Below are 72,089 nucleotides of genomic sequence, written 5' to 3' on the forward strand. Positions count from 1 at the left end.
CTCATGCTCATTCCTCAGAAACATTTCATTTCTAATCATCATTAGACATTATCACGAAACGTATTTGCACGCATGCCCTGCAATTTTACCTTTTCACTAAGACAAATGTTTTGGTTGTCGCTGCTAGATCTCAAATAAGAAAAATCAGCAACAGCTGCATTTGTAGTAGACATTGTGCCCAAGTTGAGGCTGACGTACCACTGTCTAGAATTACAGCTTCAAGAGGTGTCCTTCGAATCGGGATGGATTTTGGCTCCATTTCTTAGAGTATACAGAATAGCTTCCACTTGGACTTAAAATGTAAGAAATAAGAACTAATTAATGACTAACTAAAGAGATTCAGCCGAAGCTAACACAATTTTAAACTAGTTGGCCTGCAATATTAACTCAGTCAACGAAGATATCAAAAGGCACGTAATACGGCCGAGTGTAGTAATAGTATAGCTTAGAGAGACGTAGCCAAAAGGCAAACGCCCGTTATTCAAGAGTCCTAACACTCTCTCTCGAAGTCAGTGGAACTTTGAATTAAATACTTCCTACTTCTCATTTTCATTTAATGCAATTATAAAAACTCATTCTGGTAAGCAATTGTAAGCAGAAGCTAGGAGATAGAAAAGTGGTATAAACTTAAAATAACTGTTATAAAATTAAAATATAGTTTACAATCTTTACAACCTGGCGATCCAAAAGACATTATTATTCTCTCGCGTAATCACTTTCTCATTGGTACACTTCTTACATCTTTGCCTGAATAAAATATAGAACAACAGAAAAAAAAAAAAAAAAAAAAAAAAAAAAAAAAAAAAAAAAAACATTGTTGATAGGGCGAAAGTGAATCAAATAATTTTCCCAAATTTTTAAAACAAACTGGAGTTGAGAATACCTATCTAAATGCTCTTAAAGGCAAGAGAGCTGAAGCAAAAAGGTGCAGTTATTCAATATGGAAGCTTACCACTAGAAAGGTCTCAATTCTCAAAATTTTGAGTTCAAATTCCGAATTACCTATGTCTTTAGCGTTGCGCATGTATTATTCAAGTCATATGAGACAGATTGATCTACAAGTGACGCAGTCCAGAAAAAGGCATTACTATTTTTGGAATAGAGAGGCTATTACTAGTTTAAATTATAATTTTGATTTACATATTTTTTTGTTAATTCTACACAACTTTATTTGATATGATGTCGTAAATACTTCAGAATTAGAAGCCGTTTTCAAAGATGTAAAAAACAAATAACTTTTGTACCACAATGTTTTTTAAATGTTAGCAAATTATTCATGAAAATTATGTATTAACCAATTCATGAAAAGAATTCAGAATGCAGGCACTTTTTAATGCAATAAAATAGTTTTATATTAATTTAAACATAAAAATGTATGCATATTAATTTATTTGATGACACTATTGGAGATAAAATTTTTTTCATTCAATCAGAAATAACATTTAGGGCTCTAAAATATGCAGCATTTATTTGAACATTCTCATATTACTAGTAAGCCTAGTAATTTAGTAATTTGCTAGTAATTAATCACAGTAATTTGCTAGTAATTATTTGTACATTCTCATATTACTACTTTCTAATGAATCGAATAATACTTTAAATTAAAATGAATAACCAGCGTAATTATGTCCTGTTTAACATTTCATTCTTTTTCTAAATTCCTAATAATCTGTCAGGAATAATATTTCGATGCGCTAATACTGATGTTAACTCGTCAAGCACACACAATTTTTTGGCTTCTGAACGATTGTTCTCAGACAGTTTTCGATTACTCTCATCTCTTTAAAAGTTACTTGTAAACCTAAACATTGATCAACTTAGTGCGTCCATGCCACTCCCATTTTTTCGCTTTGCCCTTTTTCTCTTCGATTTTCTGAATCGTATTAACCAAGATGCTGATATCACTGCTAAAGTTGGGACAAATAACTAAGGTAGGTAAATCCTGCTTTAAAGTTCATTCATCTCGTAATGTTTTAAAAATAACATCAAAGGAGTTCGCAGAATGCAAATCATAAAATTAAGTCTTAATAATAAGGCTCTTAACATCCTATTACTAGAATATTAAAATCATGATTTAAATATATAAAAATAATATATTATCTGTTTTCCAAAATAAGTTTCAAAATTCAGGATTCAGTTTTAAATTTCTTTACAAATCGTTGTCATCCACAGCTTCAAAACAAAGAATAATTAAATTAAACTTGCTGATATTTTCTAACATTTTCTACTGAATTAGGATTTCAGTGTGTTAATAGTTCGTATGACGTTTGTAAATAAATATACGAAAACGCAAGTAAATTTTTAAAAAATTAAAATTTTTTTTACATCTTCAAGCGGTTATAATTTTTACAGATGAAGATTTTTTCGGAGTTACAGTTATAATTTTTACGGAGCAAGTTATTCGCATGATTTCATTAGTGTACATCCCAAATATGTTATATATATATATATATATATATATATATACATATTTATTTATTTAACACACATACACATATTTATATATTTTAACCTATATATAGAGATTTTAAAAATTTGAAAGCTTTTAGACTTCATATAAGGGACATTTTTTAACGTCTTGTATGGTACCTTTATTTATTAAATATCATGTTCTTCACACTTAAACCATAAAATTCAATTCAACAGCAGTATCACAAACTAATTTAAAATGGGCATATCTTTAAAATTTCAGACATAAAATTTTCTTTTTTTTTACAGTGTTGCTATGGCTAGCTTTGAAATCGTTGAGTTTGTTAATCAAAAGTTGGTTAAAATTTTACAAAGCATTAAACAGATAGTAAAGCAAATTCCATATGTCATATTTGGGCTTCGAGATAACCATATTCGAGTAAAGGACTACGTTATTCAAAATTTGATGTCGGTAGATAACATTGTTTTTTTATAGTGCGAGAAACATACATACATTTATGCAGATTCTTCATTATTTAGTTTCTTTAAACAGAATGCAGTGATCTAATATTTCGTGGCAACAATTTGAAAAGTGAAATGACGTTTACTGAGAACCAACTCAAAAAGTCAAAACGAAATTAATAGCCCTTCTGAACAAAATCGTCCCTTTGGGCTAATGAAAATATAATGTAATACAGCGAGTAATAAAAAGGTATGGCACAATTAAAACACTCAATTATTTAATATCCATATTACATATAGAACTTTGACTTTCACTAACATGCAGTTCTTTACATATACCTTCTTTATGATTATAGTCTATAACTTAAGAGCTCTCAACTTCATTTGAAATGAAAAATAACTAATAATGCGCACATTATCTGTAAGTGCGAAGGTTTTAAATGATAAGGCATTCATTGGTTGCAGACATTCATGTAATATATTAGTGGAAGGGTTATTTGATTCTAGTCTACTGGTGAAAGATCTATCGGAAGGTGCATTATTATTATTTCCTTTTGTGAAAAAAGAGTTGAGAAAATAAAATTATGAAGTGGTTAATTCTATTTTCAGTTGGTAAGAAAAACTCTCTTTTTTATTGTTTTAGTTTATTACAAAAATAAAAAGTTTATAATATCTCAGAAAATAATCGGAGAAAACTCTGAGTAATTAAATGTGTCTAGAATGATGTGGAGAATGCATGAAAAGTGAGATGAATTTTTTTATACTTAGAAATTAGTAGGTTATGAATAGCATACTACTTCTCCATTACACACACCTCAAACAGCTATTTGTTGTTTTCAATAAGTAAATTTCGTGTTCTGGTAAAAAAAATATTGCTGCTAGAGGGATATATTTATTCTAAGCCTTGTGCACAAGCGGTTGAAAGAAATAAATGCACAGCTAAATATTAAAGAATAATGTTTTTCTTTATCAAATAAGTGCACGAGTCTCTAAGTTTTGGTAATATGGGATGAAATACTACTACATAAATTTTCTTTCATCGTTTTGTTTTACAATTTAAAATACAATTTTTTTTTTGTTTAATGTCATTAATTTCAAATGGACTAATTTTCAAATTAAATGGCTTCATGTCGTACGCTGAAACCTGCATACGAAGATCAAGTTATAACTTTTATCTGCGTATATGTATGTACGTATGTATGCTCCTCGTACTGTGAAAAAACGACGGTACCTAGAGTCACTAAATTTTGAATAACGTAGTCCTTCACCCGAATATGCGCATCCAAAAACCTCGAATTAATTTTGTTATTTACTTCATATTTTACAAACTTTATTGAATTTTGATTAACAAACTCCAAAATGCAATCGAGAAGTGACAAGACTGTCTACTGAAAATTTCAAAGATATGTTGTTTTTAAATATTTTGTGATTTGTCTGTAGAATGAAATTTTATGTGACATAAGCGAAAAACGTGATATTTATTAACACATAAAAAGTTAATAGTAAAAGGACAAAAATGTTTGCAAACCATCTTATTAAAAGAAAACTGAGCATTGATACGACGAACGAGAAAAGACATTAATTAGAAAAAAAGAAAGTCATGCCAACACTTAACACTGTATTGGGAATTCTAAACATATTCTGCAAAACTGCTTATATTTTTTTTTCCATTTTGCTGCTGAACTGTATTTGGCGTAAGTGCCAAGAAAAAATACTCAATAATAAAGCTAAAAAGACAAAATAAATAAATAAAGGTTTACCTAGAAAGAGTGCAGTAGCAAACTGGTAGGCTGCGAGCTCATCGAGGGCTTAAAAAACCTTTGCAAACCTTTCAGGATGACCGTTAAAACCTGAAACCTTTTCAAACGTTCTTAGTTTTTTTTTTTTTTTTTTTTTTTTTTTTTTTAAATTTGGTTTCCTCTTATGATGGTAACCTCTCCGACTATAATCTGTTAGATTATAATTTGAAGTCTTCAGACTGGAATATTTTTCCTTATCTTATATTCACATACTGAAGCAAAATTTAATTTTAAATTTAAAAATAAATGTAATTTAGGCTAATGAAACATCTACTGTGACGATGGCGGCATTTCTCAACTGCACCGTGCATCTAAAAATGAAACTGTGGAAAACGTTATTATTTTCTTAGAAATAATGCGAAACAAATTTAGTGTGTTTTATGAGAGTACCTATGCAAAGAAGTTTAAGAATTTTTCCTTTAAGTATCAAGAAATTTAACCTAAAAAGTTTAGGTCGCTTGGCATTATCTTTACCGTTTCGGGCCAAGAAAACTGCATGAGTCGCGTCAGGTTCAAAAATTTTTAATATACTTAACACATGTGTCTATTTCTCTTATTTTTCTTTAGATGAAGAAACTTTCGGAAAGGAAGACTATTATCACAACTAAATTTGCTTTATTTACGTGAAATGCCGCCAGAATTACAAAAACGACTTTGGTCTGTTGTCTCTATGAACTGAATGCCACTTTTTAATTCCACCAATGATATTTTCCCTTAGAAATGTACTATTATAATGTAATGTAAATGAGCGAAATAACACTATGTATTAATTAAGTATGGGATATGTATTAATTAAGTAGACGCCAATCTACATATGTTAATTTTATATTATGTTTTTATTTCTGGGCATTCCTAGATTATCATACGGTGTTAGGTTAGACCTATTACTCCTAATGCTTTTCTAGGTGTAATGCAGACATAAATAAAAATGAAAGAGATGAGTCAAATTTCCAGGAAACTTTATTAAATAGATGAGAACAATCCATACGACAAATAATATGAATTTGTAAACCTAAAGAATGAGTGTTCTCCGATCTTCCTCCGAGTTTAAAATATAAATCAAATAAAGTAAACGAACGTAGAAGGACCATCTCAATTAGAGCAAAGCACTCAGAAATAAGATTAGAGGTTCGAATACCGCGAACGGACTGGCTCCATGGGCGTTTTCGTGGTTTTCCACATGTGTAACGTGTATACGAGCCAGTTTTCCTTAGAAAGTCCTCCACGAAGGCATCCCTTCTCTTAGGCAGATAGCCCTAGTGTGCTTTGCCATAATTAAAATACACCAGAAGTAAGATTAACGTACTTGCTCGCTATTCCAGATCGCTCTGCTAAGATTTTAATAAACGTAATAAAGAATAAAATTGCAGCTTGAACAATCATATTCTCAGACTGCTAGAAAGGTGACAAATCATCTCAGTTTGAAAGCTGCCGAATATGACATCTTCACAGTGAATTACTTGTTTCTAAGGAAGACTTTCATACCCAATCCATCAAGCGTTACTGGGGTAGCGCTAAATGGGGGAACGAGTGTCAAAGAGGCATTGCCATCAACATTTTGATTTCTACTTAGCAAAATATACGTGGCATCGCATGCATCTGAAAGCCCAAATATTTTGTTCCGTACTAGAAAGATATTTATATCTCATGTGTAGTGTCCTCGTTCATTTCAGTTCATATTTTTTAGTAATTAAGAATTAAATAAAACCTTCGTAATAATAAATACTAATGTAATAATGTCATGAAGTAAATCCTATGTCTGAAATAAATATGTTGCCATCAATAAACCATTTTTATTGGTTTACTGATTTTTATTGGACTGGGAATAGTTTGCAAGTAAAACATACCTGCCAAAATGCGTGGTAAGTGCATATTAGAAAGTACTTATAATTAATTTACAAATGGCTAACGTAAATAACATTTTTAGCCCAAAAGACGTTAACCGAACAGGGTTATTAGTCTCAAAACGGCATTTTGCATCAAATTACTAAAAGCACTGAATCACTTTTAAAATTGTTGCCACCATATGTTATCGCGCTATATAAATTTAAAGAAATTAAATAATAAAGAATCTAACTGAATGTGTGTATGTTTCTCGCGTTGTGAAAAACCAATGGCCCCTAGAGCCATCAAATACTGAATAACGTAATCTTCCACCCGAATCTGGGCACCTGGAAGCGCGAATTTTGAATTTCGAATTTATTTTATAACGTATTTCATATTTTGTAAAATTTTAAAGAATTTTTGATCAACAAACTCAACGATTTCACAGCGAGCAGTAGTAACGGTGAATGGAATTAAACATTTTTATCTTCAGCACGCGAGACTGTCTATCAAAAATTCTGAAGATATGCTGTTTTTAAATATATTTAGCCAAAATGCTTTCGAAACATGTATATGGATATAAATGGAAAAACTCCCCTTTGGGCATAATATGAAATTTGAAAGCTTTTAGAAAAATGTACGTATATATACATACTATATATATATATATATATATATATATATATAATAATACTAATAATTAAAGAGGAACATTCCCCATTAAATTTCTAATATTTAGAATTAAATTACAAGAATTACAATTTGCAGTTTAAATTCCAGTTTACAAATTTGTTATTTTTGAAGTAATGTTAAAATTTTTAAAATGTATAAAAAAGTAAAATCAAATATATATGGAAAAATTGTCTTACTAGCAATGGCCAATAGAAGTGGATATGCATAAAAGTGAGATAAATATTTTTTATGTTAATTAAAAATTATAACTCAACAACCTATAGGATAGTGAAATAATACTGACTCTTCAGGAGGAACTACCTTATTTCACACTCCCCTCAATTGTGCAAGCCGATCAATTAAGCTAGTTCCCCTGAAGAGTCAGCATTATTTCACTGTCCTATCGGTTGTTCATTTTGAATTTTGAATTATCATTAACAAATTTTTATTACAATTTTATCATATCGATTGCTATTGGCCATTGCATGTAAAGCAATTTTTCCGTACCAATTAAACTTTTACTATTTAATATTTTAAAAATATTAATATTACTTTAAAAATAATAAATTCGTAAATTGGAATTTAAACTTCGAATTGTAATTCTGTTAATTTGATTTTAAATTATATAATTTTAATAGGAGTATTATAATTATGTTTAATTAAATCATTGCAGCCTTGGCGCACGATTCTTAATAGCTTTTCTTTACATTTAATTATTTGTTAATATATATATTTTGTTAAATACGATATATATATGTATATACATACATACATATATATCGTACTTAACACTATACCCTTTGTAAACATCCAGGAAATGCCCCCCGCGTTCCAGGATTTTGATAATGGGCTGCTGTTTGCGAACTGTGAGGAAGGTAAGATATCGATAACCTACAGAAATAGTGTGATATCTATAACCTACTGAAATTGTAAGATATCAATAAACTAAAGAAATGGTAAAATAGCGATAACCTACAGAAATGGAACACATGCAAGAGACATAAAAACTATTTTAATAGTTTCTAATCTTATTATTCATTGTACGAAAAACGCAGGGACAAATTTATATACCAAATAAAAATTCTATGATCTACATCTACATACTTTCCAATCTTAAATTTTAATATTTTTAATATTTTAAATTTAGTTAGCTTTTTAAAAGCTCATTTTTTTAAGCTTTAAATTGTTCGAGATTCTAGATTAGAATTTGAAGTTCTTAGATTGAAATATTTTCCTTTGTTTTCAATGAAATATCCGTAGCTTGATTAACATTTTCTCTTTCTATAGCTTGACTAATATTTTCCCTTTGCATAACTTTAAATTCTTCGAGGTTCTAGATTAGAAGCTGAATTTCTTAGATTGAAGTGTTTTCCTTTGTTCTCAATGGAAACATCCATAGCTTGATTAACATTTAGAATTTCACATTCATAAATATTATCTCTGTAATGCTATTAATATTAACAAATTAATTGTTCCTAGTTTTCTTTCACATCAGATAAATAAAAAAAATCAGAATTCCCAAAAGTATCTTTTAATAAATAATACCTCTTGATGCAGCCATTCGCCTGAAAGAAATTGTTTTAAATATTTTTTCAGGTGACGTGGTAATTGAAATAATTGAATTATCATGTAAAAAAAATAATTTATTCAAATAATTTTTATTGGAAGTACTGACATTTAAACAATGAACTTTTAATCTTTTTTTTTTCCTGTAAAAGAGACATATACCTCTCCATTTATGTAATTCTACCGTATGTTAACACAAACGCACATACAATCAGGCAGTAGACGGAACTTTCAAATTAAAATAGAATGAAAGCGTACAAATAAAGTTATTTACATCGCAACAATTTTACGGTTTCAATGTAACTATCAAGCGACTCGCGACTCCATCTACTTCACTTGTTTTATAACCTAGTAGCCTGTTCATAGGACTAGAATTTCTGTGAATACCAGTTTATTTAATTTTCGAAATTCCATAATGTTAAATTGAATCCGGAGAGTAAATGATTTGAATTCCATTGCGGCAAATTTTCTAGTTATCAATCACAACAAAAGAATCTGCGCTGATCTGCTAAATCATCGAATTTTATTTATTCTTCTCAGAATGTAATTGATATTAATTTCTTACATTATCAAAACATCAATAAATCAATAAATTCTTCCTCGATCATTTTAGAAAGCCTAGAAACGCATTTGTAATCTCGAAAAATTTGAGGTATCGTATTTAAACCAAAATATCCATTTTCGCAGCTCTCGGTTCCACTTGGACGATTTTTTTTTTTTTTTTTTTTTGTGTGTGTGTGTGTGTGTGTGTGTGTGACATTTGTACGTACGGATAGAATAAAGGACTCGTTTTTCCAAAACAGATTGTAAAATGGATTTAAAATAGGTTAAGAAGGAAATTTTTCCTGACCTCTGTAGGAATGTACATACGTAAATATGTATCTCCCACAACTTAAAAAGAAGTGTGACTGCTACAACATATAGTCGTGCACCTCCCTTTACTGCTGCAATCTGCAGCACCAACAGTGTTCATACATATATATCGGGAAGATGGACAAAAAAATTGAGACATCGCTATAATAAGATGAATTAATTTAATTATTATTATTATTTTTTTTTTATTGAAAATTTTAAATCCTTGTGCACCACATAGTATTACACAAGGCTTACAGAGGTAAGTAAAAAAAAAAAAAACAAAAAAAAAAAAAAAAAAAAAAAAAACAAATACAACAACACAACACAAAATAAAATAAACTTACAAATTCACAGATGATACGTAAGAGATAAATTTACAGAAAAAAGAGAAAGCCATTTTATGTTCAACAAAAACATGAAGAGGGGGAGGAAATGAAATATTCACAGAGTTTAACTTAGAAATGAGTTCCTTTCGTCCTTTCTTGAGCTTTGAACAATAGAACAACAAATGTTCGACATTTTGCACTCCCCCGAAACTGCATGAACACAAGTCTGTACTAGATAATCTAAATCTCTTCAGATATGAATTGAATTTACCATGTCCAGTTAGAAATTGAGTAACTTCAAAATTGCAGAAAAAGTGTTTATTATTCAGTCTGTGAGGAATGGAAGGAAAATATAGTTTAGTCAAAGAGGCAGTAGTAGAATTCCTGTATAGTTCATTCCACTCGAGTATTGTATCATCCCTACTTTTGTTCTTGTAAAATGACTTAGGAAGTATCATTGGAGTAATTACTTGAAGATGTGTAGCTTGTTTTGCCAACCAATCAGCCCGTTCATTTCCTAGATTGCCAGTGTGGCCACGTACATGAGAAAAGATAACATCAACACCTTTATTATTAAGGTCTTTAAGAAGAGCATGGGAAGTCACAATTAATTTATTATATGAGAAGATATTCCTAAGAGAATATAAGGATGAAAGAGAATCAGTGCGAATAAGAAATTTAGCACTCAGCGAACAGTTGTTAGATATCCACTTAATTGACTCACTAATGCACAGTAATTCGGCTTGGAAAACACTGCATTCATTGGGAATTCTAAAGAGTTTGTATTCCAGTTCAGAACCATTATGGAAAACGACATAAGCTAATCCAACTCGATTATTAATTTTACTGCCATCTGTATAACACACAACAGAAAAATTTTCATCAACAGAATTGTCATAAATGATAGTTTGAATTGGCAAACGATTGGCAGGATGAGGAAGATCTTCAAACAACACCTTGGCATCGAACATAAATTTGCTGATGGTATCTTTAAACTTTTTGTCATTCAAAACATGAAGGTCAATCGGAGGAAATCCTGAAATTGCGAAACAGGCTTCATAGCTAATTGTTCTGTAGCCACGCACAACTCTTAGTAAAATTCTCCTTTGAATTCTGCGAAGTATACGGGAATTAATCTTCTTTTCTAAAGCTGTTCCCCACACTCTAGAAGCATAGCAAATAAAGGGGACAATACCCTGCTTATAAATCATATCAATAACATTAACTTTTAAACCAAAAGTATTGCAAGAGACACGATTAAGTCCTCTAAGTATATTTTCGGTATATATATTCCGGGTAATAGAATGGATATATATATAAATATATTTATATACGTTTGGTGCGGCCGATTGCAACCAAAATACGAGGTGCACATCTACATGTTACAGCAGTCATATATACAAAATTTCAACGTTCTGAGGCTACTCGTTTTTGAGTTATGCCAGCTACGTACGTACGTACGCACGTACGTACATACGTTCGTACAGACGCCACGAAAAATTCTCTTCAGAATTAGTTTTAAAGCAGTTTTATAATTTTTTTGAAGGAAAAGAGTATTTTATTCTGTCTTTACCTACAGATATCACGCAAAAACTTCGTTAAATTGCATTCGATAGCGGTCAAAATGGATATTTTCGTTGAAATATGCTGCCTGAAACTTTTCGCGATTACAATACTTCCTTTTTACTTCCTACAAGGAAGTAAAAATGTAAAAAAAACACACTTAATGTTTTTTAACCGGAAGAAATTCCGAAAACATCAGAAATACATAAAAAAAGGAAAAGAAATGAAGTACAATGAAAATTTGATTCAACGTTTTCAGGAGGAGGTAGATCAGTTCTCAATTAAATTTCATTTCCTAGGAAATCTGTTAATCCAAAAGCAGCTAATGGATTACTTAAAATTACAGTTCATCCAAAAATTCTCAATGCCTCTTCTATACAGTGCCCTTCTTTCCTATGAAATGATACTATAAAGATACAAATTAAAATAAAGTAAATTCACGTTGCTTAAGTAATAGTAATATATGTAATTTATTAATATTAAACTTTAAATTCAAACGTAATAATTTACAAAATCTAGAGAAAGATCTCAAGTTATAATTTATAAAAAAAATCATTAACTGAGAATAAATATTTCATCAGAGTAAGGAAAAAAAGACAACTTAACTGTGTTAGATGAACAAAAGAATTATATTCAAAATGGTTAAAAACAGACGCTTAGGGGTGCTGGTTTGCCGCTATTGGCAAAACTCAGTGGAGATGGAAACTTTTAAATCTCCCAAAAGATAAATTCAAAGTATGATTTAAAAAAAATTCGAAATTGAAAAGCATTAAAATAATGCACGTAAGAAAGGGAAATAAAGGACAATTGTTAGAAAATAATAAAATTTTTGCGCCATGGGATTATCATGACGACTTGCAATATAGTAGGCCTTCAGTTAATGAAATTAAAATCAAGGAAACGTCGGGAGAAATTGTGCAGTAGTTACATAATTACACTATTAACCCTTTCAATTCATCCTTCTTTATACTTCTCTTATTTCAGATTTCAAATAAAAAATTCACTACCTTAAAAAAATTTATAGGGTGTAGACTACTCCAGCTTTTTTAAGTTGACTGTTAATGAAGTTAATTGGAACTTCATTTTCTAGTAAAATGTTAATAATAACAAAAATCTCTTATTAATTAATTTTTCAGTAGCATTTTGCATGAAAATGTTATTGAGATATTTTTCTTGTAAAAAAACATTTGTAAAATGCAGTACATGTGTTTTTCAATTTTTCAATTGTTGTTTCAAATAGGTTTTCAGTTTTTAGCTGTTTAAAGAGTTTAAAGAGTAGTGTTGCGCTGTTTAAAGCTCAGATTTAACCTTTTTATATATAGAAATCAGAAATCTCTAAGTACAGTTTTTCGTTTTCTTAATATTAAAAGTTTAGTTTAACATAATCGGGTACTTCCCAATTTTTACTTCCTTATACGAAGTAAAAAGGAAGTATTGTAATCGGGAAAAGTTTCAGGCAGCATATTTCAACGAAAATATTCATTTTGACCGCTATCGAATGCAATTTAAAGATGTTTTTGCGTGATATCTGTACGTAAGGACAGAATAAAAGACTCTTTTCCTCCAAAAAAATTATAAAACTGCATTAAAATTAATTCTAAAGAGAATTTTTCGTGGCGTCTGTACGAACGTATGCATAACTCAAAAACGAGTAGTTGTATCAAAACGAGTAGTTGTATCACGAGTAGTAGTACTCAAAAACGTTGAAATTTTGTATATAGAACTGCTATAACATGTAAATGTGCGCCTCGTATTTTGGTTGCAATCGGCCGCACCAAACCTATATAAAAATATTTATATATATATATCCACTCTGTTACCCGGCTCAGCGATCTCAGTTTCTTTACTCTTATACGTTTGTAAATTGTACATTTTTTGCTTTGAAAATGATTGAATTATATTGTTCTTATCTCACGGTTAAGGTTTTCATGCCTTTAGTAAATCTGTATGCAATACTTTTAGAATTATCAACGACTTTAAAGTTAAAATCATAAAAACAACCTTGTATTTAGCGTAAGTATAATGAAACACTTAATCGATATCGAGGGCAGCTAAAGGTCCCTCCTCATCAGGAGAAAGAAATACCTAAATTGTCAAGCACTAAATTGTCTTGAAACTAGGCTTCGGGAATTTCACTTCACACATACAGAAATTAATAAGTTGGTTTCGCTTACTCAAGTTTCTCTAAGTTAAACCCACTTTGTTTTCCAAAATGCATATTTTCGTCAAGTTGAAGGATTGACTATGGGTAATCCTCTCAGTCCGGTACTTGCTGACATTTATATGCACTACTTTGAGATGAAATTATTTGATAAACTAATCTTTTCGTCTTTGGATTCGGTATGTTGACGACACTTTCGCACTATTTGACGGTTGTAAAGAGGATTTATCCGAGATTCTACCTATTATGAATTCAATTGATCCAGCCATCCAATTCACTCTTGAAACTGAATCCAACAATTCCCTCCCCTTCCTTGATATTCTTATAATCCGCAATGAAACTCATTTTAGCACCACTGTGTACCGTAAACCCTTTGCAGTTTGTTTACCACCCCATGCCAAGTCATGCCTGTTAAGCAAAAAATGGCTTCTTTTTACTATTATGTTTTCCGCGCGCTAAAAAGTTTGTTCCTCTGAATCTTTGCTTACCAATGAACTTAATTATTTGAGAGCAGTTGCGATTGACCGTGGATTTTCTCCCGTGATTATTGATAAAGCCGTCAAAAAATTTTCAGATTCCCATCAAAGAAGACATTCCACTGTTAGAAATAATATTAATGACCTTGTCGTGCTTCGATTTTATCCTACTGTTAGCTATAAAATTGCACGGATTCTCCAGAAATTCAATTTTCAAGTCGGTTTCTCCCCTATTAATAAAATTCACCCTTCGATTCTAAAAGATTGCGTTTCTGTCTTGAATTTTTGGGGAATTCATAGTATATCGTGTCAGTGTGGTTTAAGATATATTGGCCAAACAAAAAGAGCGTTGAAGTTTCGTATCAAGGAACATGAATCTTATGTCAGAAAAGGCGAAATTAACAAGTCTTCAATAGCGTATCATAGTTGGACATTTAACCATAATTTTGACTTTGGGTCTGCAAAAATTATCCAAAAGGCTTCTTCCATAGGTGAATTGGATTTTCTTGAGGCTTTTCACATTCACAAAGATTTAGCAGGTTTAGTTAATGATTTGAAGTCCAATCCAGTTCTTCCTAATGCCTTTAAAATTCTGCTGTCTTAATTCAGTTATTTTTGCCGATAGATGGCGTTACCTCCTCGAGTTTGGTACTACCAGAGGGTATAAAAATTCGTTCAGTGGTTGCTTTCCATTATTTGAAGTTCCGATTTTGAGCGTGAAGGTGCATTTGCCCCTCGCTCCCTCTTTTAACTTCTCTAATTTTTCTTGTCCTTTATGCTTGATCAGATAGCCTGGCTCAGTAAAAGTAGGCGGACAGTGCAACTCTGATTAAAAATCGGGTTATAACCACGTGCAGTGCTTCTGAGCCTCTTTCTCCTTCTGAGACTCTCCACGTGTTTCTGAGACTCTTTCTCTTTTATTTTCTTCTTTCTAGGTATTTCTTTCTCCTGATGAGGAGGGACCTTTAGCTGCCCTCGAAATCGATTGAGTGTTTCATTATACTTACGCTGAATACAAGGTTGTTTTTACGATTTTGATTGTCACATTAGCGTGTTTCTCTTCTAGTCTAACTTTACAAAGATAACGCCTTCATTTAATATTTCGAATTAAATCATGCTTAATCCTTTCTGGAATTTTTTCGAGGAAATAAGCGTTTAATATTTACTTCGTAATTTTTAGTACAGATATTTTGAGTTATTATGTATTTTTGCCTAGTCGCGAAGTGAGAACTGAATTAATTGAATGAGAAGTACTGTTTCTTTTTTGTTTTGTTTGCTTAATTTCTTTTATACATCGTTCTAGCTTTATTTGAATAGAACATGTGGCAAAGATTAGATAATTCTTTAAATGATATAAATTTTGTGCATTCTGAGTTATAATATGAACGAAATATAATACTGTTAAGTGAACCTAGCACCAGAATGTCGCTATGGTAAACAAATAGAGTGAATTTTAAAGAATGCATCTATTCTACTGTGGTTTATGCGCTATCGGCGAAGTAGATTTAATTCAATCCAATAAGTTTAAATGAAATGCAAGAAAAAGTGCGTATAATTTAATATTCCGTACAAGGAAGTTATGTGGTGATTTTTTAGTTTGTTTAAATGACTATGAGTTTTGAATTTTGGATTTGCATATATTGGTTTTAGACCGATTTGTATTTTTGAATTTCAAAGTACATAATGTAAAATTCTATAATTTTTAATTGCCATTTTGGCATAATGTAATGTTTTATTTCTTTTTCCAAGTGTTTCAAAGAAGGCATAGGGAAAATTCTGGAACATTTGAGATTCGAGTTTTGGTTTTAAATAAATCTTAAAGTCCTTAGTAAAAATTTGATGAAATCTTTTTACGGGTTTTGATCTCAAATTGACTAGGAGAACGAAACGTATTAATCGACTTTTATGAAACTTTAATTCATTTTCTCCTGATGAGTTCTGAATTGGAATTTCAATAAAAGGAAATTAATTTTTATTAGTATAATTTTGTATATTTTACCATTCACATTTTTATTGTTTCGAGATTGTACTGCTATGAATTCTTTCTTTAATTGGATTAGTCTTAATATTGCGTTAAACCTCTTATACACGGTTTCAACTATTATACTATACAGGAATTGCCTTGCTTTTATTTCAATTTACTAATTAATTTAGATGCTTTAAGTTTATTCTACTTCAATCCTGCAGCTATAGTAAAGGACTGGTGTTAAAAAATTTCTTATTCTAATTGTTTAATTCGAATTTTAGCCTATTTTTATATTTATTTATATTTATGTATATATATACCCACCCTCGTAAGCGGTTCGGTGAGTTCTGTTTTTTACTTTTATACGTTCGTGAATTGCGCATTCTTTGTTTTAAAAGTAATTGAATTATGTTGTTTTTATGTTCCAGTTGATGTTTTATGCTTGTGATTAATCTGTATGTAATAGCTGCAGAATTATTAAAAACTTAAAAGTGGCGCTAAGCCTAAAGTACAGGTTACTTGTTTACATTTGAGACAGTTAGTCATGCGGTGAAATAAGTCAGATGATGCACCAGCTTCAGATTTTTTTTGCCCAGTGAGGCTAAATGTTAACTTTAAATGTATGTGCACAAGAAATTTTCTCTTTCTGCCCTTTGGCTGAAATTTGTTTTGGAGTAGAATAATTTTAATTGAATATTGTTTTTTAACTGATTTGACTATATTTCGCGGTTTATGTTTTTTCTGTGTTTTACAATTTTTAATGAAAATGTTTTGAATTTTTATATATTTTTGCCTTGTCGCGAAGTGAGAAGTAAATTAATTCAATAAGAAGTACATCTCTAATGAAATTCGAGGAATTTGAGTTTAAATGAAATGCAACAAAAAATGTGTATGATTTTTTTTTTTTTTTTTTTTGCTTATTACGTGCTCCGCCCTTGGGCACTACATGGAAAGGGAGGGATGCCCTGTCGAGGTCTTTTTAATGGAAACTGGCTCGTATCCACTTTACAAATGGGGAAAACCACGAAAACGCCCATAATGTGTATAATTTGACACGCCGTACAAAGAAATCGTGTGGTTTCCACACCAGATTTCTTATTATACGCGGTTGTAGAAGTACAAAAAATGGCCATGGCAACCGCTCTGCTGGGAAGCTAAAGATTAAAGTAGTACACTGACTACCAATAAGTATTTGGACATCTGTGATAGAAAAGAAAAACTAACTTTATTCAAAATCAATAGTTGGTAGAGCCTCCACGAGAGGTAATTACAGCGTGAACTCTCCGAGGCATACTTTCCACAAGTGTTTGTATGACAGCTAGTGATATTTTCTTCCACTCGGCTTGGAGAAGACATAGAAGTTCCTTCACCGATTTTGCACTTCTAGTGCACCCCTGAATTCGGCGATGCAACTCGTCCCAGAGGTTCTCGATAGGGTTCAGGTCTGGACTCTGGGCAGGCCAGTCTATTCAGTGAACTCCATTGGCACCATACCAAGCCTTGGTTAACGTCGAAACATGACAACTGGCACTGTCGTCCTGAAAGTAACAGGGGTCCAACCCGTAAAACTACCATAACGTAGGAAGCACATTGTCATCCAAAATAGCGCAGTAGGAATCATGAGCTTACCATGAATGGGGACCAAGGGTCCCAGCTCATACCAGGAGAAACACCCCCAGACCATAATTCAACCTCCGCCGAGCTTGACTGTTGGCACAATGCATTCTGGCAGGAGACGTTCTCCAGGTAGACGCCAGACCCAGACCCTGCCATCCGAACGGTAAAGGGTGAACCTTGATTCGTCACTCCAAAGAACCCGTTTCCACTGATCTCTACGGCCCAATTTCGATGTGCTTTGCACTACATTAACCGAGCAGCGCGGTTGGACTTTGTGATCAAAGGCTTATGGGCAGCAGCACAACCATGAAAACCAAGCAGATGTGCTTCCTTACGGATGGTATTCATTGAAACAATACTCCCGGATGCCTTGTGAAACTCCTTGCGGATGAGGGCCATCGGTTGGGTGCGGTTCTTCCGAATTTCTCTGGACAGCACTCGTCGGTCTCTATCTCCCAGTTTCGCTGGTCTGCCGACTCGGAGCACATTCCGACAATCACCGCTCACTTTCCACTTCTTAATCACATAGGCCACTTTCGATTTTGGGTACTTCAGATCGCTAGATATGTCCCTTAAGGATCGGCCACATTTGTGATACCCGATAATTATATTCTCAAAATCAGAGAGCTCCGAACTGCGAGGCATCTTGCATGCGACTAAAGCCTATGCTGTTTCCTACACGATATATACCGGCAGAGTCCGTGGCGTACCTTAGGACCGCAGATATCGTTACTTGCATAGGTGTCCAAATACTTATTGGTAGTCAGTGTATAAAGTCATTGGAAAACATTTACAATACGAAACAGGGCGTGCGGAATATAAATTTGTTGTACTTAAAAATGTAGATTTGAGGCTAAGTGAGAACTGAATTGATTGAATAAGAAGAATATCCTTAATAAAGTTAGAGGGAGTAAGTTTAAATGAAGTGAAGCAAAAAATGTGTATAATTTGATAGGCCCTGCAAGAAAGTTGTGTGGTATCTACATCAAATTGTTTATTATACCCGGTTGTAGAAGTACAAAAAGTGGCCATGGCACTCGCTCGCTGCAAGAAGCACTGAAATAGTATAAATTCATTGGAAAATATTTATTATGTGCACCATCGTGTTAGAATTATAAATTTGTTGTATTTAAAAATATACATTTGGGGCATTCTCTGTGGTTAATCATAGGGCAGAACTGGAAGCGAATCTTTGTGGTTAATGCCAGACTATTGGGGCTAAACTAACTGATTTCGTTATAAGAAAAGTCCATGTTGTGAATTACTTATATTGGGAAAGATCTGATGCAGAATTTATTGAGTTAATATCACATAGGTTGTAGCCGCTTATACAAGATTTTGCACTCCTTTGAAATTAAATTCATGTTGTGTGATGTTAAATACTACAAGTAGCGGAGTTTTCTCTCTCGCACAAGAAGTATCTAGTGTTAATTTAAGAGTTATATAAAAAGTTTATTTTAACCTTCTTAAAACTTGATCATTTGCTTCATTCTAAAGCGATAACTAAGTTTTCAGTTTAGGGAGGTCTGCAGGACTATGAGATAAGCTTCTAGATATAGCAAAACCCTATAGTATTGTGCCTTGAAATGCGAAATCTATGGCTCTGCTTTCGAATAGTCACTACCACTGTTCATTTGAAAAGGGAAACAAAAATGAAGTTTGTGGGATTTATTTCGGGAGAAGCATATCCCATATTTCTTATTCTATAAAACTACTGTTTTCAATATTTGGACAAAATCAAATATTAGCCGTTTCCTATATACAAGAACTTACATATCTTTCTTATGCTAGAAATGGAAATCGAAATATCCTGTCTTGAAATATCTAAATTTTGTATATGGAGTTATTGAAAGCTACAGCGTATACAGAAATCACCGAAAGACGCAATTCCACAAGATCCACTAATTATTTCTATAGAACTATTACTTTATTGCTGTCAATAAATTAAGAAACGCTCAGCTGAACACATATATTGCTGTATTGATTCCGTTAATTTACATTTCAAACTTGACTTAAATAAAAAAATACAAGTAGTTTGCATATTAATAAAAATATTTTGAGTGGTTAATTGACTTTTTAATCCGTCTTAAATAAATTTAATTTATTTATTTCAGCTTTCTTAGGATTTGTGTCCTGTGAAAATGACATATGTGTTACTACCAAACTTCAAGCTTGTATAGCAATTAAAGCAGTCAGCTTGGGTGAGGATGCCAAGGAACCTTGCAAGTGAGTAATTAGAAAGCAAATTAAATCGTTTTTTATTTATCTCAAAAGCTGTATTAGTATCTAAACACGACTTTGCGTTGCTTCACTTTTCATTCGAGTCCATTGCCAGAGGAAGGTACTATTCTTTCGTATTTAATCTGTCCTTAATTAATTAACAAACTAAACTATTTAAAAGCAATAGATGTAGTTCTTCACACTATTATTTTTTTACATTTTAATCTGATTGATTTAAATAAAAATGCATTTCGTTCGTGATACATATAATTAAAAAGATTAAACAGTTTTATACAATTACATTACATACTTGTTTTCACTTTTGAAACATACGAAAGATAAGATACATAACGTTCCCATGTTAGTCTAAATGCATATTTGAACAAAATAGAGTTTTTGCACTTTCTGATTTTCTTATGAAAAGAATAACTGATAATATTATATGCATAACTGGTCCGTTTGCACTTCTGTTTGAACCGCACATCAACATAAACTAATCACATAGTCGCCATGACACTTGAGCATTGCCAACGCTGTAGTGCGAATGCACCATCTCAAAACTATTACGTGTAATATGAGCATTTGCTTAAATGTGACCATATTACCTTAGTGCCCATATTTTCCAGGTTTACCCTAACTTAAAAGGAAAGGTAAATAGAAAAGATGGAAAATTAATCTTTAAATATTTAGATCAGAATATTGGACTTCAAGTTACTAAGAAATCAAAACAGAAGAGATACACGCCAAAGTGACACATAAAATTAGTAAAGCAACCACCTTATGTTTGTCGTTGATTTAATCAAGATCTCGATTTCGAAAGCATACACATAAAGGTCCTTCTTCATCAGGAGCAAAGAAATTTGCAAGACTGAAAGACTGCAAGAAATCCACAATACTGATTAGCCTTACAGATTTCCTTGCTCCTGATGAAGAGGGACCATTATGTGTTTGCTCTCGAAATCAATTGAGATCTTGACTAAATCTACGCCAAATACAAAATGCTGCCTTACTAATTTTACGTTATAAGAAACTTAAGGATACTAGAGTCATTTCAGCACGATACAAATAGTACACACTTTGCGAGATAATATATACGATGATTGCGCTTTGAATGAGATATAATAGAAAAACTACCGAAGCAATAATCTGCTTTACTCCAGTTGCATTTAGCGAACAACATCAAATTACGAATTTCACAGCTACAGACTACTTACTATAAATGGTTTTGCCAAACACAGCTTCAACAGGATTTTGCAGTTGGCACTCAGATGCATCGTTTTATACGGACATGCATACAAGAAATACTTCCATGTGATTTTGACGTTAGTTGAACAGCAGTATGGCTTTTTTAAAAGTAAATTAAAAGAACATGCACTAAGTGACATGTTGCAAATAATAAGCTCAAATAAGGATAAAAATATGTATACACTAATGATCTTTATTTACATCCAGAACGCATTTAATGCACTCTGGTGGCCGGACGTCTGTAATATTTTAAAATCTATAAAATGTACAGCATTAATTCTGATTTGTTGTTATCTAACAGATCGTCAGTTAGTCTAACAGATCGTTTAGTTCATTATCTAAAACGAACGTCTCAAGAGGCTGCCCGCAGGACTCCTGCCTGGAACCTCTATTGTGGAATATAACAGCCAAAACAGCATTTCGTGAATTTTGAGGTCTGGAAGATGTGCACGTGATAGCTTACGCTGATGACTTTGTAATTACTATCGTAGGACGCTCATCAGTTGAGACAACGGCACAGTACAGTATTTTCAACTGTCAAAACTAGGCAAAACGAAATAAAAAGCACTTCTAATTGGCAGACATCAGGCACTGAAGAGAAACCCATGTATTAAAATTTCAAGCCAATCAAGTTTGATACCAATCTTGGGAATCAATACAATCAATACTTGGGAATTCTCATAAGCAATAGGCTTTCTTGGCTTCCGCATCTCAGACAAATTAAATTAAGGATAGCTCAACCACAAAACTCAATAATAAAGGTTGCACAACCAAGCTGGGGAGTCCCTGCAGAATTTCTTAAAAACTGGATAAAACTGTCTCAATCGTCCTGTATCCTTGTAGCCTCAATCTGGGGGGACAAAACTTACCACAAAAGGAAAAAAATGCTCAATACAATTCAACGTCAGTAACTGCTACTCCTTACAAGAGCTTATCGTACTTCCCCAATTCTAGCCTTACAAGTAATCTCGGGAATTGCACCCTTGGACTTGCTAGTTGAAAGGGAAGCTATCGTCTCTAAAGTATTAAAAGTCTCTAAAGTCTCTAAAGTAAAGACCAATGGCACGCAACAGTTTTCGATATTCCGGATACAGTTCTTAAGCAAATCAATTGGAATTCGCAATTTAAGATATTCACTAATGGCTCTAAAATGGAAAATGGCATGGAAAGTGGGTTTTGCCTAATAGAAGGTACTCACTTGATATACTCATGGCGAAGAAGATTAGAAGCAGGTTATTCAGTTTACCAAGCCGAATTAGATGCACTGAGGAAAACAACAAGACTAGCCGTAGCCTTATATACTAATCAACATTCAGTCTCAAGCTTTTCAGATTCTGCCTCTGGCTTAACAGCGTAGTCTTGCAGATCTGTACCTTTAAGGGGACTCGTACACCTTAAACCCCTAATGATCTTCGAATATGTGACTGTTGCCAGAATTGGGATATTTTACTTATTTTAAAAGCAATTACTTCCAACATTTTACAGCTGACTACATAATATAGCTTCTTTGGAAATTAGTAACCAGAAAGTTTGTGTTGCTACAAATATTTTTGTAATTAATCCGCTTTGTGACAAAATATTTCGTCATGTTTCCACCTTGCGAGCATGATATTTTAAAAATAGCTAATGGTACATTCTTCAAATTTGATGGAATACTTTATATGGGCACTATTCTCTAACTGAACCAAAAATCTGATGAATATTTTAGAATTAAAAAATTGTGTGCACGAAAACATTACAGATTTTTTAATAAAATACATTTTATAAACTCAACTCCAAATAAAATAAAAATTTAACATGAAATTTTTAGAATTTTAGGTTCACAGTAGTTTCCAAATGTTATAAAAGCTATATATTAAATATGAAATTAAATTATGAAACAGTATGTTTTAAACTGTGCGCGCAAGTTGGAAATATGACGAAAAATGTTGTCACAAAGCGGATGAAATTATAAAAATATTTGTGGCAACACAAACTTTCTGATTGCTATTTCAGAAAGCAGCTATATCATGTAGTCAGCTGTAAAAAGTTGGTAGTAATGTCTTTTAAAATGAATATCTTATCCCAATGCTTGCAACAGTCACCTATTCGAACATCTTATGGGTTTTAAGGTGTATGAGTCCCCTTAAGACCAGAAACAATTTGGTCTCTTGAGGTACAGCAACAGTTTGGTTCGTGAGGTCATTCCTCAGGTCGTCCTCAACTTTTCTGGGTTTCGCAAATTTTCATTCCTCAGATCGTCCTCAACATTTCTGGGTTCACGCACAAGTGGGAATTCAGGGAAATAAAATAGCTGACCATTCGGCAAAAGCAGCAGCCATGTCCACATATGCATAAGAGACACAAGTTCCACTAACCTCAAAGCCTGATGCATGGCAATCTTTGATGCAGCAATGGCAAACGAGATGCAAGTCAGCTTTAACTGGAAGAAGAATGGTTCCAAAAGTATCGACAAATTTGCTGCGCAAAACGAGTTGGATAACGTGATTCCTCAATGGACATAGTCCTTTTCTAACTTCATCGTTTTCAAATTAGTGAAACACATCTATGTAACTGTGGCAATTTGAGAGATCCAGAACATTATACCATTCAATGTCCGAAAACTAAAGAATTCCTCCTCAATAAGCCAACTGATGCAAAATGGTCAGCATGGTTCAGTGCCACTCTAAAGAACAGATTTATACAACTAGCAAAGTTGGCAAAGACCCTCATGCACTGCCGTGAACTTTACCGTGCGGTGTCACAACAGCATAATGTTTGCTATTTTATAGTTATTGATAGAGATCTAACATATAATTAGCAGAAAAGTACCAGAATCTGTAAATTATACAATATATGCGATAAACTTCAGTGATTCAACAATAGTAGACGCATGGCTTGGCTCATCAGAGATACTATTAGCTGACAACTCAGCTGTAGTGAATTTATTTGAGGACTTATCTCACCGTCTTATATATATGTTTTCTTGCTAGTCTTGTAAGGATCCTAAGTTTTACTAATGTTTATTTTATTTTAAATCTTTACTATCACTTCTTATTTTCTACTTCCGGCCAGAATTAAAAGCTTTAACTTATTTATGCAAATTTGTCTGGCGAACGCCAAGTACTTCAGTTGTGGCTTTTTGCCAAGCAAGAGAGAGGAAGGAGTTATTAGAAGCAGGCCGCTGGCCATAGTAGTTTTACTCGTTTGCTGGTTGCCTTCAAGGCCAGAGGTTTAATCCTCTTGATAGTTCAAACGTATCGTTGTTTTAGCAGCTCTCTGTACTACATACGGATTTTCTTAAATAACGGCCAATCTTGAAGTTAGGCACTTGTATATTAATCCAAAGTTAGTTTTAGTTAGAGTTTTTAGTTAGTATTTTTATATTCTTACGTTCATACCACAAGTGGTTGGCCTCTGTATTCCGAAGTTCCGGAAATCGCTGTAAAGATAGAAAAATAAAGGGTTTCGTATACCCTTCCTGTGTGTATTGTCTACTTCACAATTTATTGAACATAGCTTTAGTAAGCTCCCTGTTCCGAGTCAGGACAGTTCATGTTTCCAAAGCAAGTAAAGAGGAACACAAGTCCTGATAGTGGCGCCCGACGCAGAAGAATAACCATGGCCGAGTTTCAAGAAGAACCTGTGGTGCCTGCAGAAGCGTCTCAGAATCCAGAAATGCCAGCTGCCGCCCTGGAAGGATTTGGTTACATCGTCCAGACCATGCGCGCATCGATGAAACCAGAAGCAACATTTAATGGAAACCGGTAACCAGTTTTTGTGAAAAATTGGATGACCACTTCATGCTGTATCCAGTCCATGAGTTCCAGAAAGTCACCTTAGCTACCAGCGCTTTGAGGGGCCAAGCGCTTAATTGGTTCAAATGTATAAGCAGAAGCCTCTTGTGTCAAGCGGGAAGCCCCACATATACTTACGAAAATTTCAAGACTGCCTTAGTAAAAGCCTTCCCTATCGTAAGAAATCGTTCCAAATTAGAAGCGGAACACTTCAGCATATACCAGAAACGAATTGAAAATCTCTCAAGCTTTATTTAAAAAAAAAAAATCACGTCTTTAAACTCTTGCATTGAAGCCGTCCGGATCCTGAGATAATCCAAGTGATTTTGCCGAGGTTACTTCCCCAAGTACAAGACTTTATTGAATTAAGGAATCCGACTACACTGGAAAAGTTATTTGAGCTAGCAATCCAGTTTGAAAGTAGAAGAACGGCGGACATTGAAAGAAGACGCCAGTATGATCAACGAAGCCAATTTGGTGCGCCAAGACCACAGCAAAGGCACGAACACGGCTACGGAAGCAAATCGAATCAGTGGGCAAGGAAACCTGAGTATTCAAAAACAACCGGCGAACGTCGACAGTTCAATAGTAAGCCAGAAAAAAAGTCTGAAGGCCAGCGGAAAAAGAAGGAAGGTATGGAAAGGAAGAAAGAAAATTTAAACTAAAACGGATTTCTGCTGACGGGAGGGTGAGGAAATCCGAAGGCCAAGAAAACCCCTCTTCCTTCAAGTTAAATACAGTTATTGTGAAAAATTTGACTCTTCCAAAGATTGAAGTTCTGGTGAACAACATCCCAGCCACCGCACTCCTGGATACAGGCGTGCAGTGTTCCTGTGTGGCAGAAGATATTTTTAGGAAGTATTTCCGTTGATATCGCATATATAATTCGGATAATATGACAGTGTTAGCTGCGCAGGGTGAAAGATGCAAATGCATAGGTAAAATACCATTATATATTCGTATCAAGGACGAGCAAGTAAAGATCATGTTTTTTATCGTAAAAAATTTACAAGCACATGTCATTTTGGGGATAGATTTTCTTTCAGAGGCGGAAGCAACTCTGGATTTTAACGAAGCGTCCCTTAAGCTGACGATGAAACCAGTTCGAGAAGAAAAAAGAGAACCACCGACCTTAAACCTCGACCACCTGCCTAAGGGAGAGCAACAAAAAATTCGACAAGTGGTAAGTGAATTTGCTTCGTTATTTAGTGATATTCCAGGATTTACTCAAGTTACTAACCATAGTATCGACACCGGAGATTCACTGCCAGTTCGCCACAAACCATATCGGTATGATAAGAATAAAGAAAAAATTATAGAGTGGCACATTCGAGATATGTTACGTAAAAAGATCATAACGCCCATCTCAAGTAGTTTTGCTAGCCCGGTTGTGTTATATAAGAAAAATACTGACTATCCGGTAACACATCCGAAAAGGTGGCGTTTTGCAGTTGACTATCGTAAATTAAACTCCATGACTAAATATCCGGTATATCCTTTACCTATTATTGAAGAAATTTTAAGGAACATAACTTCTACCAAATATATAGACTTAATGTTAGACTTAACGACTGGTTATTTTCAAATAGGGGTTAAACCGGAAGATGTGCCTAAGACTGCTTTTATGACCAAGTCTGGCACTTATGCATTTTTGCGTATGCCGTTTGGCCTTTCAGAGGCACCGGAACATTTCAGCGATGTATGGACATTGTGCTAAGGCCTGTTCTAGGAAAGACCACATTTATCTATTTAGACGATATCATTATTACTAGTGATAATCTCGACCAACATGTACAGGATTTAAGACAGGTGTTTTCATTATTAAATGAGGCCGGTCTAAGAGTTAATGTCGAAAAGTGCAAATTTGCAGCCCCTGAATTAAAATACTTAGGTTACAAAATATCTCAGAAAGGAATCGAGACGGACGAATCAAAAATAATCGCTGTGCAAAAGTATCCGCCGCCAAATACGGCGAAGAACCTCTCTTCTTTTCTAGGACTTTGTTCATATTATAGGTCCTTTATAAAAGATTTTGCAGCTAGTGCTGAACCATTGTTAAAATTAAAAAGGAAAAAGGCAAGATTCTCGTGGACGGCCGAAGCCAATAGTGCTTTCGAAAAATTAAAATAAGCATTAACGCCAGCCCCTGTTTTGAAATTTCCTGAAAATGATGAGAATTTAGAAATTTCAGCGGATGCTTCGGATTATGCGGTAGGAGCGGTACTTTCGCAAAATCAGCAGCCCGTGGCATTTTTTAATAGAACTTTAAATCAAACACAAATAAATTATTGCGCGACTGAGAGAGAGGTACTTGCAGTTCTGTTAGCAGTGCAAAAGTCCCGAGTCTATTTTGGAAGGGCGCCAATAACAGTGTATTCTGATCATGCGGCGGTAACTAGATTGTACTCAGGAAAAAACTTATCCCCAAGGTTAATAAGATGGGCACTCAAGTTACAAGAATATAATCTGGTAATTAAGCACACCCCCGGAAAGGAAAATATCGTAGCAGATGCCCTATCCAGAATAAAAATAGTTGAAGAAGGTAATACTGTAAAGGTGGCAATGTTCACAGCATGTACGATAAATTCCCGAGAAACTGTAATAAGCGAACTGGGTAAGGATCCTGAGTTTGGAAACATTTATGAGTATTTAAAGGATCCTGAAAATTTTATCCACCAAGATACTGTGGCGATAAGAAATAGGGCGGCCCATTACGAACTAATAGATGGTCTATTATTTTATACAAGAACTACGAATTCCAACAACGAATTTCGACCTGTTATCCCAGCTAGTCTTAGATTAAATATGCTTCAGGAGTTACACGACTCCTCTTTAGCTTCTCATGCTGGTATTCGAAAAACCATCCAACGCGTACGCGAAGCAGTTTATTTTCCTGAACTGCAAAAAATAACAAGGGCGTATGTCCAGTCCTGCCCAATATGTCAAGCAGTCAATTATATTAATTTCCGCCCGGCCGGGTTTCTAAATAGCATTAAATCCGAATTTCCAAATGAAATAATTGGCATCGATTTATTGGGCCCTTTCCCAAAAAGTCAGTTAAATAAAAGTCGGTATCTCCTTGCTATGGTTGATCATTTTAGTAAGTGGACCTAAATTGTTCCCTTAAAACGAGCCTCCGCGAAATGAGTTACTGATTCTATTTTAAATAAATATATTTTAAAATACGGGGCGCCCCTAAAAGTTATATCGGATAATGGTCCTCAATTTGTAAGTAATGTATTTGAAGACATGTGCCAAAAACTGGGCATACGTCATTTAAAAATGGTCCCGTATCGGCCGCAATCAAATATAGCGGAACGGGTCAATAGAAATATAGTGAAAATTATCCGTAGTTATGTTAAAAATTTTCATGAAAGCTGGGATAACTATGTCAATGAATTAGCTTTCGCCCTTAGGACCGCAAAACTTGATACGACGGGCAAAACTCCTGCTGAGTTATTTTTAGGCAGAAAGATTATAACGCCGTTAGATAAATTAGTTTATGTTCAACAAAAAGCCCCAGAATTTAAAATGGGCGATATAGAAAAGTTAATTAAAGAAGCAAAAAAAGAACACTGAATTAGCACAAAGAAAACAGAAGCTCTATTACGATATGAAACGACTGGGAGTAACTTATAAAGTAGGGGATGAAGTGTTAAAAATTAAGCATTCACTTTCTTCAGCGCCAGAAGATAAAACTGCCAAATTTATCCACGATTTGAAGGACCATATGTCATAGAAAAAATAACTCAGGCTGTAGTGGTGTTAAAAGCCAGGAATGGTGATACCTGCACCGCAAACGTTGACCAGATAAAACCGTTTTATAATCGTAATAAAATGCCAATATTTCAAGATCTTTTGCAGGATCCGGCACGGCAGGCACAAGCTCCAGAGGTGGAACAACGACAATCACAAGGGCAAGCCATGAGTAGACAGGATCAATTGAAAAGAAAGTTCCCCCGTTGGAAAACTGAAGGTAACAAGAAAAAGAAGCCGTTCCACCGACCAGAAAAGAGATTGCACGACCACCCCCAGAATGAAGAAGGGAGAAGTACGACTAATGTAAAGAGAGCCAGGAGAAATGACAGCAACTATAACCCGGCTCCAAAACGGAAGATTTACCCATCGGATAGGAGTCTACGCAGCAAATATCGACGAATTGATGAAGAAAGACCAGCTGAAGAGGCAAAGAAGCAAGAAAAATTTGAACAGCCAGCAACGAGATCCAAGCAACAACAAGAGAGAAGTGTCCTGGTTCCGCCAAGACCAGCTGCCATCAAACGGCCGAGACCACAAGCTGATGCTAAAAGGAAGGTCTTCAAGGGTGACCGAACTGGAAGGAAAAGAAAGCTCATGGAGGAAGGAACCGAAGGACGAAGCCGTACAAGACGGAAGATCAACCAGACTGTAGTCTTCGCCACTTTCCAAGCCTGGGCAGAGAAAAGGATGTCTGAATATCACAAAGATAAGTAAAACTTTATGTTACTTTGAAACCTTAAGTTAATTTTTCATTCTTACTGCAAGTGGCAGAATTCGAGAAGTTTTACCTCATGAGAGGCCTACCTTTATCGCCAAAAAGGCGAGAAATGAGTTGTTACCTATTTTGGTATTATGTTTTTCACTTACTCGCGAGTAAAACTAAAATTAATGTATAATAGGAATGTGTAAATACTTGAATATTGTAAAAGCATTGATAATCTTTGAGAAAGGTACCTTAAGAAAGTTGTAAAAATTATTGTATAAAATTTTATTTAAAAGATTCTGGCAAGAAAGAAGTTTTAATCTGAAAGACTTTTGAAATGTAGCATTTTAATGTAGAAGAATTGGCACTTGCTTGGAAAAGAATAGAAGTTAACAATATACTACTAATGAATGTTTTAAAATGCGTAAAATTAACCGCATGTTAATATGTCCTTATATACAATGTGAACTGTTATCCTAAAATTTAAGAAATACTGTGATATGTTAAAAGTGAAAATATTAGAGTAATGCAAAAAAATTTTAACTTATTCGTGTGACTGTAAAAAGAGCAAATTATTGTGAATATGTGTTAAAGGTTGAATGAATGTAGTTAGGCTCTCTGACGCTACACTTCAGAGTTAGCCACTTTTCGGAATAGTACCTCAGGGTTTAGAGATGAATATAAGGTGTGTTCTGAGGTCTTTTTATGTTGAATTTTAACACGTTAGTGTTTTGATTGCAGGCGGTAGTGCTGAACACTTGTACATAGACATGCTCGTGTTTGGTGTTTTCCTTTACAACACATGTCAGAGAGCACGGGGAGATAATTAAATAACGTCATGAATGAAATAAGAATTTTAAAAGAAAAATATAAATATTCATGTTACTTGCCATTTGATTGTGTAACATTTCATTAAACTAGTTTTCCTTCCAGATCTCTGAAAGGAACCAGATTTCAACTAAGAAACTCCTGTTTATAGATGCAGTACAGATGAAAATGACTTGTCCATGGAGTTGATAATGTAAAAACGACTTTTTAATTTCTAGTTTCTAGTGAGAAATGTTTGTAAAAGATTGGCCTCGCGTTAGATTCTAGAGCTAAAAGTTTTCAACAAGGTCGTTTTAGACCTCAGTTTCAAACTAATTAATTCTGGCGGGAAGTATGTAAGGATCCTAAGTTTTACTAACGTTTATTTTATTTTAAGTCTTTACTATCACTTCTTATTTTCTACTTCCGGTCAGAATTAAAAGCTTTAACTTATTTATGCAAATTTGTCTTGCTAACGCCAAGTTCTTAAGTTGTGGCTTTTTGCCAAGCAAGAGAGAGGAAGGAGTTATTAGAAGCAGGCCGCTGGCCATAGTAGTTTTACTCGTTTGCTAGTTGCCTTCAAGGCCAGAGGTTTAATCCTCTTGATAGTTCAAACGTATCGTAGTTTTAGCAGCTCTCTGTACTACATACGGATTTTGTTAAACAACGGCCAATCTTGAAGTTAGGCACTTGTATATTAATCCAAAGTTAGTTTTAGTTAGAGTTTTTAGTTAGTATTTTTATGTTCTTACGTTCAGACCACAAGTGGTTGGCCTCTGTATTCCGAAGTTCCGGAAATCGCTGTAAAGATAGAAAAATAAAGGGTTTCGTATACCCTTCCTGTGTGTATTGTCTACTTCACAATTTATTGAACATAGCTTTAGTAAGCTCCCTGTTCCGAGTCAGGACAGTTCCTGTTTCCAAAGCAAGTAAAGAGGAACACAAGTCCTGATAGTCTTATTGTTATTTACTTTTAATATATTATTTAATCAAGCTATTTCCCTTCTACTTTTATAATTTGTTCTCCTTTTTCTTCCGCCCCTTTTTTATTTTTAATACACTCGCACACACACACACACACATATATATATATACTTCCTTCAAACGTTAAATGTTGTAATATGCTAAACGCACAGCGTAACATAAAAACATCATATGAATAATGTAAAAGCCATAAGAAGTACGAATTTGTGCACTATGTAATGTTGTGCATAACATAATTGTGGATAATGTGCAATGTTAGATATTATCACTGAGAATTATGAATGTAACAGTCTAACGAAGCATAAACTTTTGCACCATGTAATATTTTATGTAATTTAACAGTATGTAATCTGTGACTCTTGAATCAGTAAATGTGTGTCTGCCAGTAGCTTTTTCTATCATCGGGATGACATTAATCCGTTAGGCTTAGGCTGGATGTCATCTCGACGACGAGAAGTAGTGAGAAGAGGTAAGTCATTATTTATAACAGCTTCCAAATTTGAAGGAATAGTTTTCAGAAAACTTCTGAGCAATTTTTTTTCCAGATTCGGAATTTATATTTGCTAAGAAATTGAATTATAGATGCAGTTTTAAGGAAGTATTCCGAAGCTGGATTTTTTCCAAAATGTTTGTCTCATTGAATTAGATTGTAATTTCTGATATTGACGGGTCCGATTCGCTACAAACGGGCTGGCTACATGGATATCTTCATGGCTTTCCCCATGAGTAATATGAATACGAGGCGATTTCTCTTAGAAAAGTGCTCTATGAAAGCTTCAATCGAACAAACTAAACTGAAGAAAGCCAACCTTGCTTGACAAGTCTCCTGTTTATTCAGGAAACAGAATAAAAAAAGAAATAAAGATTTGCAAGTTTTACTCAGAGCTGCATAATTCTGTACGAATTGGTCACTATATTGAGAATGTATAAGGCTTCATTTTATTTCGGTCTGAAAGAATCCCGTTCAAATCCTGAATGATTTTCCATATTAACATGTCTAATCTGTGCTTATTATCTGATCATTATTTAGTTTTAAATCTTTTATGAAAATATTTACATCATTCACAACAAAAATTTGCTGAACATAGCTATTTTCAGTAAAATGACAGCTTGAAACTTTCCTCGTTATTTTTCTACTTAAAGTATGAAATTTACATTTAAATTTATTCATTTATAGACTGGAAGAGAAACACGCTAATGTGACAATCAAAATCGTAAAAACAACCTTATATTTAGCGTAGGTATAATGAAACACTCAATCGATTTCGAGGGCAGCTAAAGGTCCCTCCTCATCAGGAGAAAGAAATACATAGAAAGAAGAAAATAGGAATCACAGAAACACGTGGTGCTTATCAGCACTGCACGTGGTTATAACTAGATTTTTAATCAGAGTTGCACTGGCCGCCTACTTTTACTGAGCCAGGCTGTCTGATCAAGCATAAAAAAATATTAGCGAAGTTAAAATAGGGAGCGAGGGGCAAATGCACATTACGCTCAAAATCTGAACTTCAAATAATGGAAAGCAACCACTGAACGGATTTTTATACCCTCTGGTAGTACCAAGTGCGAGGAGGTAACGCCATCTATCGGCAAAAATAATTGAATTAAGACAGCAGAATTTTAAAGGCATTAGGAAGGACTGGATTGGACTTCAAATCATTAACTAAACTTTCTAAATCTTTGTGAATGTGAAAAGCCTCAAGAAAATCCAATTCGCCTATGGAAGAAGCCTTTTGGATGATTTTTGCAGACCCAAAATCAAAATTATGGTTAAAAGTCCAGCTATGATACGCTATTGAAGACTTGTTAATTTCCCCTTTTTTGACATAAGATTCATGTTCCTTGATACGAAACTTCAACGCTCTTTTTGTTTGGCCAATATATCTTAAACCACACTGACATAATATACTATAAATTCCCCAAGAATTCAAGACAGAAACGCAATCTTTTAGAATCGAAGGGTGAATTTTATTAATAGGGGAGAAACCGACTTGAAAATTGAATTTCTGGAGAATCCGTGCAATTTTATAGCTAACAGAAGGATAAAATGGAAGCACGGCAAGGTCATTGATATTATTTCTAACAGTGGAATGTCTTCTTTGATGGGAATCTGAAAATTTTTTGACGGCTTTATCAATAATCACGGGAGAAAATCCACGGTCAATCGCAACTGCTCTCAAATAATTAAGTTCATTGGTAAGCAAAGATTCAGAGAAACAAACTTTTTAGCGCGCGGAAAACATAATAGTAAAAAGAAGCCATTTTTTGCTTAACAGGCATGACTTGGCATGGGGTGGTAAACAAACTGCCAAGGGTTTACGGTACACAGTGGTGCTAAAATCGGTTTCATTGCGGATTATAAGAATATCGAGGAAGGGGAGGGAATTGTTGGATTCAATTTCAAGAGTGAATTGGATGGCTGGATTAATTGAATTCATAATAGATAGAATCTCGGATAAATCCTCTTTATAACCGTCAAAAAGTGCGAAAGTGTCGTCAGCATACCGAATCCAAAGACGAAAAGATAATTTATCAAATAATTTCATCTCAAAATAGTGCATATAAATGTCAGCAAGTACCGGACTGAGAGGATTACCCATAGCCAATCCTTCAACTTGACGAAAATATGCATTTTGGAAAACAAAGTGTGTTTGACTTAGAGAAACTTTAGTAAGCGAAACCAACTCATTAATTTCAGTATGTCTGAAGTGAAATTCCCGAAGCCTAGTTTCACGAAAATTTAGTGCTCCTTCGACCGGAACATTAGTAAACAATGATTTGACATCAAATGAAACCATAATGGAACGAAGTGGGGAAATATTTTTAAGTTTATCAATGACTTCAACAGAATTTTTTACAGTGTGAATATTGTTATCAAGTAGAGGAGAAAATCTGGAAACTAAATATTTGGCCAAAGGATATGAAGCAGTACCTATGTTGGAAACAATTGGTCGAAAAGGAATACCGGTTTTGTGGACTTTTGGAAGAGCATAAAGTCTAGCGCAATTAGTAATAGGCGGAATAAGTGATTTCTTCAACTGAGTTGGCAGAATGTGGGAAGATTTAATAGCACTTTTTACTTTCATGAGGTCCGAAGTTGAAGGATCTTTAGGGATCGAGCAGTATGGGCCTTCATTTATCAATTTAGAGACTCCAGTAATATATGTGTGTTTGTCCATAACAACGATCTGTCCGCCCTTATCAGCTTTAGAGATAATGATATTAGTATCAGAATGAATTTCACGTAAGATCTCATTTTCCTTTTTGCTAAGATTAGAACCCAAAGATTTATTGTTAAAATTAACGTTATGAGTAATTAGGTGGCGGATTGTATCCTTCTGCGTTTCCGAAATTTTGGAGAATTTAAAGGCTTTCTCTATAGGGGCGATGATTTGAGGAATTGAAGGTTTAGATGTCTTTGAAAAGTTGAAACTATATTTTAATACTTTTAACTGATCCTCCGAAAGATTCCTATTGGAGATATTAACGATGGAGTTAACGTTTACTGTGGGAAGATCAGCTAGATAATTGGGACTATCCGACTGGTGTGTGAGTTTTTGGAATTTAGAAATGAGCACATTTTTATGCCGTTGACAAACGGTATCGGTTCTAGACCAGGATGTATGTTCAAATGAGGAAAAGTAAGTTTTGTAAGTTACGCCTTAAGCGTACGAAATTCTTGAATCATCTACAGTTTCTACTTAAATGCAAACATCAAAATTTCATTCCCAAATTTATACATGTGAAATGTAGCCTTAAAGCTTCCGTTCACGTTTCAAAAATTTTGCATAAATTCAAATTGGCACTTCTTCGTCACATTATAAGGGACACACGCAAACGTTTATCTAAAATTGAATTTGAATTATATTACCTCCATTTAAAAATTGCTAATTCCACTCAAAATGTTTTCTCATTTGAACATACATCCTGGTCTAGAACCGATACCGTTTGTCAACGGCATAAAAATGTGCTCATTTCTAAATTCCAAAAACTCACACACCAGTCGGATAGTCCCAATTATCTAGCTGATCTTCCCACTCTAAACGTTAACTCCATCGTTAATATCTCCAATAGGAATCTTTCGGAGGATCAGTTAAAAGTATTAAAATATAATTTCAACTTTTCAAAGACATCTAAACCTTCAATTCCTCAAATCATCGCCCCTATAGAGAAAGCCTTTAAATTCTCCAAAATTTCGGAAACGCAGAAGGATACAATCCGCCACCTAATTACTCATAACGTTAATTTTAACAATAAATCTTTGGGTTCTAATCTTAGCAAAAAGGAAAATGAGATCTTACGTGAAATTCATTCTGATACTAATATCATTATCTCTAAAGCTGATAAGGGCGGACAGATCGTTGTTATGGACAAACACACATATATTACTGGAGTCTCTAAATTGATAAATGAAGGCCCATACTTCTCGATCCCTAAAGATCCTTCAACTTCGGACCTCATGAAAGTAAAAAGTGCTATTAAATCTTCCCACATTCTGCCAATTCAGTTGAAGAAATCACTTATTCCGCCTATTACTAATTGCGCTAGACTTTATGCTCTTCCAAAAGTCCACAAAACCGGTATTCCTTTTCGACCAATTGTTTCCAACATAGGTACTGCTTCATATCCTTTGGCCAAATATTTAGTTTCCAGATTTTCTCCTCTACTTGATAACAATATTCACACTGTAAAAAATTCTGTTGAAGTCATTGATAAACTTAAAAATATTTCCCCACTTCGTTCCATTATGGTTTCATTTGATGTCAAATCATTGTTTACTAATGTTCCGGTCGAAGGAGCACTAAATTTTCTTGAAACTAGGCTTCGGGAATTTCACTTCAGACATACTGAAATTAATGAGTTGGTTTCGCTTACTAAAGTTTCTCTAAGTCAAACCCACTTTGTTTTTCAAAATGCATATTTTCGTCAAGTTGAAGGATTGGCTATGGGTAATCCTCTCAGTCCGGTACTTGCTGACATTTATATGCACTATTTTGATATGAAATTATTTGATAAATTATCTTTTCGTCTTTGGATTCGGTATGTTGACGACACTTTCGCACTTTTTGACGGTTATAAAGAGGATTTATCCGAGATTCTATCTATTATGAATTCAATTGATCCAGCCATCCAATTCACTCTTGAAATTGAATCCAACAATTCCCTCCCCTTCCTCGATATTCTTATAATCCGCAATGAAACCGATTTTAGCACCACTGTGTACCGTAAACCCTTTGCAGTTTGTTTACCACCCCATGCCAAGTCATGCCTGTTAAGCAAAAAATGGCTTCTTTTTACTATTATGTTTTCCGCGCGCTAAAAAGTTTGTTCCTCTGAATCTTTGCTTACCAATGAACTTAATTATTTGAGAGCAGTTGCGATTGACCGTGGATTTTCTCCCGTGATTATTGATAAAGCCGTCAAAAAATTTTCAGATTCCCATCAAAGAAGACATTCCACTGTTAGAAATAATATCAATGACCTTGTCGTGCTTCCATTTTATCCTTCTGTTAGCTATAAAATTGCACGGATTCTCCAGAAATTCAATTTTCAAGTCGGTTTCTCCCTTATTAATAAAATTCACCCTTCGATTCTAAAAGATTGCGTTTCTGTCTTGAATTCTTGGGGAATTTATAGTATATTATGTCAGTGTGGTTTAAGATATATTGGCCAAACAAAAAGAGCGTTGAAGTTTCGTATCAAGGAACATGAATCTTATGTCAAAAAAGGGGAAATTAACAAGTCTTCAATAGCGTATCATAGCTGGACTTTTAACCATAATTTTGATTTTGGGTCTGCAAAAATCATCCAAAAGGCTTCTTCCATAGGCGAATTGGATTTTCTTGAGGCTTTTCACATTCACAAAGATTTAGAAAGTTTAGTTAATGATTTGAAGTCCAATCCAGTCCTTCCTAATGCCTTTAAAATTCTACTGTCTTAATTCAATTATTTTTGCCGATAGATGGCGTTACCTCCTCGCACTTGGTACTACCAGAGGGTATAAAAATCCGTTCAGTGGTTGCTTTCCATTATTTGAAGTTCAGATTTTGAGCGTAATGTGCATTTGCCCCTCGCTCCCTATTTTAACTTCGCTAATATTTCTTTATGCTTGATCAGACAGCCTGGCTCAGTAAAAGTAGGCGGCCAGTGCAACTCTGATTAAAAATCTAGTTATAACCACGTGCAGTGCTGATAAGCACCACGTGTTTCTGTGATTCCTATTTTCTTCTTTCTATGTATTTCTTTCTCCTGATGAGGAGGGACCTTTAGCTGCCCTCGAAATCGATTGAGTGTTTCATTATACCTACGCTAAATATAAGGTTGTTTTTTACGATTTTGATTATTCATTTATATTTACGGAATGGGCATGAACCAATATCCCCAGCCGTACATATTTAAAGCATACCCAGCGAATAAAATCTGAATTCTGCACTTTGATTCGATGTGTTCTGGAATCCTAAGCCATAAGTGTTATCACTTGATGCGATCAAATGTGTAGCCATATTTCTTTTTAATTTTGTATTTGAAAGAGAGTACAGTAATTAATTATCAAAGATTTTGGAAATGAAGTCAGTATTTAAAATTCATGCCTCCAGAATTTTTACTTCCTTGTACCTAGTAAAAGAAGTTCTGTAATCGCGAAAATCTTCGGGTATCATATTTTAACAAAAATGTCCATTTTAACCTTTATGGAATGCAATTTAACGAGTTTTTGCATGATATATGCACTTAGGGACTGTATAAAGGATTCTTTTTTTCCCAAAATGAATCGCAAAATGGATTCAAAAGAGAATTTTTCTTGACGTCTGTACGTACGTATGTATGTATGTATCTCGCATATCTCAAAAAGAGTAGCCTCAGAACGTTGAAATTTTGTATCTAGGACTGCTATAACATGTAGTTGTGGACCTCCCTTTTTGGTTGCAATCGGTCGCAACAAATATATATGTAAGATAAAAAATATAAAAGCAAAGTTCTAAATTTAATTCGCTATAACCTTTATATTTTCATTTTAATTGAAAAATTTATTTATCTGTCTTAAAAATAGCGCTGTAAGTTTAAAGAGCATCATTAAAATTAATTATGCGATCTTACGTAACTCTTAATGCAGATGCCTCTTGACCAATCACCAAATTGTAAACCAAAACTAAAAACTGACACTTTTGACTCCCTCCCTTCTTTCTATGAACTGATACGTCACTTTTGCTTGTGCTTCCCTCTTGGCCAGACACTTTTCTGCAATTGTGTATGTGCTGCTGTATTCGCTTTTATGCAATAGTATCAAAATTGAAAATGTTCTTTAAATAGGCACGAGTAAAGCGCCGAGTGATTATAGCCACAAGTGAATTTAAATAAATAAAAGGAATTTAATCCGGCTCTACCGCTTATTCTTTAAAATGGATGGACGTTCAAAGCATCAGCTTCCAAAATTTGGGCTATCATTACATATGTTGTATATATATACCTATTCTGTTACTCGGTTCAGTGAGTTCAGTGCTTTTATTGATTTTTGTTGGTAAATTGTGCATTTTTTGCTTTAACAATGACTGAATTATGTTGTCCTTATATTCCGGTTAAAGTTTTTATGCCTTTAACTAGCCTGTATGCAGTAGTTGTAGTAGTAATAATTTAAATGTAGTTTAAATGCGACTAAGCTCTAACTTTGCAGCCATATTTGTTTACATTAGCAGAATGCTGAAGTAACTCAATTTCTACACTTTTAGTGTCTTTTTGTCCAGTGGGACTAAATGTAAACTCTCATTTTTGTGCACTAAAAAATCTGTCTTTTTTTCCCCCTAGCCGATTGCTTGTTTTTGAGTAGAAACTCTAATTTTAGTTGTAAAAATTGTGTTTCTAATTATTTTAACTGTAATTGGGGTTTTATGTTTTTCTACATTTTTCAGTTTTTCGGAAAGTATTTTGAGGTTGTAGAGTCATTAGGTTAATTGGAAGCAGAAAAGATGAAAAATATGCAACCGCCTTCGCCGGGAATCGAACCACGGACCTCGGGAATACCGGAGCAGCGTGCTACCGTTACACCACGAAGGCACGCTAGGGAAGTGGGAGATATACCTTATATACTCCCCTTCTTAAAAACCGACTAGGGTTTTTAGGGGACCTAGTCGCCAAATCCCGGGTGACGAGAATCATCATCCACAACCCTTTTAGTTCGGGCGCCACTTGTAGAGTCACTAGGTTAATTGGAAGGAGAAAAGATGAGAAACATGCAACCACCTTCGCCGAGAATCGAAACATGGACCTCTGGAATACCGGCCTAGAGTGCTACCGTTACACCACGAAGGCACGCTAGAGAAGTGGGAGAAATGCCTTAAGAGGTTTTATTTATTTTTGCTTTGCCGCGAAGTGAGAACTGAATTAATTGAATGAGGAAATATATCTCTAATGAAATCGAGGAATAACTTTAAAGGAAATGCAGGAAAAAATGCGTATAATTTAATCGAGCGTGCAAAGGAATTATGTGGTGTACACATCAGATTTTTTCTTGAAGTACACCAGATGTCTAAAAACCAAAATTTAATTATCTAATCATATGTTCTTTTAAGTTGTACTCTGCTACTGTCTATAACTTAATTTTGATTTTATCTAGAGCTGATCATATGATAATAATAATAAAAGTGTAAATGACACTAAGAACTGAGCTTTATTTATCACTGCACTGCATGTATCGAGAACATTTTAAGCTAACGACATCTAACAATAACTTTTTTTTCAGAATGTTTGAGGTAGCAAAGGAATGCATTCAAACCGTAGAAAAAGAATGTCAGACAAAAGAGGATCCAAATTTGAAAGATTTTATTTCTGTGGTGGAAGATGTCTGTAAAGAAGGTTCAGAAAGAAATAAAAGTAAGTGTCTTGCACATTTTATAACTTTAAAACTGCAATTTTGTTTCTTGCAGAAATCAAAGTTTTAAATAAAATTAAATGAAACTCAAACTTATATCAAGAGCGTAACATGAGGCTTTAAAATATATGTGGCGTAATATATGTATTTTATTATTTACAGTAACGTATTCCATTTTCTTTTACTTTATCCTAATCAGATTTATTAATAAAAATGAAGCAAGGTTAATATTTTAAGAAATGCGTTTATTGCTTTTAAACTGCACAATTTGATAAACGTCTATAGAATGGTTAAATTCGAAAGATAAATTTAAAACATTACGTTGCTGAATGGCAACATTATAATTACTGCTTATGTGCGAGGCGTTTGACAGATAATGTAAATTAAACACTTAAAGCTTCGGACGCAGGCAAAACTTGCAAAAATTTTGTAAAATATCTTTGAAGACCCCTTAAAGATGATTCTACTGAAAGATTTCGATTAGCATCATTTATCAGTTAAATTATCTATTGCTACCGACATCAGACGAATTTATCGACTACATTACAGATTAGCATTCGTTGAATTCTTATTTAGGATTATGTTCTAATGAAATAAGTAAACTATATACTAAAAATATTTTAGGCTACATCGATAGGATATTTTAACTGAAACTTTACTTAAATGCTTAAATTCAAGTACACTTTTGTGCAAAATTAAGAGAATTTGAACATTATGTCAAATTTCTAAAAACCTAGTGGGCAGATTTTAAGGAAATTTGTATAAATATATGTCCGTAATAAAGAGATGCACCATTCAAAAGTCATTTGATATACCTATGATTATCAGTAAAGCTCATAAAGCAGGAATGTCAAAAATCCATGTTGTGGTACAAAACAGAAAATGAGTCTAATATGGAGCATTTTTCCCTCTCACAGCCAGATATATCGGACAGCGTGACTGCATTCTGGACAGGAGACAGCTGAGGAGTCCTAGTGGCAGTCGATCTCCTTCCTGAAGCAAGACAGGTTTCATCTCCGGGATTGTTCTTTTTTTTGGGGGGGAAGAGATTAAATTTCCCTCCCAACAACGTTACAGACATACTGTATAGGGTTATGTTCAAGAGATCTGGCTGGCCAATCCATGCGGCGAATATCCCCACTTTCCAGTTAATCGTCGATCAGCTGAGCCTTATGTCGAAGAACCTTGTCGTTCATTCAGGAACCCAGTCAAACAGGCTGAACGGCACCCCTAACAGTCAAACAGGGCTCTAAGCTCTCTTCTGTATAACTCATAAAAGTCAGAGATCTTTTGTCAACATGCAGGGGCTTACTGCAGTCCAACATAATGCTTGCCCAAACCATTACACGTCCACTACCGTAATAATCTCTTTCCCTGGTTAGGGAGGTACGGTATCGTATTCTAGGCACTCTCCTAGACACAAGGAATGCGATAATTAGTGTCTAAACTGAGTATCGATTCATCAGTAAAAAGCATGGTCCTCCAATGAAGCCTGGTCCAAGGCTTATGTTGTCCCCACCATGCTAAACGCGTTTTCTTGTGTACTGCAGCAAATGGAACGCAAACAGCGGGTCTTCTGGCATACAGCCCTATCTCAAGAAGCCTTCGGGCAACTGTAGACCGTGAAACTCGTGTTCCAGTGGCAGCAGTGGCTCGTTCACGTGAGAGCTGTGAAGCTGTAGCAGTCTTGCTTCACCGCGCTCATGTGATGGATCATGGTCGACCTTCCAGGTCTTCTCAATATGGGTCTAGTGTCCTGAAATCGGTTCCACAAACTGCCGACGACAATGGGCTTACACTGAGCTCTGGGCTTGTGATTGGCCTGCCTCCAATGTACTGATCTCAATGACCCAATGTAATGACCAATGGCTGCCTCCAATGTACACCTGCCTCCAATGTACTGATAATTCTCCATTCAATTTCGTCATCCATACGTTCTTTGCTGCCCATTTTACCTAAGTCACCCATCTCTTGCGAGAAACATGGCGAATGTCGTGAAAGAGCACAGAAATCTCCCGAAACACCTCGCGCATATATCCGTCTAATATCACAGCTCCACAGACCCGCACGTGTATTCTTTCGTATTCGACTCTAAATATTTTCATAATTCTTCTGTGGGATAATTAGTATCTTTGGTCCAATAAATTTCACAAATATAGACGTAGTTTACAAATTCTTTTAATTTTGCACACGAGTGTATTATAACTCATACCTGTACTAGCATCAATACATTTTACGGTGCTGATACTCGTCAGCCTCCAATAGTTATAGCAACTCTGCAGGAAACTAGATTTAGTATGAAGAATTATTTAATGGAATTCTGACAACAATTGCAAAAATGTAGTTTTAATAAAAAGATACTTTGCAATATAAGATTTTTAAAGCTGTTATAAAACTGACTTTTACTTTTTACCAACTTAATATATAAATTGACAAATTTATTGCAAGAAAAACTAAATAAAAGGAAAAGAATTAATTTTGCGAGTTTTACAATGTATTCTCTTTGTGACTTTGAACACCTTGTAAGAGAATTTAAAGAAAAAAATTCTTTTTTGCTCTTGAAGAATAGGGATCTGTGTCTGATCGTCGCAGAAATCAATAGAATTTTATTCATAGTTGATGCCAAACTTTTGTTACAATTTACATAATTTAAAAAATTTAAACACTTTTGGGGTAATGCAGAAATTCTGGGAGGCGAAGCTATAATGGTTTAAACAATTCCAGAATTATACCTACATATTGCATAAATTACACAATAATTCATGCTTTTTTCTGTTAGAGAGAAGAAAGTGTTTTAAGAATCTTACATTTCATGGATATTTTGAGAAACCTCTTTCATTTCGGACACATTTACGAAAGACTCCTATTTTCCAAACCATAACCAAATTATAATATAATAATCGTGCATGAGAAAAAATTTCTTTTAGAAAAAAAAATTTAATTCAACATTGAATATTTATCTCTTTCCAAAGATTGAATGAAATATTTACAAATTTTACTGTATTTGCATTAAAATGCCAAGAATTACATTTTATCTGCATTAACAGTACACGAAAAAGAAACACTTTAGTATGAATATTAAAATTTTTCTAAATTCAAACTTAAATTGTTTTATAGGAAATTTTTCATAATTTAATAAATTATAGGAGTCATTATAGGAGATTATTTGAATCAGGAGACATCGAAAAAGAGTAATGTCCTCACCGAGATTCGAACCTGAACCTCTTGAATACGCTTCGAGTATGGTACCGTTACACAAGAAGGCACGCTGAAAAATGGAAGAACATTCCTTGTCTACTCTCCCTTTTAAAAGGCGACTAGGGATTAGGGGACTCGGTCGCCAAATCCTGGTGGTGACGAATTATTGTCCACAACCTTTTAGTTCGGACGCCACTGTAGCGTCATTAGGTTTTTCTAGACATGAAAAATGAGCAATGTCCTCGTCAGGACTGGAACCTAGACCTTTCGAATGTGCGTCGAGTGTGCTACCGTTATACCACAAAGGCATCCTGAAAAGAGGTAGAAAATACCTTATAATTTTCAGAACTCAAAATGAATATGAGCTTAAAATGTCGTGTTGTAACTTAATAGTTAATAATAGTCGTAGTTAGCAATCTTAAATCACTCATTTCAACAGTAAAAACAAAGGAAGTTTATAATGTTTTTATGGTATCTTGAGTCGAAGAAACGGAGAGAAAATTTTATTACGCTTTTGCATTTCTGGGACAAACTTGAGATAATTATGTCATAAATTATGCAAGTAACAATTTCGGCATTCAAAGAAATCATTAATCAGCAATATAAAAACCAATGGCTGGTAGTATAGCTCTTCGTCTTTTCGTTTTACACCAACGAGAGAAGGAAATATCATATGTCAGTGGTCTCAAAACTGGCTGTCCATGGGCCACAGCTCGGAAAGATATTTCCATTATGAATTTGTTGTAAATGCAGCCTAGAAAGGTTCAAGACTTTCATTATCTGAAGGCCAAATTTACATGGTTTTCGCTGTCATTAATAAACTCTAATTTATTAATAAAAATTTCATTAATTGACGGGAATCTATAAATGGACTTAACTAATTTACAATATGACATAAATCTTATTCAAAAATGTGAAGATACAGGTTTTATTAACTTTTAATCGTACTAGTCAAAATATAAATAAGCTCAATTACGAATTTTTGCCTTAAGAATAAATTCTTTGTTCGGGAATATTATCTGTACTTGAGCAGCTCTTTTTCACAACTGAAAATTGATAAGAACAAAACCCTGTTGACCTATGAACATCTACAATCCGTGATCAAGATAATTTCTAATAATATCTCTCCACGGCTACAAGCTTTATCAAAATCGAAACTCTTTCAAATGTTCAACCTGTAGTAAGATTTCCTTATGCAATATCGGGCATTTGCCTATTCAGCATTGGCCACTCCTAAGGCCAGAAGTGGTGGCCATTTTACTGTGGAGGCAGCTAATACAGGCGATCATTGTTGCCTAGTATGAAGGTACAAACAATTACAACCATGCCTTTTTACCGGCATTCAAGCCGGACACTTCGGCACCGCAGTAGACCGCTCTAACCACTGTACCATCTGGGTGGCGGTAGTAAAAACAGAAATTTATAATTATTTACATACAAACCTATGTATTTTTATTCCTGCATAGAAAAAAAATTAATAAATAAGAGAAAGAGACTAAGTTGTCATTATTTATTCTCAAGTTTTCTTCCTACTTGAAACATTTCCTGTAGGAAGATAATTTTCAACCCCCCAGACGTTATAATGTTTGGGGAAGCCGAATGCGATACCAAAGGGCCCGGTTCGAATCTCGGAGATGATATGATTGTAACTGTCCGTCCCTTCAAAGGAGGCAAGAGGGGGACACCTATTAGGTACCTCTATAATAAAGTAGCCACCGTTTTTAGCCTTAGTGGTGGCCATTGTCTGTGATGAATTGTGCCAGCCACTGGGGAAGGGAGATAATTTTCATAATATCTACCAGTTTAAATTAAAATAAGTTATTTAATGATTAAATAAATATGTTAAAACTATTTGAAGAAAACATGAGCCTGAAAATTTACTTTTTCGTTGTCAACATATTTGAATAAGAAAGTGCAACCAACAAAATTGTCTTGCAAATACCAAACTTTCAAAGATTTCGAATAGAAAATAAATAAATTTTGAATTTTTTTTCTTTGCAATATCACGATTCTTGTTTGCGTATATTTTTAAAAATTTTTAGTTAAGTGAAATTTAAAATATTTATTATTTTGCTAATAAATTTAAAAAAAATAATAAATACTTTGGCCCATCAGCTGTTTTCAGACCGCACATTCGGCCCGCCAGCAATTTGAGCAAACCACTGCCATACGTAATATTTTATTATTAGAAATTCATAAAGTTTAGACGTCGGAGGAATTCAAAAACAAACAAAGAAACTGTGAAAAATGTAAATTTTCGAAGATAAAAGTGCACCAATCTAAAAGCAGATACCGGGGGAAAAACGAGATTGGAAACGAAAATTGAATAAGCTAGAGTTAAACTTTTGAAGAGGATACCTTTAAAATTTTTCCTGCAAATTTTAGAAATTACCTGAATTTTAAAAGAAAAGTAGAGTTCTTTATGGTATAAATTTCAATTGAATTGTAGTACGAAGAATATTCAATCGTTTAATACTAAATGAAGGAAATTCACTCACATTTTTTCCTGAAAATTTGTATTTCTACCATGAGTAATATTTGTCACAATCTAAAAGTGGCAAAAAAAGTATTAGTAATCAGAGTGTGTCAAAAGTGGCCGAGTAGTTAAGTCGATGAGTAACGTTATTTCGACAAAGGTTCGATTCCTGACGATCCAGTTGACTGGACTGGCGTTTTCATGGTTCCCTCTACGTGTAACGTGGATATGAGAGAGTTTTCCTTAGAAAGTTCTTCGCGAATGCCCTTCTTTCTTCTTAGGCAAGTAGCTCTTATATACTTTGCAATCAAATAAACCAAAAAAATAGTACCCATGGTTTAATGCTACTGACAGCGATGTGATGACAGAACATTAGCTAGTATCAAGAATTAATTTTCTTAATTTGTGTCAAACAGAGATTTCTCAGACATAAAGCAAGAGGGAAAATTCATGGCGAATACATTTGAAAATATATTATAAGAAACGGAAAATTCTGAAAATGTATTATAAGAAGTGGGCGCAGTCCGACCCACCTAACCAAACAAGTTTGTCTTATGGTCATAACAGGCCGTGCATATATTATAAGATATTATCTTCCCCCTTTCCGCATGCCTTCGTGGTGTAACAGTAGCACACTCAGCGCGTCTTCAAGACGTTCATGTTCGAGTCCGGGAGAGGGCAATTGTTCACCTCTCCTGCTTCACAAGCATCCTAATGTCTCTACAGGTCTCTCTGGTGAGGGTTTGCTAATCTTTTCATGTCTCCTTCAAAATAACCTGTTTTTATATGTATATTAATTAAACTTCATCCTGGTGGGAAATGACGAAAGTATAAGGAACAAGATAACTGAGTAATAAATATTAACTCCTACAAGCTAGTAGAGACACAGAGATTCTGAATATGGCTAGTTGATCCTCCTATTAATATCTGACAGTTTCTCTTCTTCAATGTCTAAAACATAGATGAGCTTTTTCTTACTCTTCTGCATATTTCCAAGAGATTTTCTAATTTTATTGATGCTTGCCAACATCCACTTACTTGTGAATCCGACATGCTTGTGTGTACTGGCGCCTCAACTTAGAAAGCATAGCACAACTGTAAACAAACATCTCTCATGTACTTCTAAAATTTCATCAGGTTTCGTTTTTGCCAGTGTAGACCCAGACTTTTCCCAGACACAATGCTTAGATATCTGATCGCATATGTATCCTGTAGTATTGAATAGAAACTTTGCCGTCAGATTACCTGCCCACTGAAGCATTCAGATAAGATCTGTTAGTTATAGCCATCTCTTTTCAATAAAGCAAAAACTGCAGAAATCATTTCGCCGAAATAGCTGTTCTTTTACTGACTTATCTCCACCCGAACATAATGTTAAAACCAGAAAACGAAAGAACCTTATTTTCGAAGATCACATTTCCACACTTCGATTCGAATCTTGATAAATTAGCAATGACAATTAAGAGTTTAATATCAAGATAGGTATATTCCAGTTTAAGTGCTGAAAATGGCATTGAATGGTATAATAATGATGATTAATTTGATTTTGAAAATTATTTATAAGTGAATCGTTTCGTCTTGAAGTTATACAAATTTAAAATTGCAGACTATCTAAATTAATGCCATTTATTTCTACTTTTACGCCATTCTATCTTCTCAAACAGTTTCAATTATGCTTTAGAATTAATTTATTTTGCGGGTTTATGAGAGCTTTAAATGGGATAGTTCTGTATGACATTAATATGAAAGCAGCTGAATCCTCAAATTTTTATTCTATAAGGTAAAATCTATTGTTAATTTACAGACTTCGATATATGTTTAATTGTAAAGACGTAAGCTAAATTTTTATATAAATGCGATATACTCGTATGTTAAATTTTTATATAAATGCGATATATTAGTTAACATTAGGGTTAAGATAATGTTTTTTTTTTTTTTTTTTTTTTTTTGTTCATCATGGAAAGAACGTACAATAGCATTATATATTAAGTATGAACATAAAAAGGTTAAACAAATTAAAGAGCATGGCAAAAAATATGCTATGCCTTTTCATGTATCATTATTTTAATGGTATGTATGTATCGTACTTGAAGTTTATTATTTCCTCTGATATTTAGTAAACGTTTTAACCTATTAATAGCAATAGAATATTTTTTGCACGTTTTTATGCTGCTATTAAGAAACTGTATCCATAAAATAAATTAACTTACTTATATTTATTTGAAGATCAATATAACCTATTTTTATTAGAGTTCATCAAGAATTTCCCTTGTTTCGGGGAAACCATCGAAAATTCTTCCAGCTGTGTAGCATCTATTGTCAAGGACGTGACCCCAGAAACTGCCCAAGATCCAGAGAAGGTGAAAGAAATTACAAAGACTGTGTGCAAGTAAGTTCAGAAAGCAGCTATGTCTGTGATATACAAAAAACATTATCTTTCACAATAATATAACATCTTTACTGATGAGTCAGAAGTGATTTTATTGCTTTTCATTTCTGTCAAATAAAGGAATATTTTCAAATATTACTTAAGTACATATTAAAACTTAAAATCGCTAATTGACATCAAAGATCAATATAAAAAATAAAATATAATAAAATTATATTTGAGAATAATGTTACGAATTTTGTACATAAGTAAATAATTTTAGCGAAAATGTAGTAGTCCCTCCCCCCCCCCGGTAATTTAACTTAAAAATCTAAAGAAGCGAAGCTTTACCAAAAAGGTAAGAATACAGGAGCAAGTCTATTTAAAGTTTAGTAAATGGCTATATCGCTTAATTGGCGACCAAAACGTCGTGATATTTTGGTTCGTCCATGGACAAATTTAATTGGTATCGGGATTGAATAAATGTAATTAATCTAGATATGTAACTGTAACCCTAATGGGCCTTCATATGTCTTCCAGTAATTTCGAGAAGATGAAGGTACTAGAGATTTCTCTGTGGTCAGGGAAAATCTTTATAATACCGAGGAGAGGAAAATTTTCTCACTTTTTGTTAATTCAGAGCTGAATTCGGAGTACTGAAGTATTCGCGGGAACTTCGCTTTTTAGATACTCTTTGCACTGCGCTGTGTTTAATGTTCATATTAGTTTGAAGTGTAACTACTGATTGCCTCTGTGATACTGAGAGCAGCTGTAGAAGGAATTTTATGGAAAGCTGCAGGATTCTAAAGTGTTTCTTTGGGTAAAATGAATTTTATCATGCTATAATCGATTCAGTATGCATTCTATCTATTAAGAACCGTACGTAAGGAACAGTTTTTGGTGTCAGAAGTGGGACTGAATACCGGGGACAAAAGCGATGGATCAGCAACAATGATAGCTGTGACTGCCTTTGCTCTATTCCAAGAAATGATGGAAGAGGCAGTCAACACCGTTAAAGAAGAGATGAACGTTGACCACAAAAAGATGGAATGGGCCGTCAACTCCATTAGAAAAGAGATGAAAACGGGCCAAGAAAGATTTAAACATGTCAAAACGAAATGAAAAGAAAAAATTTTTGTCATAATAGAAAAAAAATAGAGGCTATGGAGTTTAGAATAGACACGGTTGAAGATAGACTTGAAGAAATTCAGAAATTTTCTGCCTTCCAACAACAAATTCATGATATAGTTCCTGCTACTATCACCAACGAAAGTAACAGTTTAAAGAAATCCATAACGACAGCTGATCACAATTCTAATGCCTTTAAATTCGAACATACATCGTCCGGACCCTCTCTAAAACTCCTATCATGTGTTCAAGACGCAGTTCTCTACAGTGGCAAACGTAAATGGACGGGATGCAGAAGCTAAAACCTGCCATCTTACTGCTTCTCTGAGAGCAGACTCAGCAGATTTCCTTAAAAATTCGAAAACTGAAGACTAGATATCAAAGCTCTATCCGGCGCGTTAGAGTTAAGCTTTGGCGAGAGCTGTTTAAAATGCTATAGCAGGCTTCAGTTAAAATCTCACAAACAGAAGCTCACGGAAAGATTCCAGGAGCTCGTCACGGATGTTGAAAGATAGACACAACTTACCTTTTTAGACTGCCCATCAGAATCCGGTAATGATTTGAATCCAGCAATTTTGTGATCTGAATCCGGCAATGTGTTGTTACACATTACTTTCCTAAGCATTAGGTAACCGACCTCGTTCAAAAGGCCAATTTTGGCTACAAAATCTCATTTTTTATTTCCTATTTTTAAACGTCACACTCTTAGCTATTAAAAATAGCTTTTCTTTTCTTGATATGTCTATTAAAGGTGGAGATATAGCAGTTTTTCTGAGAGACGACAAGCCGAAGTTTTGTTTCCATAGCGGAAGTAAAAGTTTAAACAAATTAAAAATTTAAAAAAATGCAATTTTCGCCTTTTTTGAGCTATTTGATAACTAAATAACTTTAAAAACACTTCAATTAATATGGAGAATCTTGCAAAGCTTTTTTATTATGTAATTTCTCATTTTCGTTTCGCAACGTGATATATGTCATGCAGTGTTAATCTTAACACTTTATTGATATTTTTTTAAGATTTACTTCACAGCAACCATGATAATTATAAAAGCTCTTCATAGAATCATTTGAAATTTTGCACACAGAGTTTGCATATTATTATGCATGATGTAGATTAAGAGTTAAAAAATTAGCTTCACAAAATTTGAATTATATCATTTTTCCTTCAATAGAGTACGCATTTTTTTTTTTTGGAATGTTTGTGTGTTGACTAATATACAGGGTTATTCAAAAAGAAAGAGCAGATTTCAAACATTTATTTCTTCCAAACTACAAAAGATAGAAACATGGTTCTAACGTTAATGGATAGACAAAAGTTTACAATTATGGTATGCATTGAATAACTGCAGTTTGTATGGCTTCATGTGCAGACGATGTTTTAGAACTCTCCATACTGTTGGTTGAGGAATTTTTAAGTTCTTTGCTTGCTCGCGATGTGGATTTCTTTGGGCTCCTTTCTTAAAGTGTACGAATACGCTCGACATTCTCGTTCGATGTGCGTGGACGTCCCGTGCTTTTTCCCTTTACAGATGCAGATGCAAACATCTTCTACGAATTTTCGAGACCACTCGTAAATTTGCTTTTGACGCGGTGGTTGTTTATTAAATTGACGGCGAAATGCTCGCTGAACTGCAACAATGGACTCTAGTTTTGCCAATTGTAGAACACAAAAAGACTTCTGTTGTGGTATCGCCGCGATTCCACTACAGTCTACCAACCGACAAATAATACCAGAACAAACAGCAGCGCCAATGCGGCCATGATTGGAACTTTTACCCATACTATACTGTACACTTTTCTCTATCTATTAACGTTAGAATCATGTTTCTATCTTTTGTAGTTTGGAAGAAATGCATGTTTGCTCTTTCTTTTTGAATAATCCTGTATTTAGCCATACATTAGTAGGTAATCAATATTTTCCCTTTATTCTATTTCCCTGTAGGCGTACGGTTGATATACATAAAATAAAGTAAAAAATAAACTTTTATCATCATTATTTTCATGTCAGTGATAGCTGACTTTTTTGTTAATTTCGATATAAAATTTTTTATTCTTTGGTAAATTTCACAAAACAATGAATTTTTATCACTTTTGCAGTGATTATATTTAAGTGTGAGTGAAATCCAATATAAAATTTCATAAATTCAGAAATATAACAAATCTTCTGAAGAAAGTTCTTTGAAAGAAGTCTGCTATCTTTATTTTTTGATTTAGGCTAAATGCAACGAAAATTAACTCATTGTGAAAACGAGCTCACGTTATAAAGCAATTAAATGCATTAACCTTAATCCTCAGTTCTATGTTCGTTTCTCTTTTGTGTGAACGTATAAATGCATGCACTTTTTAAATAAAAAGATGCTCCACGAAACGTTATCGCTACGTATTCTTTTTAACGCAATAATATAGCAAATAGGAATTGTATAGTAATATGTATGGCAGAAAAGCATAAAAATAATTAATACTCAGTTTGGTATTGTAAAGATATGCTGATCTTAAAGATTTTGTGATTTTGTTGCTGAATTTTAGGTATTGTAAATGAGAAGAAAGTGATGTTTAATAGATAAAGTTAAATTGACAAATAAAGAATTCATAATTTTATGAAGAAAACTGAACACCTATATCATAAACGGAGAAAAGACTGAAAAGGAAATGTATGGCAATAATTAACAAACTATCGTTAATTCTAAAGATATGTTGGTTTTAAAATTTTTGTCATTGTTAATTCATTGGTTTGTGAGTTCTAAACACTGTATGACCAGAAGCTTCATGCGATATTTTGAAATCAAAACATGAGAAATCATGTGCACATGAAAGCCCATTATTATCTTTGGCCCTTGTATCGGAGAATAGAATAATAAAAATAGTAGAGTTTGTAATTAACACTCAGCCGTAAAGATTACAAACAAATTGTATTCAGTTTGCAAACGATGAACCAGAAGTTGTGGTTTACTTAAAGTACGTCTCTGTTCTGTCATTTCCATGTTCTAATAAGGAATTGAAATGCTGGCCATATGAGATGTTTTTAAACCAATATATGTTATCGTTCCAATTTTCACTAAAATCTGTCCATCAGTTCTAGAGATAATGAACCAAATCGGAAAATTCTTATTTTGAAACCAGCGTAGTTTGTCCTGAATTCGGTTTGCTTGTGACTGAAAAACCTACTTGAAGTTTTTTCAGTGGATAATGTAAATATAATCGAGTTTTCCTTTAGGAATATGTTAATGAAAGTGTACATCTCTTAGTTAAATTGAATAAATTAATTTAAATTCTACGCATGAATTTAATAAATACAATGAACAAATTTAGACAATGAAACCTCGTATCACGAACTCCCCACTTCACGAATAAACTAGCTAAAGCCTCAGATGATGAACAAAGTCTCGAGTTACGAACACACAAATCGGCAACATATGATTTTCAAAGATGATTTGAGGTAACTTACGACATATTATTAACACTCAAGGAGTCATGGAAGCCTCATTTTAATATCTTCCGTTGCTGAAGTATCATTACCTGGCAACAAGCAAGTGGTTTAGTTTGGTTTATCGAGATTACGGCAAAGCACACTAGGACTATCTGCCTAAGGGCAGGGATGCCTTCGTGGAGGACTTTCTAAGGGAAACTTGCTCGTATACACGTTACACATGGGGAAAAGCACAAAAACGCCCACGCAGCCATCCCGTTCGCGGGATTCGAACCTCGGACCGAACTACCAGTGTTCAGCGACTTTACCGCTCGGCCTCTGGTGGGCGGCAACAAGCAAGTGACTTGGAGCTTCATGAATTCAGCTTGGAGGTAATTATGGCCGGAATGTATCTGTAGGCAGAGATTGCGTTGATTCTTAGGATGTTTTTTGTTATTTATGATATTGTGTCTGGAGACAAAATATTGGACAAAAGAAGATTAACAGTGAAAACCTATAGAAGAAATTACAGGACCGCCTAACCAGAATAGTGGTTAGCGACGCTGCTGGGAAAGGCATGGATGTTTGTAAATATACGTGGTCTGTGCGGCATGGGGGCACTTAAAATATGCGGGGAGCCGAAAGTCGTTTTAAGGGCTTGATGGCAGGGGAAGAGGTGTGAAAGACCCTCGGAACCATCACCACGTGGTACTTTCGATCAAAATTGAAGGCGGAACTCAACAAAGTCCTACCGTCACCTGTATGGAGCTCAAGAGTCTTGCCAACAACAGACGCAACCTTGCACTCCTTACCAAGATGAATTTTGTTGGCTTGTTTCTGTTGTCAGACAAAATGAGATAAGTCACAAGAAAAACAATAATAGTATTTAGAGGAAATATTTAGCTGAACAAGAGAGATGTATGACTTCAGCAGCAGCAATAAAAGACAATTGTGGATGAAATGCCTGAAGAGAAAGAAGCAGAAAGAAAAATTATCTAGATCTCTAATTTGTGAAATTTCTTTTGTCTTTCATACCACATTAATAAAGCAGCAGCAGGTTTCAGAACAAGCAGTGATAACTCCATGTCTCAATTTAGGATTACTTTAAAACGTAGTCAACAACATATCATACTGGACCAATTTTGAGAGAAACAAAGGCTCGGTAGGTCTCAGGTAGGGTCAAGTTACGTTTTAGAAACAAAGCAAAAAAGATAAGACAAGGTGACTTCTAAAGAAAATTACTTTATATCTTTATGGAAAGGAGATTAGAATCCAAACAATAGCACTATCTTTCTCATCATTTTCCGCTTTTCTAGTCCACTGTTCTGTAATACAATGGAATTAAATTAAGTTTCCGCATATTTTATCTACTTATTATTGTTCTTATCGTTTTATTTTCAATATTTAATTATTTCCATTTTTATGAATATTTTTATGTCCGGTTTTGCTTGACTATGACTTTGATTATTTGTGTTAAATTATATGATCTAGTCTTCTTTGCTAAGATATACTGCAACTAGACCTACTTGAATGTATGTTTAGCGACGTATCTCTCAAACTAGAAGACGAAAACAACAGAGAAAGGGTGTAAAAGACCCATTTATTGAACTCAACTATTTACAGACGGCACATACTTAAGTGCTTACGATTTCGCCAGCCACTTGTGATGAGGAACTTAAAGATAATGTTAAACTAAACTAAATTTAAAGGCAACTAGTAGTTTAAGACTGTACAAATTGATTTTAACTAGCAGGATGACTCAAAAACCTACAACGGCTTAATATTAATTTCGGCCGCAAGAATGCGAAGCCGAGATTCAGAATTCAAACAGCTGGTAAAACTAACGATGTGCACTATAGCAACACACGCTCTAAAGTTTTCGTTACTTCGGTTTAAATATACTCTCGTGTACCCTAACTCCTCTATATCTAGGCGAAACGCGAGGGAAATCATAAACGACAAAAAAGACAAACAAATTAAAATAACTATCAGTAAAAGTAATATACCTCACAAAATAAGACAATCATCTGTAATCCAGGAACGAATTTATCCATTTTACATTAATTCCTAAAAGGGAGAGAATTCTTTTGGTTTACCAATATTTTGGTTAACGAACGACCTTCAAGAAGCAAATTAAATTCGTGAACTCAGATTTCAATTTACCTGTCATATAGGATAAGTAAAAATTAGTTGTGTACACCACAACTTCCTTGTACGGAATACTAAATTTTACGCATTTTTTCTTGCATTTCATTTAAACTTATTGGATTGAACTAAACCTACTTCGCCGATAGCGCATAAACCACAATAGAATAAATGCATTCTTTAAAATTCACTCTATTTGTTTACCATAGCGTCACTCTGGTGCTAGGTTCACTTAACAGTATTATATTTCGCTCATATTATAACTCAGAATGCACAAAATTTAGATCATTTGAAGAATTATCTAATCGTTGCCACATGTTCCATTCAAATACTATAATAAATCTAGAACGATGTATAAAATTTAAGCAAACAAAACAAAAAAGAAACAGTTTTTCACACACGATTGAGCATTTTATATTCAATTAATTCAGTTCTCCCTTCACGACAAGGCAAAAATACATAAAAACTCAAAATATCTATATTAGAAATTACAAAGTAAATCTTAAACACTTATTTCCTCGAAAAAATTCCAGAATGAATTAAACATGATTTAATTCGCAATAATAAAAGAAGGCGTTATCTTTGTTGTTGCGAAGCTTAGTTTCTCTAGATTGGCAACAAATCCATTATTCTGCCAAGTTTGAAATGTAAATAAACATGGCCGCCATCGCAAAAATAATTAGGCTTAACCGCACTTAAACAACTTTAAATTGTTGATAACTCTAAAAATATTGCATGTAGATTTACTAAAGGAATATAAACCTTAACCGGAAGATAAGAACAACATAATTCAATCATTTGTAAAGCAAAAAATGCACAATTCACAAACATATAAGACTAAAGAAACTGAGAGCACTGAGCCGGGTAAGAGAGTGGATACAAATATATTTATATACGTTTGGTGCGGCCGATTGCAACCAAAATACTAGATGCACATCTACATGTTATAGCAGTCCTATATACAAAATTTCAACGTTCTGAGGCTACTCGTTTTTGAAGTATGCGAGATACGTATACAGACGCCACGAAAAATTCTCTTTAGAATTCATTTTAAAGCAGTTTTATAATTTTTTTGGAGGAAACGAGTCTTATATTCTGTCCTTACGTACAGATGTCACGCAAAAACATCGTTAAATTGCATTCGATAGCAGTCAAAGTGGATATTTTTGTTGAAATATGCTGTCTGAAACTTTTCGCGATTACAATACTTTCTTTTTACTTCGTACAAGAAAGTAAAAAAAAAAAAAAAAGAAAAAAATCGCGTTACAGTTGATTAAAGCAAACAATTTATTCATTTGATTACCCAGGCTTCTTGTCATACATTACACGAACTTCAAGTGAAATTCGTTTGTCGCGTAACAGACATCCAGACTGTAGTCCATCTCATTTCGAGGGCAAAACGAATCCCCCTTCATTCAGAATATTTCCCTGATGAAGGAGGACCCGTTTTGCCCTCGAAATCGACTGGGTTTTTACAAAATCTACGCCGAATACAAGGTTATCGATTTGTCTGCTTTATTTACCCGGCGAATATCAAAAGGCACGTAATAATACGGCTGAGCTTAACAGTTTCAAGAGTGACTTACCCCGAAAACAAACACAAGCGACTAAGGATTTCTAGCACTCTCTAGCGAAGTTAGTTGAACCTTCCTTATATACTTTTTTTTAACTCAATTGCATTCAGCGCGATTCTAAAAAATTTATTCTGGTAGGGAGTTGTAAGTGAAAACAAGAAGTGATAGAAAAGGGCTTTAAAATTAAGATAGTTGTTATAAAATTAAAATATACCTTACAAAGTGAAACCGGCATTTATAGTGAATCGGTGCAAAATACCGTTTCGAGACTAATAGCCCTTCTGGGCTAATGTCCCTTTGAGCTATCAATATCTTTAACATATTCCCACTCCAACAACATTGAATAAAATGGCTCAAAATTTGATTCTTGGCAAACTTGGAGTCAAGTGAAGAACACACTGACGTTTGTTCCTTTTGGACTCCAGGGCTGGTAAATATCGGAACTGTTGTATATAACAAAAGAATCTCACGTAGAGCATCTGTAACGTGTAATAAAAGCCTTCGATAATTAAAGTTTTATTCGATATATCACAAGCAAATATATACCAATTTCATATATTCTAAGTTATATATTCTAAGTTTAACTAAGTTTATATTCTAAGTTTATAAGTTATTTGATATATTCTAAGTTTGCATGTTTCGAGACTTAATGTGATGTTAATGCTAGTTTACTACTATTGTAAATATCCTGTATTTTTCTTTTCGTAGGCAAATGGATAGTATCGTGACATGTTTCGAAAAGAAAGTTGAAGATGCTTGTTCGAAAGACGTCAAAAAGTTTTTCCAGGAACTATATAACCCTGCTCTCAAGGTGGTCAAGAACAGCTGCGAAAAAATATTAAATGACGACGCTTCTAGCTCCCGCGCAGTATCTTGGCTTGTAAACCTTTCAGTGTTGGTTTTCTTATTCTTTTGGTACTCTCGCCGATAAGGAATATGAAAGCTTATTCTTTTTCCTGCGATTTAGATCATTAAAATTAAATGTATATAATAACGCAAATATGATTAAATTCTTTTAAAAATATTTACTTTTAAAGCAATATACTATGTGATTTATTCAAATAAAGCATAAAAACAGTGAAGACATATCTCATTTTATTGCGCTTTTTTTTTAAAAGCCGACAGCTTTTCGCAGTCCTGAATCAAACCAGCGATGGTACATTCGATCATAGTTTAGTAGTTTCCAAATATTTCGGAATATTTCATGTTTTTCATTATAAGTTATAAGATTTATTGTTATAAGATTCTGTTTAAATTGATTGCCCTTGCTAACTAGAATACTTGAGAAGGGTGTAGCGACAACTCGCTGACTTCTTAAAACTCCAAGAATAAATCCAAAGAAAGGTTCTTTAACGTAAGATAGGAAATAAGAAACTAAACGAGTGCTAACTAAATAAAATCTAGTCGAAGCTCTACAGAGATAACTAGCTGCGTTGGCCCTTATTTGAACCTCAACCCCTCAGTCCCGAATACTAAAAGACACGTAGCAATACGGCCGAACATAGATTTGGCTTAAAGCAACGGAGTGGCTAGAAGGCAGAACATGCTGTACTGGAACTCAGTCAGGGATTCCCAACTTTATGCCCGAGGGTTCCATGGCGCCTGCCGATCGTTTGACATGTGCCCTCTATTGTGCGATCACAATAAAAATGTTTTAGTTTTCAATAGAATTCTATGTGAAAGTTTTCTCATTTTTAACCCTTTGCAGCACAGTGTGTCCAGTCTGGACACACCATAAATTTCCTTCTGTACGCACAGTAAAATTGAATGAAAAAGGATTTATAGGTACTAAAAGGATTTATAGGTACTATAGGTTACTCTGAACCTTCTTTATTTATAGTAGATGGCAGCTCAACACAAACCAGTCCATATACTTTAGCCATGTTTAGTATTTTAAGACCCTCATTTTTCAAAGAAATCTTCCAGATTTTTTAGGGTATAAAAGGAATTGTTTGAAAAGAAATTTCTATTGGCTGTATGCTAATCTCCTTATTATATATTAATTTTAAATTCTTGCCTTGAAATCTTGCCTAAAATCAAACGGCGAACCCTAGGTGTGCCCAGACAGGACTCACCGATAATCTAAAACAACTGAGAGTCTGCATTCTTTGTTTCTCTACATCTCATCGATCAGTTCATTAACAACAATACTCGTTTCAGCACTCTTTTCGAAGCTCTATTCAATCAGTGTGCCCAATTTTGGGTACACCCACAGAATTATAAGATAAGTGCTATCTTCACAAAATTTTACTTGTGTACTCCTCTAGACCTAATTAGACTGCCTACCTTTTTCTTATCGCCGGCCAGCGGCCGAGCGGTAAAGTCGCCGAACACTGGTAGTTCGGTCCGAGGTTCGAATCCCGCGAACGGTCTGGCTGCATGGGCGTTTTTGTGTTTTTCCCCATGTGTAACGTGTATACGAGCCAATTTCCCTTAGAAAGTCCTCCACTTAGGCAGATAGCTCTCGTGTGCTTTGCCATAATTAAATACACACTTTTTTTATCAAAACTCCAACTTTAAAAGGTAGCATGCCGGAAAGGGTTAATGAAATAGAAATTGCATCAACACAGATACCAGCGCAAAACGAAATGCGACCGATCTCTTTTTTTTATGTGCATGTATTATTAACTCTATCCAACTGTAAATTGACCTTGAAAAAGTAAATGGTGCCCTCCGTCCGACTGATATTCTAGAATAATGTGCTCTTAGGGACAAAAAATTGGGGAACCCGTATTCTAAGCTTTTCAACGGAAGTGACCGAGACATTGCATACATTGGTTCTACTTCATTTACATAAAATGCGGTTCGGAAAACTCATTCTGGCAGGTAGTTGTAGATGAGAAACAAAAGAATAAAGTAAAGGGTTTCAAAATTAAAACTAACTATTATGGAATTAAAATAAACCCTACAGTGTCAATGCTTACTAGTAGATTAATTAATTATTGTAAAATGTTATATGATTTAATAGTATGTTAATCGAAAATAAAGTCACTTACATGGTAATTGATCCAAGTGTTTGTAAGAAATCCCATTTTACGTATATTCAGTACTGCTCTTTATCCTCAGGTAATATGATATAAATCTTACTGGAAATGCGTGATACCGCGGACAAAGGTGAGCATTGTACTAAGCAAGATATTCATGTAACGTGCATAAAAAAAATAGTTTGATTGATAAATATTTCGTATAACACTTTAAAAAAGTTTATCATATGATACACTATATTACGTCTTACAATGCTAAATAAAATAACATAAAGCGCTTTGAAGTTGAACAGAATTATTGCAGTATGTAATGTTCTCCCTGATCCCACTTTAAGTGGAGAAGAATGTAAAGAATTACCCCATTTTTCCATACATGCTCATGTAGCATCAGAGGTTAATATATATATTTACACAGAAAATGGAATACTGTATTTCTAGTCTAAGCGAAAGCACAAAATTTTTCATGTTTCCTTTACCGAAAAGCCTCTAAGTAGCCTAATGGTATATCTTTAATATGGAAGGTAAATAAGTTTGATGTAAGACGAATAAGGCGACGAAAAAGTGATGGCAACCCTTGTCGCATTAATGGCATATTTACCATTTCTCCTATGAGTACAACTTGAGAAAAGCTTTCTGTCATATCAGTCAGATAAAGATTTTTAAGGTGCAGAAGATGAAAACACCCAAATCCTCTTTAAAACTCAGGAAGATCAGTAAATGATCGTTACTAATTGTATCCTTTGTGACGTTGAAAAAACGAAAAGCTAGTATAGTGGTTCTCCATCTCTTTTGCCCCATGCACCCCTTTTACCTTTGTTAGACGATCATAGTCTCCTCCTCCTTTCCAAAACCAGAAAAAATACATACACAACTAACTTGGATTAATTTTTAATGTGTTTTATAAATTTAACAAGAAAAGTAAGGAAAACATTCATAAATATCAAAACCTGAATAAAATTAGATTTTACATTTATAATCTAAAACTAAATATTTGATAGGCAAATAAAAAGCTGACCGCATTCCTTCCAGAATCTATAAAATCCCTTCAGGTGGGAATTTTATGGTTAATTTTTATTTATACTATTGTTGATATAATTAATAATAAGGGATTTCCTCCCTGAGTAAGAACCTCCTGATGAGATCCTCTTGTATACCTGATTAATCCTCTTATATACGGCCAGCAGATAATCAAATTAATCGCATGGAATAATCTTGTGGCCTGATGAAAATAAATGTACGCATCTGTGTTTAGTAGGCACAGGTCCTGATCTTTTTTAAACAGCTCTAATCGTCGTCCTCGAACACTCTTATTCTAGCTGCTCTACATAGGACTGTATCTGTCACAAATAGGTAAAACTTTGCAGAATTGGCCTATCATGATAATTTAGAACAGAAGTTATTATTTCTGTTGAAGAACGCTTGGCGGAACCTGGAATTTAAAAGGGATAAGTTGCTTATAAAATAAACTTTATCAAGTTTTACAGCTTTTGTGACAATTACTTACACCGGAATAGTGCTATGACTTTGTATGAGATTTGTAACAATGGCAGCTGTGATATTTAATGCCACAGGGTGATCGCTTCTGAAGCCCCCCCTTTTTTTTTTGAACTACAGAAGATGATATCAGTATCAAAACCTCGGCTGAAGTTAGTACCTTACAGGTAGTAGCTAGGCCAGATTACCTGTGGTACCCCAGGTGACTGACATATTGCTGAAACTAGCTAACTGTTAAGCTTGGGCGCCAATTTTGAGAGAGACCACCGATAAGTGCAGTCCGAGGGCCTAACGCTCTGCCACCAACTCTTTAGAGGATTTTCAACTTGCCGTTTATTTTCAGTGCTCCTTGCCACACACATCCTATACGCTTATAAACATCCCTGCCTCTCTAGGATTCGAATTCGTATCCATCGGTATGGCAGTCAGTTTCACTAACTGCTATACCGGCTGGATGGTTAGTATCTCTAGTATACATTCTCATGAAAACCGGGAGATTTAGACATGGACCTTCCACAATAAGCCCAACACGATTGTTTAGAATTAAATGTAAATCTTGATTGCAACTATGAACCGAGCTATAATAGCGAAGGGAAATTTTGCCGAAACACCACACCACAAGCTGTAGACGAAGGTAATTTTAGGAAGTCGCAAATTTCAATCAACCGAAGAAAGTTTTTCTCACTCAGAGGCATCAAGTAAAATTCTCAAGCTTTTTTGTGCTAATTATGTTGGAGAATTTTCATTGTTTAGTCATACATGCGTAATAAATGGTAGAATAGACTAATATCTATTTACATGTCTAGTAATCATAAAATACTTTCAAACTTTTATGTTGGAACATAAAACTACCTATACTAATAAAAGCTTTTCTTGACGACGTAATAATTTTTTCGATAATGGATAAAGAAAGTTTAGCAGCAATCATAGCCAATTGTATTCTTTCTTTAATTGTAGGACTAATTGAAGTTGATTGTTTTATACTCATAGGATACGCAGTTCGCTTCCTACTTTTTTCACATTTCTCTAAATCTCTGAAATATTATTCAGTATAGTTAAAATTATTCCCAAACTATAGCTATTTATCATAAACTGAGAGACATTATCAACATATCAAAAGAAAACATTTTTAAATACAAATTTCAATTATCAAATAAGGATTACATGATACATTTAAGGAATAAAACACTTTTTTTTGTGTGCAAAATCTTCCTTTATTTTTTAATGCTGTTCTTCTCCCAATATACCCAGTGATCCACTTTTGCATTAAAAAAAGCTGATGTCTGCACTACATGATTTCCTTGTACGGAATATTAAATTATATGCATTTTTTCTTGCATTTCATTTAAACTTATTGGAATGAGTTAAATCTACTTCGTAGATGGTGCATAAACCACAATAGAATGAATGCGCTCTTTAAAATTCATTGTATTTGTTTACGATAGCGACACTGGCGCTAGATTCACTTCACAGCGTTACATTTCGTTTAAATTGTAACTAGAAATGCACAAAATTTATATCATTTGAAGAATTACCTAATCGTTACCACGTGTTCTATTCAAATACTATAATAAATCTAAAACGATGTATAAAAGAATTTAAGCAAACAAAACAAAAACGAAGGAGTTTTTCCCAGACGATTCAGTATTTCTCATTCAATTAATTCAGTTTCCACTTTGCGGCAAGGCAAAAATACATAAAAAAACTCAAAATATCTATATTAAAAATTATGAAGTAAATTTTAAACACTTATTCCATCGAATAAATTCTAGAATGAATTAAGCAGGATTTAACTCGCAATAATAAAAGAAGGCGTTATCTTTGTTGTTGCGAAGCTTAGTTTCTCTAGATTGGCAACAAATCCGCTATTCTTCCAAGTTTGAAATGTAAATAAACATGGCCGCCATCGCAAAAATAATTAGGCTTAACCGCACTTTGATAATTCTACAAATATTGCATGCAGATTTATTAAAGGCATAAGATAAGAACAACCATGCAGGAACAGGTATAAGAACCGGAAGATAAAAGCAACATAATTCAAGCATTTGTAAAGCCAAAAACGAACAATTTACAAACATATAAGAGTAAAGAAACTGAGATCACTGAGCCGGGTAAGAAATAGGCTATATATATATAATTTTGGTGCTGCCAATTGCAACCAAAATACGAGGTGCACATCTATATGTTATAGCAGTCCTATATACATAATTTCAACGTTTTTCAGGCTATTCGTTTTTGAGATGTGCGAGATAGGTACATACGTACGTACGTACGTACGCACAGACACTACGAAAGATTCTCTTCAGAATCCATTTTAAATCGGTTTTTAATTTTTTTTTTTTTGGGGGGGGGGAAGTCTTTTATTCTGTTCTTCCGTATAGACGTCACGTAAAAGCATCGTTAAATTGCATTCGATAGCGGTCAAAATGGATATTTTCGTGGAAATATGATGCCTGAAGCTTTTCGCGATTACAATACTTCCATTTTACTTCGCACACGGAAGTTAAAATTAGCTTATAAAAGAAACCGTGTATTTCCATGTGGCATAATTTTAATGTCAACTGCATAAGAACAATTTTTAATCTCTTTAATTATCAGTTTTTATTTATTTTTTAAATGTGTATAATAATAAAGCAATCAGATTTCAACTTTGATTAGCAGATGTCCGCTCCGTAATTGTTAGTTACAACAGAGTCTTTTATATGTTTTGTACCTGAAGACGGAAAGTGCAGAAGACTAACAGGAGAGAAGATAGAAAAAAGTAATTAAATTAAAATTCGAAAGTCTGGATAAACTAATTTAGTTTCTGTTCAACTTCATTTTGATTTCTTTATTCAAAATTCAATTAACGAAATTTAAAATTATTGCGAGCTAAAGGTTATTTTCATAACACACACGTTAATGCTTTGTTGTGGCATCTGCAGAAATTTGCGTCGGTTTCGTTTTCGATCCAGAGGCCAAAAATAAATAATATCAAAAATCATACCCATTATGTAAAAGTTAAACACATAAATCATGATTCTATATTTCAGAAAAACAAAATTAAACAACGTTTTAAATTTACCATGCATATTATCATATGAAAATTGCTAATTTCTTATTGTAATGAAGTATAACTTCGAATTTTTTTCCTCCTTACAAGATGGTCACCAGATGCCGCGCAAAAACATCGTTAAATTACATTCGATAGCGGTCAAAATGAATATTTTCGTTGAAATATGATACCTGAAGCTTTTTGCGATTACAGTACTTCCTTGCGTATAACTTTATAACATGTGCTAACAGAGACGAATATTTCTCTGCGTATCTTATAAAAGTCCAAAATCCTTCCTCAGTTTCTTTCAAGGTAACTTTCTTGGCTCTGTGTATAGTCTTTATCTTCCTCCTCGTCGCCATCGTCATCTTTTTTCTTTCCCAGTACATGTTCGATTGATTCGTCGTCATCTTTAAAGAATGGGGCGTAAGAAGAATTGTGAACATCCACACAAGCCTGCACCTCTTCTTACTTTCCTCGAATATGTAACTGAATTCAAGATATCGGACACGGGCGCCGGACGTGTTTTAAAACCAAGAGGATCTTTGTTGTCTACGAGCAACAATAACAAGATAAAGTTATGTTTATCATATCTTTTCAGGTACGAGAAAAAGTAAATATGGGGTATTTTAATATGATTTTTTCTGAAAAGCTTTGTTACGTTGGACGGCAAAAATATAAAACAAATGTTTTTCACATTTAAGTTTTCAGATTGCTAATATAGTACACATATTTCATCGCATAATTTCGTTTACTTCGGATCTAAATTTAACCTCGGATTAAAATTAGCTCGCATAAACTTCGGATTTAAATTTAAATTTACAAAAGTGTCATTATTTTGATATTACCGGTTACTTAAGAGACACCTACGAGAAATTTTTACTGCACTATAAAAGTAAAGCAAGATAATTTATTACTTACCCTTCATTTTTTTTTTTAATTTCAGAGAAAATATATTTAATTTATTTCAAAAATTAGCATTTTTACCATTTAAGCACTTTTCTTGTTAAATAACTAAAACTATATCTTCTTCACCTATCCCCTGAAATTATTTCTTTTTTTACGCCATCTCTATTCTTTCTTATACATCGCTTAAATTTCTCAAGGATACTTTTTATTAAAGGAACCGTATATTCAAGCTAACACGGATACGGATATAATATACGTGTGCCAGCCTATCGCCCGATTACTCGCTCAGTAAAAATTTTCCTAATACAGTGACTTTGAATTTCGATGAGTTGAATGCTTCCAAAGAAAAATACGAGATAAAAGAAAAGTGAAGACCTTTGTCCCAGTGCAGTGATGAATTCCAGGATTAATATTTCAAAGAAAATTCCAGGACTGATATTTCAGGTATGCAACCAATGAAACAAATGAATGGAATAAGGTGATAAGTGACAGGCGGACCAAATAAAGATAGTCAAATTATGTATGATTCTGCGTATGAAAATTTCGAAATATACAACCCTGCACAAAATTCTAAATTTTCAAACAGTGAAGATGCAATATAAATAATAACACAGATATAAGTAAAACCTATGCATTAATCAACTCTTAGAATTAAGAGATATATCAATCTCAGACGATAATCGAAATACCTTTCAAACTGCTAAAGTATGACGTAATTATACCTTCATTATTTAACAGTGGAAATTAAAACTCATAAATTATATACTTCTTAATTCTTTAATTGTATATTGTTCAAGAATTATAAAATGTGTTTTATTCTGAAAATAAAAATAAGCTACGTTATTAGCTAGATTATATTAATTTTTATGCAAATACGACAGAATGGGACATGACGTAAGGATATGCAGTCAAATTAAAATTCTATTTACTATAGTTTCATAGCACGAAGAGATAAACATAATATTTAACAAATATTCTATCGAAATGCGTACTAACGGTAAGTTTATTTCCTTTACTATTAGATACCCTTTTTTATGTTCGTTCGCCAAACAGCAATCGTCAAACCACTAATTCCTTACCTTAGGTCCATTTCAGTCAGATGCTAAACTATAGCGTTAGGGGTTACAAAAATCTGCAAGTTCTTTTCAGGTCTAGAGATGGATCAAAGCTGGAAAATGTAAATTATTAGGCTCGCTAAAGGTAAGTTTGTAATTCATCTTGGTTTTATTTGAATATAAAATCTAGTGACTTTCTTTCAGTAAAAGGAAATTTCCATTAGTCACATAAGTTGACCTAGTCTGATATATGTACATTTATATATACATATATCTCCAAATCGGATATCTCTCGAAATCTGATATATGTATAAACGTATATTATATACCTAAGATATATTGATGTTGTAAAAATCCCAGAGCTCGCTTAATTTAGTTGATTGAAAAAAAGTGTATAAAAGGAAAAGCATCTGTAACAAAACGTTAGCATATGATGTTCCTTAAATTATAATTAATTGTGAAGATCAGTTGTTTACTTTATGTACTGGAGTGCAGCTACTAAGTGATTTTATATGTTAATCATCATTTAAAATGTATTTGTGACTATTTTTTGGATATTAGTCAACTTTCTTCAAGACAGAAAAATTAGAAACGTTTGCACTAAATATATCTTAAAAATCTCTGAAGTCACTATCCAACGTAGTGTATAAAATGTTGGGAATGTAATATAAAACTGAAGCATACAGAACTGTATAGAAGTTCAAGTTTTATATTCACTTTTCTTATCATTACAATGAAATATAAGCTTTCCAAAACTTCTTAATTGTATAGTTCAATCTTACGTTATAATTATGCTTTAAGCTTTGGTTGTTCTACATCTACCTAAAGAATTCTATGGCAGTTTTTCCTAGCTTTTGCAGAACTGAGCGTGAGAAAAAAATATTGAACGATTTCTTTCTAAACGGAGGTGCTGAATTGTTTAGTATATAAACTTTCTACTATTTCACAAGGATTTTAGACAGTTCAGAAACACGAAAACTGTGAAGTGCATCAGCATTTAATGTAATTTTAACTCAAATGGAAATGTTAACTGTTTATAAAAAGTTAACTAAATTGAGTTTTACGGTTTTGTTTACTTAACAATCATAGCAATAATTACGAACCGAACTTATGTATACGTCAGGTACAACGTGACAGTACTTAAAATATTTTTTTTCGATTATGCTAATATTTCTATGATTCTAATAAAACGTAGTTCTACAACACATGAAAACTTTCCAGCATTTTCCTCTTAATCTAATCACCAACGAAATTGAAATATGTGCTCGAGAATGTTATATATTTATGTTATATCGTGAAACGATTCCAAGGCAGTATTTTTTAAAATAGAAACTGTTTTCAGGGAAAATTATTCAACTTCCTTATTATTCCTGTTTAACTTCCTGAGTTGAATTTAATACTTCTAAATTTCCTTAAACGAAAGAATAACCTGTCAAAAATGCCTTAAGAGCTTGGTGCGTAGAAACGTTAAATCTAGGTATCGAAATTAGCGCAAGTAAGAGGTTTTCCCGCGTACATAAAATTGTTCAAATTTCTCAACTAATGACGAATTGACACAGATTTAAAGGTATAAAATTTTGTAACGCTAGTTTGACGAAACTATGGATGATCCTATTTTAGAAATTTTTAATTGCATTCAAAACCCCGCTAAACTGGCTAGCGCTTCCGATTGCCTGTCTAAGAAGAACAAATATTCTAGCTGCATCAGACAAATTTAATTGTCTGAGTCATCTATATTTTTCGCGTTTCGGGAATGTTGTTGATGATTTGAAATTTTAGATAAGTTTCATACTGAAGACTGAAAAACAACTTGTATATTACAATAGAAAACTTATTCAAGTTTTAAATCTCGTCGGGAAAACTAAATACAATATAGGGTTACGAAATGTATCATTCTGGCGAAAATTGTTTAGCGCTTGGTTGCCGTGTAACGAAAATAACCGAAATTTCTTTTTAGTTTCAAAGAACATGAAATGTCTCTGAAGTATGTTGCTTCCATGTTGTAAAATATTGAAAATATAATTGCTTCTTCTTGGAAATTTAATGCGTTCGATCAATACTCATATTCGTTACATTATCTGCATTTGATCAGGCTAGAATTGTTTGAAAATTTATCATAAGTAAAACACTTATGCAAGAATTATTGTCATTATTGTCGGTTTTTTTTTATATATATATAAATCCAGAATAAGTGTAAAGTTTATTTGATGTTAAATGCTGCATTTTTTTCAATGTTTTCTTAATTTATACTTTTCAGAATGAAATTTTAGTTTGCAGTCGGGAACTATGAGTAGCTTGCTCTATCATTAGCAATAACTGGATTGGGGTAAATTTGTAAGTGCAAAGTTTTCTACTAACAAGAATATTGATAGTAAAGTTTTACTTTAAAAGGTGAAAAATTTTGAAAATTTTTAAAGCAACTGCGAAACATTAATGTCCTGCACAATAATCCTAAAATATCGTTTATTGTTCTGCTTGCAAAACTATCTCGACTGAAAGACATTAAGCTATAAGTAAATATATTTAACTTTTAACTGAAATGGTTTAACTTTTAACTGGCATTATGTTCCAGTATGCAATTCATATTTGAATAAATGAATTTTAGTTACTAGTTAATAGAGTTATCTTTCATTCAAAATTAAATCATTGCATTTATTTCTCAAAGTAATCAATTCCGTGATACATGTTAATTTATGTTTTTAAAATATTCATCATAACAATATTATTGTTATGATTGTTACAACTTTTTGTCACAATATTATTGTGATAAATGGAGTTCCTTTTTGGAGGAAACGAGAACATGCTAGATCCTTTACATAGTCATCTGATATCTATAAAATAAAAAAAAAATAAAAATAAATTTGATTATGGTAGAGGCTACTTTGTTATAGAATAAAAAATTACATGTGACTTAAAAAAAAAAAAAAAAAAAAAAAAAAAAAAAAAAAAAACTATTTTCCTTCGCTCAGAAAACTCAAGTATCGAAATCTTAGATACTCAACTGTGTATTTATAATCTAATGTTTTAGATCTATTTTAATATTTTCAGTATGTCTGTCTGTAGCAAGGGATCTTAAGCCTATGTATGGACACTTGCTTCCCTGATAATAGCCATGCATCGTCAGCCTTTACTAACATTGTCTCCATCTGCCCAAACCTGTTTTACGGAATCTCTAGTGCCTTCTGAAAATGTCTGGAAAAGCACACCCAAATTGTCAAGAAAAGAAAGTTTAGACTCTGTAGCTCGATTCTTGCTGAATGACTTCTCTGAATTTGAAACTAAGGAGCAGTTTGTAGGCAAAAGACATTTAGAGCCCTTGAAGGGAAATGAAATGTTCGAGAGAGAAACCACTATTTCAATTCATGTATCGCCAAGTAGCCCACCTATACAAGAACAGAGCAGATCAAATTTGGAGAGGTCTGCTAATAGAAATGAGGACTGGTAAGTTGAATCTTAATACTCATAATTAATTCTCTCGAAACTTACTTATAATTACTTCTCTCGAATATCTTAATTCTCTCTTAATGCTCATAATTAATAATCTTGCGTATTGACTCATAATCTTGTTTTGAAAGTATAGAAAAAGAGAAAAACAAAATGCTTTCTGAGATTCTTTATTTTATTCCATTTCAGTGAAATCAGTGAATTCCCTGACAAGCAGTTGCGTGTGTTATCACAATTACCATTCCGGAATTCCCCCAAAACACAACATTGCGCAATTCCCCCTAAAACCTAGAAAACGATTTTCGAAACCGTTCCCAAAATTTTGGAGAATTTTGCAGAATTCCAAAACCTTGTGGCCGTATCAGTTATTCAGTTATAACACGCAACATCTTCATTTCCATATGCGTTCTTTTTGTTTTATTCCAGGTTCGAACTTTTTTTATTGACAGACTGATATTTTCTCTATCTTAAACTAATTTTAATTTTTTCACTTATGGGATTTAATTACCATAGAAAAATTTGTGGTAAACGTTTAGCAGAAATACCTAATTCTGTTGTAAAATTGCTGAAAAGAACAATTGCTTTTAACCTTACCTTAAGGTGATCTCCAAAAAATTTTCAACAATTCAAAACAACAGAACTTTTGTAGGTAACTCTATTGGTGGATTTTTCGGTATAGATAGTTAATGTAAAAAATTTGTAATTTTTGAAATTATAAATCAACCCCTTTTTATCTTTAAAATATCACCAAACTGAGTTCAGGTGATGGTGTTAATACCTAGGTACCTCTGACTATTAGAAGACTGAATTCCAAAATTGATTAGTGACCGAATGGAAAAAGAATTGAATCAAGTAATTCGTAGTTTCTTTTCAGGTGACTGTACAAGCTGCCTGTATAGGATTTCCTCTATGTGTAACTTGAACAGAGATTACTTTTTACAAATGTCCATCATGAAAACGTTTCTCTTAAGCCATATAGCTTTCGAGCCTTTGCGATATGGCCCACCAGCGGCCGAGCGGCAAAGTTGCTGAACACTGGAAATTCGACCCGGGGTTCGAATCTCCGAAAACGGACTGTCTACGCAGGCGTTTTCGTTTTTTTCCAATGTGTAACATGCGTGCCAGTCAGTTTCCCTTAAAATGTTCTCCACGATGGCATCCCTCCTCTTAGGCAAGATAGCCCTTGAGTGCTTTGCCATAACTAAATAATAACTAAATAAAAAACAAAAAATAAAACCTTCGAGATAATCCCCTATTTTTTAATTGCCTTGTTGATCATCAAACTGACAAATTATTTAATATTTATAGCTTTACTTATGAAGGTAGATGAAGTTGATCGTTAAAAGTGATGTTTCAGAAAAGAAACCATAATTAAACTGATGTTTTAATGTAGTTTTGGTACATCACGAAAACACCAAAATTACAATAAGCACAGTTCTCCAGTTTAGATTTCGAAAAAACCAGATGTTCGAAAAATGCCACGAAAAAACGTACTTCCTTGGTAATTATTACAAAACACCCCTGGTGCTCTACACCTGGACTTTTCTTCTAATAAACCTCCTTAATTTTTTCGACACACTTTAAGATGCACGTACATGTAATTGTTTAGAAATGTGAGTAAAAACTATCTTGGACGGCAATTATCTTGATTATCGCAGCCCGGTAAAATTTGAGCGTTAAAATTTCTGACCACTAGCAGTTCCGCCCTGGGTTCGATTTCAAATGAATGGGTTAGCCGCGCAAAGACGAAGAAGTTAACTTTGATTAGTTTTCAAGGGGGAAATAGTTATAGAAGAAAGAAATAATGATGAAGACGAAGAGAAACTATCAAAAACATTTACTACAAAATATTTATATGAAGCAATTTTTCGATAAAGGAGTTCAGTTACTCAAAATAGCAATAAAACATTGATCATGTCGCCAAAACTGAGGAGTGAATTTGGGAAGCAGTGATATGTTTTTATGAGGAAAAAGGATGGGAAAAAATTAGACACTTCTGATGAAACCAAGCAAACAATATTTTAGGATTAATGAAATTTCTACAGGTTTCAATTAATGATCCAAATGCGTAACAATTACTAGCCTACTATTTTTAATTAAAGACATCGTTTGTAAATTTGTGTTCCATGTTAATGACTTTAAAGTAAGAGTTCCTATTAATTATTTTTATTCAATAAAAGCTTGAATTATAAAAGTTATCAACGATATCAAGAATGAAAGAAGTCTTTAACCTACATTAGAATCGACTTACTGTGGAAGGTCTGAATCAGCACTTGTGAATTACTCTTTCATTTCCACCATCCATTGCTACAGTAACGTCATTTTAGGAAAAGGCATTATGGTAGCAGTAGTCGTAAATCGAGGCGTACCTGTATTGTAACACTCCTATATTCAACAGATATTACTCCTTCAGCTATCATACCTTGATGGCTGGATTGTTTCAAAACAAGAAGACTTTTTCTTTGCTTGACAGACAGCGTTGAAGCTTCTGATGACTAAAATAGATGACTAAATCTCAGTCTGAAAACAAACAAATGTCCTTTATTTCAGCAACTTTCATACCTTCAGCCGCCGAGTGGTATGAGAGTCGCCGAATGCTAGTTCTATCTTGATTAAACTCCAGGGGGAACGGGCTATCTGCATGGATGTTTTCGTGATTCTTCCCATGTGTAACGTGGATACTAATCAATTGCTTTTCGAACGTCCTCTACGAAGCATTTTTCTCTTAGTCAGAAAGCCCCTGCATACTTTGCCATTAAAAAAACCAAATTTATTTACTCGAAAAAGGGCGAAATAACAATTATATACCTGGTTAAGAACG

The 72,089-nt window shown here is 33.7% G+C and overlaps 2 protein-coding genes across 8 annotated transcripts in view; both read left to right on the forward strand.

Moving 5' to 3' along the window:
- Positions 1-3,325: 3,325 nt before the first annotated feature.
- On the forward strand, positions 3,326-57,430 carry LOC118185583 (uncharacterized). Its single transcript, XM_085810599.1, has 5 exons — positions 3,326-3,483; positions 19,811-19,922; positions 39,925-40,055; positions 47,978-48,116; positions 57,057-57,430. Exons 1-5 carry the CDS (start codon positions 3,456-3,458, stop codon positions 57,277-57,279), a joined length of 633 nt encoding a protein of 210 aa, XP_085666725.1. The 5' UTR covers positions 3,326-3,455; the 3' UTR covers positions 57,280-57,430.
- Positions 57,431-65,589: 8,159 nt separating this feature from the next.
- The window catches only part of LOC118185582 (serine/threonine-protein kinase mos-like), a 19,643-nt gene continuing 13,143 nt past the window's right edge, over positions 65,590-72,089 (forward strand). The window contains exons 1-4 of one of the 7 annotated variants that reach the window (XM_035355463.2): positions 65,593-65,766; positions 65,854-65,969; positions 68,082-68,158; positions 68,873-69,265. In XM_035355463.2, the coding sequence (XP_035211354.1) occupies positions 68,937-69,265 (329 nt within the window). In that variant the 5' untranslated portion in view covers positions 65,593-65,766; positions 65,854-65,969; positions 68,082-68,158; positions 68,873-68,936. Of the gene's footprint in view, positions 65,767-65,816; positions 65,970-68,081; positions 68,159-68,872; positions 69,266-72,089 lie in introns of those variants that run through there. The other 6 variants (XM_085810602.1, XM_035355467.2, XM_035355465.2 and 3 more) reach the window with 6 other exon arrangements.

This window comes from Stegodyphus dumicola, chromosome 2, assembly GCF_044657685.1.
Source record: "Stegodyphus dumicola isolate Sdum_Otavi_A_Nest chromosome 2, ASM4465768v1".
In the NCBI taxonomy this organism is placed as follows: domain Eukaryota; kingdom Metazoa; phylum Arthropoda; class Arachnida; order Araneae; family Eresidae; genus Stegodyphus; species Stegodyphus dumicola.

Coding starts and splice junctions, on each gene's coding strand:
- LOC118185583 (XM_085810599.1), top strand. CDS start 3,456: ATGAAGTGGTTAATTCTATTTTCAGTTG. Junction 3,484..19,810: donor GTTAATTCTATTTTCAGTTG/GTAAGAAAAACT, acceptor TATTTATTTCAG/CTTTCTTAGGATTTGTGTCC. Junction 40,056..47,977: donor AGGTTCAGAAAGAAATAAAA/GTAAGTGTCTTG, acceptor TATTTTTATTAG/AGTTCATCAAGAATTTCCCT.